This window comes from Xenopus tropicalis, chromosome 7 (assembly GCF_000004195.4).
Source record: "Xenopus tropicalis strain Nigerian chromosome 7, UCB_Xtro_10.0, whole genome shotgun sequence".
NCBI classification, from domain to species: Eukaryota; Metazoa; Chordata; class Amphibia; order Anura; family Pipidae; genus Xenopus; species Xenopus tropicalis.
This window is the reverse complement of record NC_030683.2, coordinates 108062134-108134222: the sequence shown is the minus strand read 5'-3', so window position 1 is coordinate 108134222 and position 72089 is coordinate 108062134. Positions and strand designations below refer to the sequence as shown.

Here is a 72089-nt window from a genome sequence, read left to right as displayed (position 1 = left end):
ATTAAAATGAATCCTGCCCTATAAGACCAACTGACTTCCTCCTCACCACTGTTATACATTTGCCATAGCAGTACAGGAAGCAAAATTGGGTTGGGAAACCTGTACTGACATGTCGGGACTAGAAGGAATAGAATTTACGTCAAGAAGGTAAGTGAAATTCTCCTTTTCTTCTGCGTCCCTCCATGTCAGTACACATGGGATCTACCAAGCCATGCCCCACAAAGCAGTAAGGGGTGGGAAACAAAAAGGTACAAAACCCAAAAGAGCTAGAAAGACCAAAAACAAGGCCAACATCCCGTAGAGGAAACAGGGACACTAATGAATCTCTGAAAATGAGAGAAGAGTGCTGAACAACCAAAAGAACAACAATCCCCCCCAAGGTATTGGTAAAAGGCTGACAACCAAAGCTCATATTCCCAACTACTGCAATTAACATAATGAGAGAAAGTAAGCTAGAAAAATAAATGTCCATTCCCTGCGACAGGGGTTCCCTCACAGACCAGAGGGCCTTTCACAAGACCCAGATGCTCACTGCAGATGACCATAATCCTGGCAAAACCAGCTCAAAAATATCACTACCCTATCACAGCCAGCAGGCCAGAAAAACCACACCAGAAACTGGCAACAACTAGGATAATAACCCCACCAGTGCTGGGGCTAAGAAACTGGCCCTAAGCCCCAAACAGTGGCACTAGAAAATAAAGCTTGTCACCTGCAAGCATCTACTCCACAGCTCAATGGGAGCAGCTCACAAAAAAGTGGACAACTGTCTACACCTACCAAAAGAAGACCCAACAAACGCTGATGCAACATGAAGAAGTCCAACTGTATAGAGACACTGCAGCACTCAAAGCCCACTGAGCCCAACCAAACTGGGGGACATAAGAAGTTAATGAACCAGCAATACTGGTATAAGCACTGTGCAAGCAACTGCCGATGCTAAAACAACTAACAGTCTGCACACCATTCTGAACCAAAAAGTCAAAATGCATATAGCCAATGGCACAGAGGCCAGGCAATGCACACCAAAACAATGTTGCACACGCTAGCTGGCCTGAATGCACAACTGGTGTGCCAATGCAACAACCACACAGACAAAACCCTGAGAGGGAAGGCTGCTAGCACACACCATAGCACCCAAAACAACCAAAGATTGCCAAACACCGAATGTGAATCCATGCATGAGCAGTTCCGCTGCAAGCATGCCAACTTTTGGAGCACTGAACCAAGTCAGAAGTGCCTGGAGTCAATGACCCTAGTCTTCTCTAGAACTGCCAGAGAGCAGGCCCTCATGCATGCCATTGGCTCAAAAGACAACACAAGGCTATAACTAAGGCAAAGCCCAGAATCCACATGCACCAAGGGCCACACCAAACAAAATCGGTCACCAACACCAAAGGCTATCCTGAGACCAGCTAACGCATGAGCCAATCACCCAGGAAAAGCTCAGCAACCACAAGCATCCAGTGACAAGAATCCACAACAGCAAGGACCCGCAGCCATGCAAGCAAAAGGCCAACCTAAACCCCTGGGTGCATGAGTCAAAGGCCACAACAAGGGCCCATGACCACTCGATTCCGTAGGACAACACAAGTGCCAAGGGCAATGGCAAGGACCAGCACCACACAAGCCCAAAGCAGGCAAGATCAAGGGCTAGTGGCCAAATGAACCAAGGTCACAAAAGACCACCCAAAGCTTGCGGCCATGCACAGCAGACCCACCAGCGAGCAAGGGGCTAAGGGCCACACCACACACCAGCGGACCAAGGGCCACGCCACACACCAGTGGACACGCGGGCCCAGGGCCACGCCACACACCAGCGGGCTACAACACACACCAGCGGACCAAGGGCCACGACACACACCAGAGGACACGCGGGCCACGACACACACCAGAGGATACGCGGGCCAAGGGCCACGACACACACCAGAGGACACACGGGCCAAGGGCCACGACACACACCAGAGGACACGCGGGCCAAGGGCCACGACACACACCAGCGGACACGCAGGCCAAGGGCCAAAACAGGGGCCAGCGGACACGCGGGCCAAAACAGGGGCCAGCGGACACGCGGGCCAAGGGCCAAAACAGGGGCCAGCGGACACGCGGGCCAAGGGCCAAAACAGGGGCCAGCGGACACGCGGGCCAAGGGCCAAAACAGGGGCCAGCGGACACGCGGGCCAAGGGCCAAAACAGGGGCCAGCGGACACAGGAGATAGAAAGGAGGCAGTAGTACCTGCCTATCCACCCAAACCTGGGATTCCTAAGGAGGGTGGGAACCAGGCAGCCACCAAGAGAGGTTGAACTACAACTAGGCTCACACCTGAGCCACCAGATAGAAAAGAAATCTCCATAGAGAAACATATGAGTAATACTGTAAAAAAGCACAGTACACCTGTCTGCCCCAAAGATTCAGGCTCACAATAAAACTTAAAATGTCAAAGACCCAAAGGAAAACAAGCTCCTTACCAGATAGCACTGGCTTGGTGGAAAAAAGCAAATCCCTGTTAGAACCCCGAGAAGGTTGCTTATAGGGAACATGCACATAATACAACAAAGAGAAATGGAAGAACAATACTGCTAGAGCAGCGCAACCCCCAACCAGTGCTGGAAGTGTATAGTAAAATCAGGAGCACAATTACCTGCTGTGTCTGCACAGAGGACTCAGGCTCAGGATAAAAAGCTAGCAAAAGTTAGCAAAGTGCCCCAGGAATACACAAGCAGCTAATCAGAAGCATTGCTTGTCAGCAGAATGCAAACTCCAGTAAATGCCTGGGGAATGGCTGCTAATTGTGAGCACGCAATATGAGAGAGGAAGGAGAACCATACTGCTGCAGCAGTGCAACACCAAACAGCTATGGAAGCACCTGGTGTAATAAAGAGCACAATACCCACTGTGTCTGGACAGAGGACTCAGGCTCATGATAAAACATAAGAAATTATAAGCAAAAGAAGCACATGCACCTTACCAGATGAAAGTGAACGTCTGCAGGATGGGACCTCCAGCAAGAACCCTGACAGCTTTCAGCTGAGGGATGTAATTGCTAATTAGTATGCAAGCTTCCCAGTGTTACGACACATAGTGGAGACTGAGGAATCATACTCACCGGATTCAAGCTAGGCTGACACTAGCCCATATCCATACCCATGGCCCTTAATTCAATCATTTCACAGGGCAGGAGTCGTTAAAGCCTCGCAAAAAAAAAAAACATATGAAAAAATGGAGGCTAAGTTAGCTTACAGGTAAAAATCTGGAAAAAAACCCACCTGTAGCCTACCCAATAGGCATCAGTTTGAATACTGTGCATAGTTGGGCGTAGCGCAGGGGGCTATTTTAGCACAAGGCTAGGACCATGGGTATGCCCACACCTGCATTTCTTCCCAATAGGTGTCAATTTGAACATTTTGCGTTTTTGGGGCATCAGGTAAATTCTTCTCCACCCGGGAAACATCCCTCTGTGTCTACACAGAAGTAAAAAATAAAAAGGAAGAAAGAAAAAAAAAAGGGAGGAGGGAGATCCTACCTACCTGTCCGGTAGGACAAAAAATAACAGTGGTGAGGAGGAAGTCAGGTGGTCTTATAGGGCAGGATTCATTTTAATTGGCTTGGTATAGGTCCTACCTCCTGTGGGGGAGGGGCGATGCTACCCATGTGTACTGACATGGAGGGACGCAGAAGAAAGATGTTTAATTGTCAGTTAGCTTGATAAAAGGCCACACATGGCCTGAAACATTGCTGTAATGCCCTAAGATATGTGCAATAAAGGCATTTTAAACAAGAATATATGTGGTGCTGTTCCAGATTACTTCTGCTTGGACATACCAATGGGAAGTGGTTATTGGGAAACCTGCACTACTCTTAACAGATTCAAGATGTCGTGCTGACGGCTCTCTGCAAATGGGTACTGGACCCCATTTTCATCCACCTCCTGGTTTTCTTTTGGCTCCTTGTCGCTTCCCTAAAATTAAACTGGAGACTTTTGTCATGAGGGGCCTGATACAGACTCCGGGTCTGATAAACGCTTAGAGGACACCAACTCCTGCACATTTGGCTCTGTATATGTTTTAATATGCTGAATTTGCCTTCCTTCCTTGCATGTATATACCTCCCTGCTTTCGTAGTCCTGCGTATTGCTTACAATCAAATCTTTATTATTGTGTAACTCTAACTCTTTTAGGTTACAACGTGTTGCTTTGCATATGTTCTTACATTGAACTAATGTCTTATTACAAACCTCTTTAGAGTATACAGTTACCTCGGTCTTATATTGTTGAAATGCGACTGTGCAATCAAACCTTTATTATTGCATAACTATAACATAACATAGTCTTTCTTTCCTTATGTTTTTACCTTGAACTATGGTCTTACTACAAACTCTTCAAGAAATAAAGTTACCAGGAGTTTGTTCAACTACAGTATGCATTTCTGCAATGGATTTATGGACATTCTGCATTATACTGGACTTTGTTTTGGAAATGGACCTTTTCACTTAATCTTGAAAATGGACTTATCTTCGATTTTGCTTTTTGGATAATCTAATATTTTAATTACTGTGGGGTGGAGTTACTAGTTAACACATTTAAGGTGTTATGTGGGATTGTACTGATCACCTGACAAAGGGGCCTGCCCAGAAACACTGTTGTGTTTGGCTATGCACAATTAAACACAGGGGTTATCCCCTTTTACATTTTACCTGTGTGCTGGAGTGTTCCTTGTGTAGATTGAGTGCTCCCACCTCAAACCAATTCTTGCCACCCTCCCCCCCACATATTTAATAAACTATCTCACATACCTACCTCTTTTCCAATGGCACACACATACCTCCCTGTTTATTGTACCAATGACAGAGTGATTGGACTGGATTCATTTTGTGTTTTTATTTTTTCTGGATTTTGTTGTACAGTTGATACATGCAAAAGTCTGATGTATCATACTGTATTGCACGTTTCTTTAATAAAAGTAATTATTAAAAACTGTATTTTACTTCCTCGTTGTAATAACTAATTAAACAGCAGGGATGTGTTATACTATTAAGTGAAAGTACTAATCATTAGGGGGAGGAGAAGCAACGTATGCGGCACAGGGATGGGACAGTCAGATCCCTCTCAGGGTCTGTCCCTGTGTATCCTGCTCCTCTCGGCTTTAGGTGAGTCTCTGATACCAGATAAATACATTAATACTGTACATGGTATAATACATATACTGTAATATAGGATTTGCTGTGTGAGAGCAAGTGCACTGCTATTCAGGATTTGTTTATAAATGGGATATAGTACCTGAAAGTTTACATGTTATTGCAACACTGACCTCTCTGTTAATAAGTTTCCTTCTATTTGTTCCCACAGGTGCTGTAAGATCTGTAGAGAATGTAACTGGGACTGAGGGCAAATCTGTGTATCTCACAGTGAAGTTGGATCTCCCAGCACAGCAGCAGGTAACATGGAGGGTTAATTCCAGCACTCAGATTGTGACTGTGTATCCTGGCGGCTCTCCCATATATACTGATAGTTACAGAGACAGATGCACCCTGTATGGGAACACAACTCTCCGGCTGGACAATCTCACTCCCACAGATACAGGGGAATATTCACTCTCTGTAACCAACCCGAACTCTGGAGCAACACAATCTGGATCAGTTTATCTCACAGTTTACAGTAAGTGGTTATGCCACTTCGGTTCTCCAAGTGGCTTTGGCTCTGCCAATAAAAACTCTACTGAGAGAATATCAACTCACTGTTACCAGCAGCCATGCTGCAGTTTCAAAAGTAAAAAATATAACTGCCCAACATGTTTTGTGCACATATAATTCCAAAACACACACACTTACCTGGCCTCTTCCCCCTGGTTGAGCATTCAAACTGTGTGCTGGAGTTCCTTTTGGTTTCTTTTTGCACATATAACACTAATTTATTGCATAAATTACAGAACATTTCTGCATAAAAAAAGGAAAGCAGTTAAGTAAACCAACCACTCTCATATTAAAGTAATATATGTTTGTAAAGTGTTACTGATTCACAATTTACTAATGATAAGGATCCTAAATGGCCAGTCAAAAAGGGCCAAAGATAATGGGATACAGCCCCAAGATTAAAGGGCAAATCAAACTCAGTGCAATATTTAAGTTTAAAAAAAATCACACTTTTATTCAAATATCAGTATTAAAAACATACAGACCCCCACAGAATGCTGCCTAAGGTTGTGTATCTGTTCCAGAATCCTGAGTGTCTGCCTTCTGATTCTGCCAATAGAGATGTAGCGAACCTCACAAAAAAAGTTTGCAAACCCGTTCGCGAACTTCTGCCAAAAAGTGCGAACTTTTGCGAACTTTGCGAACCCCATAGACTTCAATGGGAAGGCGAACTTTAAAACCTAGAAAAGCCATTTCTGGCCAGAAAACTGATTTTAAAGTTGTTTAAAGGGTGCCACGACCTGGACAGTGGCATGCAGGAGGGGGATCAAGGGCAAAAATTTCTCTGAAAAATACTTTGTTGACACAGCGTTGCGTTTTGTGCTGTAAAGGGCAGAAATCACACTACATTTCTAAACTTGTGTAATAAACTGCTTTTACAAGGACTATTGGGTTACAGCAGATGAGATCAGCAGGACAGCTGTCCCCAGCAGCTACATACAGAGCAGTAGAAAGTAGATTACTAGTCAGCAAAGCTACCTAAACTGTCCCTCAAACCCCTGCACAGCTCTCTCCCTATGCTAACTTATCAAGCACACACAGGCAGAATGTAAAATGGCTGCTGGGCTTCGGTTTATATATGGAAGGGAGTGGTCCGGGGGTGGTCCAGGAGGGAGAGCTGCCTGATTGGCTGCCATGTATCTGCTGGCTCTGGGTGAGAGGTCAAAATTTGGCTCCAGCTAAGGCGAACCCAAAATTGCGAACATCGCTAAAAGTTCACGAACTTTCGAACACCCGATTTTCATGCGAATTAGTTCGCCGGCGAAACAGTTCGCTACATCTCTATCTGCCAATAGAGCAGCTTATTGGTCCAAGTATGGGGCCACAGATGGGCCTGTCTGATCAATATCTGTCCAAAAATCAGCCTTTTGTTAATCGGTCAGGTTTAAAAATCCCGTTGCGCCAAGAGCGCATTGGCCCGTTGATGCGGTCCTCACCCAGAAGGCCTGCATCGTGATCAGATTGTTTGGCCTGGGGCATCAGTCCAAAATTGCCCACTTCAAGGTAGCATATTGGGTAAGGATCTGCTCGCTCATTCTCTGCAGAACACACAGGCCTGAGCAAATAATGCAGTTTGGCTGCATCACACTCCACTGGTTCAGTAGAAAGGAGGCAAGTAGCACCTATGTGTCCAAGAGCATGGCATTGCCAACACTGTATCTGACCCTGGTCCCAGGATGGGGGGGCTTCGTTTATGTTTACCTGCCCCTTTGGAAAAGCATCAGCTTCTATCAAGGACCATCTATCAGGGACCCCTTTAATACAAGGAATAGTCTTACTTGGCATTCATGTATGTAATATTCCCCAGGGTGGGGCATTCTGGAGGTGCATCTTGGAGTAACTCTTCTGTAGCTTTGTAGCGAATGCAGTGTCATTTTTTAGCAGTGTTTTACATTATTAAAAGTATAAACATAGATTGTAAGCTCTACAGGGCAGGGACCTCATTTCTATTGTGTCTCACACATGGCACTTAATTTGTGTGTTGTGTTTATTTACATGATGGTTTTTCCAAGCTAATTGTGGCAATAAACACAGCAGGCTTACACCAAAATAATCACACAATAATGAAAGTGACACCATCCACACTATAAATATTTAAGCCTTAATGTACTGCCAAGTCCTGGAAAAAATAATTCTCAACTGAATCTGGTTTGACACTGGATGCAACTGCAGCAGATGCAATTCAGAGTGTGACTGCTATTACAATGGAATTCTGGGAAACAAATGCTTCAAAATAACTAAAGATCTCTGTACTGTGCACTGTACAAACATTTTCTTTTAAGGAATATCACATTATTCAGATAAGCCTAAACTTATTTACAGTAGTTTATGTAATAAATATGTTAAATATAATCTTTGTTTGCTCTCTTATTTAGATCTACTTACCCCTCCAACTCTGAGAGTGAATGTATCTACCACTAATGGCAATGCTTATCCAGTTAATGACACCGTTGTGTCCCTCCATTGTGACGCTGGGGGCCAGAATGTGGTTAAATACACTTTTTACCAAGATGGAGTGACTGCCTGCTCCCAGCCCCATGTGACCTGTGACAAAGACTTCCTGTACTTCCAGCCAATCATGATGAGAGACACCGGGACATACACCTGTAAAATAGAGAACCCTGTCAGCAGTAACACCAGCCAGCCCCTCAGTCTAACAGTCACAGGTATGTTGTTTTATATAGACTTGTGTCTATAAATGCAAAACAAGAGCTCACCACAGAAAAACTCACCCACTTACTATTCATTTCCTATGGGATTTTAAGAAGCGTATTTACCAGTGGGTGAAAGTGAGAGTTCACAACAACATGTCTAAAAATTGCATAGGCATTAATAGTAAGTGGTTGAGTTTTTCTGTAGTGAGCTCTAAATCTAAATCTGTCCCTAAGAGTTCATCCGGTAAAGAGGATTAAAATTGCATAGAGGGGGGGATATGCTCAAAAACACTGAAGCCTAAAGGCATAGTGATGGGAAAAGCATAGAAATGTTCAAAGGCATGGGGGCATATTTATAGGCAAAAAAGTGTTTTAATTAAACTCTCATTAAAATGAATAGTGATCGGCATAATTTTTTTTAACTGTGGCAAGCTTTAGTTTTACTCTTTGACAAATAAGCTCCATAGTATGAGCCAATATAAGTGTTATAACCTTATCAGTTGCAAAAATTCCATCCAATCCCTAAGGGCTCTTAAATACTTAAGCCACTCAAATTAGTGTAGGGTGACCAGATCACTTGAAAATTCAGGGACAATTCTAATAAATACATGTTGCAGGGTACAATGTTAAAAAAATAAACTGCAATATGTTCAGCCCTGCCAGCTGGATTTATTTAGATGTGTCACTGAATTTTCAAGTGATCTGGTCGCCCTAACTTAGTATCCAGTTCTGGTGCCTACTATTTAGTGGTTGCCCCATATTTTAGTGGAATTAAGAAAGAAAATTTTGCATTGTGGGCTCAGTTACACCATTACTTTATAACACCCCCCACTATAAGACTTCTCACAAGCTTCTGCCTGTCTCTGGAACTCTCCCCTCCCTCCAAATCTTCAAATGCTCCCCAGTGACCCACCTGTTTAGAGAAGCATTTTCATTGTATCTTGATTGTTCAGGAATCAACTTATCATCAGGCACCAATTGTTTCAAATGTACCCTAACCCTTTAGATTGTAAGCTCTTGTGAGCTATTTTTATTCTGTAACCACACTGACTCTATATAAATAAATGAAGATGATGATAATGATCTTGTTCTCTGGTTGGCAGCACGTGTACCTGGGGTGGCACTGAGCAGTAATGCATCTTCTGTGCCGCTGTGTCCTGGGAAGGATTCAGTGAGACTCACATGTTCAGCTCTTGGCACTAATGTCACCTTCTCCTGGCACCTGGATGGGGCACCATTACCCACAAACCCCAGGTATCACTTAATGAATTCCAACTCCAGCCTCATTATCAGCCCTGTGGAGAGAACAGACAATGGACCCTTTACCTGCACTGCCTCTAACAGTCTGAATAGTGAGACCAGCAGCCCCCTGACTCTCAGCCTTGCCTGTAAGTATTATGGGATGCTTATGACTAATGGAAGCATTGGAGTTTCCTATTTATCTGTGGATTATATTGAGGTGCCTGGTTCCAATTTGAGTCTGGTGAGTAGGCTAAGGAGGGGCGGTGAAGGAGAACCTCATCCACTTATATTGGGTGCTGCTTTGCACTGTGCTTTTGGTATTTATGACTAATGGAATGCTGTGTGGGTTCACTTCATTCTGTTATCTTGTTATCTTTGGTTCTTCAGCTGCAGTGTCCCAACAGCTAGTAGGCCATAGGATAAGGTTTGTGGATATCTGACAGTAATCTATCCTTGGCAGTAATACAAACTGTAAGGCAGTATGGAGTAAAGGCAGTAAAGGAAATTGCCTCTTTGCCTATTTTCTCTTTGACTTCTTCTCCCACTGCATACAGTCTCCTTACAATAAAACTGCCTATGGTGTGTATGCCAATTTATCCCTATGTCCTGAACTACGGAAACCTGTTCTTTGTAAGTTTAAGATCTCTGTGAAAACTTTAAAGGGGAGATTGCTGTTAATAAACACTACAGTTGAATTATGAAACTGCAACTGAAGTGTGGCCCTTCTTTCTAATGAATAACTAAAGAAAATCTAATCTCTGCTCTGGTACCAATAAGAGCAGCTGCCCTTCATACACCCTTACAGTGACAAGTCGTATGTAGATTTACTGTTTGTCTGAGAATTTAGTCCCATAAATATGAGAAGGAAACTGACACACAAGACATTTCAGTTCATACCAACTGGTCAGGATGATACACTTAATTTTTTATTTAGTTCAGATAGATATTGTATGGTTTCCTGGAAAATTAATTTCTAATCATCCCTCCATTATGTGGAGGATTCTTTTGACGAAGTTTTGACTTTGGTCATGGATATTGTACAACTGCACTGCTTCTTCTGCTGGAATCGCCAGGCCTGAGCCCAATAAGGTTTATCTCAGTAAGTTTTTGTCTTTTGTAATGTTTGCTCACACTTAATTGTAATTATAAAACAAATCTTTAAACAAAATGGTGTGTTGTCACCAAGATAGCAGTGTACCCTGTGCATTCCTCTTAGTTATAAACTAAATTCTTGTAACAAGATAACAGATCTAACAAGCTGTCTGTAGGTATAGTACCCCTGTGTTTATTAGGTAGCCATATCTCACAGGATTATTAATATAGTAACTATTCTGTATACTGTTATTTCTTTATAAAGAAACATTCTGGTCCCCATTTCTTGACTTTTCCTGATAAAGGTTCTCACATCAGCACATCACACCAAAAGGAGCATTATTGTACCAGACAGCTTTTTTCCTGGTTGGTTACAGGGGGGTGGGTGGGCTACATTGTGCCATTCATTCCCCCTGAAAGCAGGAAATTCTGTAAAAAAATGTGCCCAGGAGAAGGCAGTTATTACAGGGTCCTCTTTGCTCCACTTGGCCACGGCTTTCTGAGGGAACACCACCCATTCTGCCAGCTGAGCCACTTTAGCATAATGCATGTGTGGTGAGTGCCAAGGGGGCTTTGTGACCAGGTACACTGTAAAAATGTAATGACTTGTGTGACACATGAACTCTGAACTTTGCACATTTTACATAAACTGTAATCCTACATGCCTTTCTTATAGGTTCTCCTGATGGAAAAGTTCAGTGTAATGTAGTAAAATTGGATCAGACAGTGAGACTGAGCTGTTCTTGGCCCGGAGGCAACCCTGCGGCAACTGTTACCCTGATGTTTGAGAATAACAGACACACAGCACAGGATACAGTGATTACGGATGTACCCCTTAATGCCATCTCTTCTGGGGCAGAACTGGCCTGCTTGGGTACACAAGAGGGACAGATTAGTGTCAGCACAATGATCTTAGGTGAGAGCTGATAAATATCAGTTTATTAAAAACTTTACCTACAGCATTGGACTTGCCTGCAGGAGTACTGAGTAATGTCTCCATGGGCCCCACTGCTGATAATTTCTTATGTATTCCTATGGTTTTAAAGACAAGCACATGATTGGCTTTTGGCAGCAAGCTCCAGAAACACTGTTTACTGTATGCTTTATTCTGCCCTCTATCCTCCATGATAAAGACCTGCAGCGATTGGATAATGTAAAGGGAACTATGAACCCACCCCTCTCCAGTCATGGCACAGCCAAACCAGGTCCATGGAGAGTACAGGGAGGAACATGCAGTACCGCCTGGGGCCTATCTTCAGGTCATGTGTTAATTTGAAGTGTGCTAAGGTGAAGTGCACCTCTTGCAATTATGTGCTGATATATAGGGATTTTCTTCACTTGTTTTTTAGAGAAATGGCGAGCAGGCAGAAGGAAAGTTGGGGGTAACAAAATAGAGAAAATATGCATAAGACTGTAAAAGGAAGAGCAGAGACCTGATAAGCAGTAATAGAGGGGATAATAAGAAAAGAGAAAAGTACAGGTACAAGTATGGGACCCATTATCTGGAAACCCATTATCCAGAAAGTTCCAAATTACAGAAAGGACATCTCCTATAGACTCCATTTTAAGGAAATAATTCAGATTTTTAAAAAATATTCCCCTTTTCTCTGTAATAATAAAACAATACCTTGTACTAAGAAATAATTAGGTATAATTAATCCTTATTGGAGGCCAAACAATCCTTTTGGGTATATTTAATGTTTAAATTATTTTTTTAGCAGACTTGAGGTAGGGAGATTCAAATTACGGAAAGACTCCTTATCTGGAAAACCCCAGGTCCCAAGCATTCTGGATAACAGGTCCCATACCTGTACTGTATAAAAGAAATATAAAGAGTGGAAGCAAAAGGGACAAAGACAAAAATATGGGGAGCAGAGGAGAAAATGGAAGGGTAAGAGAAACAGAAAACAAAGGAGGGGAAAGTCCAAAAAAATCAGAAAATAATATAAAGCTAAAAAAGAAGAAGATTCAGAATGGGAGAGAAAAGGAATGGAGAGACTACAAAAGAAAAGCGATTGGAAAAGTGCAGAGAAAAGTAGAAAAGAATATATATATATATATATATATATACACAAATGTATAGACTGCAGCATGTACCGTATATACTCGAGTATAAGCCGATCCGAATATAAGCCGAGGTACCTAATTTTACCTAAGAAAACTGGAAAAACGTATTGACTCGACTATAAGCCTGGGGTGGGAAATGCAGCAGCAACTGCTAAGTTTCAATAATCAAAATAAATTCCAATGAAATTACATTAAATGAGGCATCAGTGGGGTATATGTTTTTAAATATTTCAAAGAAAAACAGTAAAGGGTCTGGTTGCGGGAGGCCTAATTTGCACACAAAGGACAGAGGGTGCTAGTATGGAGGGACCCATGGCACCCGACTCGAGTATAAGCCGAGGGTGACTTTTTCAGCACATTTTGGGTGCTGAAAAACTAGGCTTATACTCGAGTATATACAGTAAGTAAAATTAAGTAATAATAAAGTAGCCTGCTTCTGGGCACTTGGCACCAGGTTCTCAGGTTACCCCAGTCCAACACTGTTTACCTAAAAGCTAAAGGACCAAAGTAGTAGGAGTTCTTGCAAGATTGCCAGTTTTATCAGTTTTTTATTTTACTTAATATAGTGCCACTGTGTTACAGGTATAGGATCTGTTATTCAGAAACTCCTGAAATACCATCTGTCATAGACTCAAATTTAATCAAGTATTTCAAAATTTTAAAACATATTTCCTATTTCTCTGTAATAACAAAACAGTACCTTGTACTAAAATATAATTAATCCTTATTGGAGGCAAAACAATCCTACTGAGTTTTAAATCCTATTGGTAGACAAAGTACAGAAATTACAAAAAGACCTCTTATCCAGAAAACCCTATGTCCTGAGCATTCTGAGCATTCTGAATAACAGGTCCCATACCATGTATACATTTAATTAATTTATTTTGTTTAGGAACTCCATTCGGGTCACACAGTAACTCTGTCTCTTCAGTGAAGAAAGGAGAAAATGTCACCATGTCTGTCAGCTTAGCCTGGAGCAGAACTGTTTCTCCCAGAATTCAGGCACTTCCTGCAACATTCTCCTGGTTCCATCTTAACCCTGAGCAATCGCTTTTAACCAATGGAGGAAAGATCTCAGTCAATTCCAGTCATTATAAATCAGAGCTGGTGATATCTTCAGTGACTGCCAGTGAAAGTGGAATTTATGAATGCGAAGCTGAAAATGTTATGGGAAAATCAACTTTCCTCTTTGAACTAAGTGTGACAGGTATACTATAGAATATTGGTGCATATCTCCTGAAAGATATTTTCATTGCTGCATAAATGCCTGCATGTGGTTATTATAATTACAGATTTGTAGTTATACCTTGTGGATATAGAGTATTTAAGCTTAGCAGCCCCATCAAAGAAAATGTGGTACAACCTTAAACATGTCACATGGGGTTATACAGCCATTTGTTTCTATCAGCAGTGAAAATCTTAAATATACAGATGTGTTGCAAACACAGAAGTTCAAAAATAATGAAGCACAGGGGTAACCAAGGCAGGGTACTTTTTATTAGTCATTAGCCAACATTGGTTTTCCACAAGACAATACATTTACTGCATTAGCACTGGGTGTCTTTATGTTGCTTTAAGTCTAGTAGTTTAGCAGTTTTATTACAAACATTCTAGGGGTCATTTACAACCCCAGTGGACACAAGGGCAAGTGCAAGAGTGCGCCCATTACCTTGCGCATCTAAATAACATGCAACGTAGGGGTGGGTATCAGGTGGGAGGGGGGACACCTACACCCCACCTGCCCCTTTAGTTGCCTGCAGCTACTCACACTTTGCACACTGTGTGGGACATTGTGAATGATCTCGTCTGTATGTGCCTTACTTTGTGACTGGAGTTATAATGCCACTAAAATAGGGAAAGGCCTTCCACAAACTGTTGCCACAAAGCAGAAAACACATGCTTGTAAAGAATGTCACTTGGGTTGACACTGATAAGTGCAAATATCCATTTCCAGTAATAAGAAGGGGTGTCCATCTTCTTCTAAATTCTGACTTGTGCCACACACATAATGAAAATCTAACAAGACAGATAATTTCACAAAATGAAATCTAACAAGACAGATAATTGCTGGTATAGAGACAGAAGGCACCAATTAAAGCAGAACTAGAAGTGTGTGATGTGATTCCTGTCACAGAGAGGGGGAATAAAGTCCCACCAACAACACAGACTGATAGAAAGAAACGGGGTTAGTTTTAAACAGCACCAGGGCAGTTACATTAGCAACCAATTCTGACTGGTCTTTTATAAGTTATAAAATGAAAGGAAACAGTTGCCTGGTTGCCATGAATATGTACATTGGTGCAATTTAGCCCCTATGTTAAAAAGTCAACTCTTGTGTGTTTTCTATCAAACTATAAACATAAATTCAATAACATTGAAGTCCTTAAAGATACAATCAAATGCTAGTGGGAATTCTCCATAACAGAAATATTTAATTTGCTTGTTTGCTCATTCCCTGTGCCAGACTGGTGCCTTTTAACACCTGATTCCATGTTCTGCTCTCAATTTTTCAGGTTCCAGCAGCAGCCAACTCTCCCCTGGTGCAATAGCCGGCATTGTGATCGCTGCCCTGTTTGTTGTAGCGCTGATACCTCTCACCGTAATCTTCATTCTCCGCAAGAAGAACAAGAACAGTGAGTGCTTAGTGATGGCACCTTCCCCAGCTTGTCTTCTGAGCCCATAACTATAAACTTAAAGCTTTTCAAATTCATAGTTATAAATGTGTCTAAACATTGTTATTTTCTCATATTATTGAGCCAAGTTTCGAACTTACTGGATAGAACCACAGAATTGCCTTGATAAATTAGTATTAGGGTGGGTTTATAGACTTTGCACACACACTAAAGCACACAGTCACAGGGTAAAGTATTTTAAATGATGCAAATTGAGCAGCTAAAAGAGGTGACTAAAGGGTATAAATGAAGAACTGTGAAATATTATTACAGGTCATTTTTAACCACAAATGCAGTGTGCAAAGTGCAACTTTGGATGCAAGTCACCATGTTTTTTACCTACAATGCAATGTATTTTCCCTATAAGAAGGAGTTGCATTTGACACAACTGCTAAATTAATAAAGACCCTAGATAGAGCCCTAAATGCTTCTGCGCAGAACACTGTAATGAGCACTTGTTACTAAATGAGGCTTTAAATTAACTGAATTTGGTGCTGTTTAGTACTGTGGACTTGACATCATTGTGGCCAATGTCTCAAAATGCACAATAGCACTTGCATTTCAACGTGAATCAGATGTAATTTCTCAGATTTATGGTGTCAAAATGATGCCTGTGCCTGTGCCCAATTCTTTAGGCACAAGTCTGTAGGGTCTCTTGACCCCCAGTGTGAATTCCCCAGTGTGAATAGGAGCACATACGCTTGATTTGAAACAGGAGGCGGAGGGGACACATTGTTGTCCAGTGCAACCATATGGAATAGCAATGAGTTCCATTAATGAATTACATCAGTTTTCGCAAGCACTGCATCCATGTTAGCACAACCCCAACTGTGTTAGGGGTCATAGACATACCCTAAGTACTTTTTTCATATATTCTAAATCACACTTTTTTTCTTCTTTACAGACACTCCAACTCCCACAAATCCTGTATATGATAATACCGGTGCCCAGGCACCAAACACTTATGACCGTATCATTATAGGATCAACGGTACAAACTGCTCTCTTGTGCTCATTTTAAAAAAAACTGGGGAAAGTCCATGTCTGTTTGTGCTCATTTTACATTTAATCAGGTTATATAATTTTAGTAGTTTTTCAAGGATCCTGCTGTCATACTGTGTCAAATGTAATAGTGTTGGAAGTGATAACCAGATAGGGAGTTTAGGGACAACTACGACTGTACTTTAAATAGAACCTAATAATTAGGAATTCTGTTGAAAATCTGTTGGATTCTGTAGTGTCTTGTAATCTTGCCATTGGCTGTAACTATATTGTGAACTTCAGGTAATCATAAATTCATGCTCAGGTGAAGTGATATTCAGTTCACTGTTCCACAAACAGATTTACTGTAGGGTCTACATCTGAATATCACTGATACAGACAACTAGTTAATAGATATAACAATGGCAGCCAACAAATACCCGGCAGAAATACTGATGGGCATGTCACAGAGACCAACAAACAGCTGGGTAGTAGCAAAATCATTCACTCAAGGCTATTAGAATAGGCATATCTATACTGGGAAATGTCTAACCGGGGAGCAGGGGGACATGAGGAGGCTACCAGGGCTTTCCATCGGAGGACTTCTCTTTATATTAAATATACAGCAGTTGATCAAATTTTTGGGAAGCTTTGACTCACCAAATCTTCATTATTCTCCATCTATACTTCTAAATGTATGTGTCTAATAACTTTTAACAGCTTTCCAAATTAAATACATGATTTTTGAAAGCACTAAAAACTTTAACTAAACTGAATCCCAACTAAAGCTGGTCAGACACAGGCAGAGTTAAACTGTTAATTTGGCCCCTTGGGAACGAGTCAGCAGTGGTGATGAGCTAATTTTTTCTGCAGGCATGGAAACAATAGGTTACCTGAAAGCAGTTCTAATGTGTAGCGCTGGCTCCTTCTGAAAGCTCAGACTCAGGCACAATGCACTGAGATGGCGCCTACACACCAATATTACAGCTAAAAAAATACATTTGTTGGTTCAAGAATAAAATTTTAAATGGTTGAGTGAATTATTTGCTATGTAAACAGTGTAATTCATAAATAAAAGGAACACAATAAAAATCATGACAGTATCCCTTTAAGTTGTATGGCCAGCTTGTGTAGATTTGTTTCACAGAACATTTTTTGTAATTGACTGATCCCAAAGATTTGTAAAATTAATTGTATTATATTGTTTCTCTGACAGGAGAACATGGCAAGAAATAAGCCCCAGGAATCCAGCTATCAGGTACATTGATATGTATTTTATGGCAATTAATATCATAATATATGTGTTTCCTCGACCTTTATAAATGTGAAAGGCAACTTTTATAAGCGCACTTAAGAAGGAAGTTCCAAAAGGGGAAAATTCCAGAGATAGTTGGATAAGGAGAGGCACAGGGCATACAGGGAACATAAACATTTATTATATTGTAGAGGCCAGTGTTGAAATTACAGAGAATTGTATCAATGAGTAAACAAAGGTCGTGTACAGAATACATAAAGAGTGTAATAATATAAGCCCTTTCCTTTTAGATTGTAAGGTCTTGTGTGCGAGGCCCTTCCCTTGTTTAACACTAGAGGGTGACAACTCTGTAGGGGTCATTTACTCACTCCAGGAGTACAAGTTGGGGGCAAGTGGGGGGCTTCCTACATGCCACGCCTTGCCTTCCTGTGTTAGGGGCATTAGAATGCAGGATGCAAAGTACAAAAAAATGCTTAATTGTGGCCTTTTTTGCACTTTGCACCCTGCTCCCTGCATTGTAAATGAGCCCTTGTGTATCTGCTTCAGTGAGATGTTATTGCATGTATGTGTAATGTGTAATGTCTTTGGTACGTATCCCCTTACTCTATAAAGAACTGTGGGAAGTATATATACTTGTATATAAATAATAATAATGCCTCAAGAGTTCCATGACCTGTATACAAGCCTTATGCTTAATGGACATGTAAAATTAATTTCACTGAACAACAATTTCTCGTCTTTTCTTTTATTAATAAACATACTTAGCAAACATTTGCTTGAAGCAAAGTACATGTAAATGTATATAGAGATATAATATTTATTTTTTATATTCCTCACCTGAACAGGAACTTCAATTCCCACATACTGATTTGTATAATAACTTCAGGAAAACTCCCAGATAATCCAGGTAATTATCATTTCATTTGTGTTAATAGGAGTTTTCATATAATGTATTCTTGTTGTTTGCCCTGCAGATCTCATTAGGAGAGTTTTTGCTAAGCAGAATGATTGTCTATGTTCTGTGTTCTTTAATAAAAAGTGAAACAAGTTGATTTCTACAGATTGAAAATAGTGGCTCCTGTGCTTGAGCTCCGGCATTCTGTATGAAATAAATGTCTTAAAGGTTTACTTGTCCTTTAAATGTATCAAATAGATCTTGTTCTCTTATATTCTCACATGTGTTTTGTTTTGTAGTTTATTCCCAGCGTTGGATACATAAGATAAAGAGATAAATTCCCCCCAGTTGCTACTAATGGAGCACACAAGCTGTGGGTCAGAATACAGACTTCTGTTTCTTGTCTTCTCAGCAGAACAAAACAACAATCACAAAGAGACTTTCATTTCCCCAGACAGTACTGAAAGCAGTCTCATATGGAGACATCAGTGGAATCTTTACCTAATCTGCCCTATAGAAGTGAGTTGGGGCAGGTCTGGAACTGAAGCTTTTCCAAATGGGACAGATTTGTTTAGTGCATGTTGATACTGTATGTAAAGCATGAGTGTCATGTAGAACACAATAAAACCTGTGTAACTGAAATTGTTACATAAACATCAGTGAGGCTTCTGTATATCACACAAAATGAGGTTTTTACTCTTTGTATCCAGATATTGATAAAATCCTGACTTCAACCTTGAGACGTTTACCCTTTCTGATTTGCACTTGAGACTACTAAAATACTCATCCAGGTTCCCATCATACCCAGTATATGTGATTACAACACACTGCTCTGTGGATTCCCCCTGTCTAAATGAATTCCACTCCAGTCCATTATACAGAGCCATGAGGGAGATAACCATCCACTTCAGGCCTTTTTGAGAGGTTATTTCATGTTATCATTTAGTGTGAAGAGGAATTCAGGCCTAAAATAAACCAGGACTTGATCATTATCTCCCTCATGACATGGGGTTGGGCGACAGCTCTGCATCACAAACGCCACAGCCAGTCACGGTCGTTATCCCAAAAACTCAGATCAGGCGCCAAAGGGTCCGGTCATGGCTCACGCCTCTGCCTATAACAGCCGCCTTTCATGTCGGGAGGAGCCCTTTGCTACTCGGATGCCACCAGGACTTGTTGTGAGAGACCCAAGAAGAGAGTTCTGAGCAGGCACGGGAACCAATCCTGTGACAGGGAGAAGGGGAACGAGTCAGAGTAGTCAGAGGTCAGGCCGGGGTCAGCAACGATCAGACAGTGCGGTACCAAAACAGAATACAGAAGAATAGTCGAAAACAGGCAGGAGTCAGAACAACACAAAACAGTACAAAGAACACACCCAGGAACTAGGCAAAAAAGGTGAAGGACGCGCGAGCATAGGAGCTGCAGATGGCAGGCGTCCCCACTGCCCCCCTAGACGACCAGGTATTGTTACACCTCTTCTCTTCTACTCCAAAACATGTCAGGAGCCTCTAGACCTTTAAAATAAACCCTACACTAAAACAACACTCCCTATTCCAATTTTAAATTCTCAGCCCTCAAAAACTTTGCCACCTTTCCTGATCTTTAAAGGTAAGCACCCACATGGCCAACCTGCATGGTAGCCATCCTGTAAGCTGAATAGACAGTTACCAAACACATGTAGAGAGTATAAATCAGGAAAATCTGCTTTGCACACCAATTTTACCAAAACATACCCCTGATGTGCCAGTATAGTTACTACAGATAATGGGTAATCTGCATATTAACCCCAGATACGCCACTATAATCACTAAATAAAATAGATAAAGGGCATTATAACCCTGCATGTGCCAGTATAGCTATTATGGAAAATGAATTACCTGCATATTAACCTGAAATATGTCAGTATAATTGGAAATGCATAATCAGCATATTAACTCCAGATGTGCCAGTATAATCACTGTATGCATATCATCAATAAAAAGGTAGGGACCACTGTAACTATTATTGTCTGTTTTGTAGCTCTTGACTAAACTATACATCTTAATTTCCCTGAAGTTTCCTACAAAGTTTAGGCATTTTGCTGTTTATGCGAGTGATGTGGGGTAAGATACAAAGCTATCACATCCTCTGTTGGTATTGCTTGCCCAGTTGTCATGAAACTGAGATGAAATAGCATTAGGGGCTGGGCTTGTCAGCTGGGTTTGTTGAGGAGTACTCTGGGTTATAGTGTGTACATAAGTAGATACTATTTTTATGACAGCACTGGGTGTATATTTGGATATCCAAAGTACATGCTTAAGGCACACTAAGGGCCGGGTAAGACAGGTGTACAACAGGTGTATTTAGACTAAACTCATGGGAGTTAGGGTCAGATTCCTACTCTGCCTGCAAATTGGCAGCTACAATGGAGGGTAAATACCAGCACTGTTATTGTAACTGCAGTGACTGGCAACTCTCCCATCAATACTGATAGCTACTGATGCACCCTGTATGAGAACTCTCCGGCTGGACAGTCTCACTCCCACAGATACAGGGGAATAAACACTCTCTGTAACCAACCTGGCCACTGAAGTAACAGAATCAGGATCAGTTTATCTCACAGCTCACAGTAAGTACTGATACAAGGGTTGCCAGTTAATATTGGGGAGCCTCCAAATGTTATTACACTGAAGATATCACTATGGAAGTCACAGGAAGATTCTCTTTAACTTCCCTTAACCCTTCCTCAAATGTCCATATGATACAGCATACCTCCCAACATTTGAAAAATGAAAAGAGGAACAAAAAGACAATTTTTTGGTCACGCCCACTTTGTGGCCATGCCCCAATTGCCACACCCCATTTTTAAAATAGTTAAAATAGTGCCCACGATGGCCCAATAGACAGCACCCCATAGAAAGTACCCTCCATACACAATGCCCCCATAGAAAGTGCCCCCATACACAGTGCCCCCATACACAGTTGCCCTCCTTACACAGTGCCCCCCCATACAGTGCCCCAATACACAGTAGCCCTCCTTACAGTGTCCCCCCATACAGTGCCCCCCCATACACAGTGCCCCCCATACACAGTGCCCCCCATACACAGTAGCCCTCCTTACACAGAGCCCCCCATACACAGAGCCCCCCATACACAGAGCCCCCCCATACACAGTAGCCCTCCATACACAGCCCCCCCATACACAGTGCCCCCCATACACAGTAGCCCTCCTTACACAGTGTCCCCCCATACAGTGCCCACCATACACAGTACCCCCCCAATTGCCCCCATAGTGAGTACCTCATACAAGCGGCCCCCATAGACTTCTTGGGCTCCTGCTCCTTACTCGGCTCCTCATAAGGCGGCGACAGGTCCTTTTATAAGGTTGCGCCCGTGCGTACGTGTGACGTACGCACGGGCGCAACCTTATAAAAGGACCTGTCGCCGCCGTACGAGGAGCCGAATAAGGAGCGGGAGCCCAAGAAGAAGGAGCCGGAGTGCTCCGCTGTAGCCAGCGCGTCCCGCTGGCCTGGATAGTTTAATGAATGTTCTGCATTTCCGTAATGCGGGACATTCATTGAACAATCCGGGACAGCGGGACGCGCTGTAAAAACCGGGACTGTCCCGCGAAAAGCGGGACAGTTGGGGGGTATGATACAGTATATATGAGTTCAACAGTAGAAATGGCAGTAGCGACAGAGATTATTCCATAATGCCAAACCACAATAATGACATGGGCTTGGTGTGTCCTTCCTGGTGTGACCTTACCTGCTCCCAACTGAGCTTGGTACTGAAGGTGATTCTGTGTATCTGCCTGAAAATCAGAATCAGGAAAGATACCAGTGCTCCTTCCTACATGTTATGAAATGCGGTAAGAAGTTACTTCTTGTTTTCTCAGGCTCTGCTGATCGCTTTTAAGATAACAAACATAATTCTAGACACTAACTTGCGACAGTGACTTGTGCTAACAGACAGTGAGCTAACAGACTATAAAAGGTCTAGCATATCCTGTGTAAGTCAGACAACCATTGATATATGCTTGTTGTCTCTTCACTGCAAATAAACTCTTTACTTTGCCTGATTCTGAGAGCCCTGAGAGTCATTTGTAGAATCTCCCTAAAACCTCGTTTCGTACGATATTCGGTGCGTGTATGGCAAGTCAGTGAGTCGACCGATATCGCAGGAAGCTGCTGATATCGGTCGACTCGCCGATTGGGCTGGTTTAAAGAATTTGATCGGGCTCCATAGAAGGCGCCTAAGCAAAATCTGTCTTCGGGGCTGAATCGGCAGAAGGAGGTAGAAATCCTATTGTTTCTACCTCCTTATCTGCCGTTTCAGCCCTGAACGGTTAGTGGGGCATTGTACAATCTAAAATCGCCACCTTAACATGTGTCCTGACACCGCCGTGCATCTGGACCCCCACGTGCTGTGATTTCATGATATCATGGCATGAAAATTCAGAATTTGTACCTATGGGAAAAACCTTTGTTTCATTCCCAAACCTTGCCCAGCTTTCTCTGTTAAAATTCCATGCCCAAGCCTTGAATCTGTGTTTCTGGTTTGAGCTTATGTTCCTTCCTGACTACACTTCTTGCTGCCTGCTCAGACCTGTTGCCTGTGTTGACTTGACCTCTGCCTAATCCTTCTGGAATTCTATTGGAATCTTCTGTCATTTATACAGTTAGTTACAAAGGCAGATGCACCCTATATCATAATACAACTCTCCAGCTGGGTAATCTCACTCCCTATATACAAGGGAATACAAGGGTTGCATTCTAATAGAAATGAGACTCCCAATAGTTGTCTATACACTGATGAGATCACTGTGAAAGTCTCTGGAAGTTATTCGGGGTTGGATTTCTCAAAAGTGGAGCCTGTCTTCTTCTTGACTTCAAGAGCATGCCCCTTAGTGCTTATTTAGTTATCACGTCTTCCTCTGTTCTGACTGCACTCTGCACTTTGTCCCAAATCACAATTCTGACATGAAGAGCATCAGGGGTCACTGCTTGCCACAGGGCAGGCATTAAGGACACAGCCCCATAGCGGCCTCACCTCCCAGGCAGATATTACATAGTACATTTTTCCCCCCTTGCCTGGAAGATCTCCTTCTGACGATTCTCTGGGTTGAGTCTCTAAAAAGTAGCACTTGTCTTCTCCATGACTTCATGAACTTGCCCCTTAGTGCTCATTCAGGTGGCACTTCTTCCCCCGGTCTGGCTGCGATCTGCGCCATATACCAAATAATGTGTCCTCTGCCACTCTCTCTCTCTCTGCCACTTGTTAGAGTAAGGGGTTGGGAGACGGGCTGTATTCACTGGGGAAGCATATAATTGCTTACTTCTAAATGGTGGTACTTGTACAGTTTTGGGAAATGAGTAGTAATAAGTGAATTAATGAATAGGACAGATTCCCTCATCACTAGAAATGAGGATTTGCCGTGCGAGTGCAAAGGAGCGGCTGTTTACAGTCTGGGTATGAGTAAGATATGCGAATGACCAGGGAGGAAACAAGGGCTAGGCAGAATAGGTACCTGTCTAGGGTGCAACTGTGGGGGGCGCTTCTTGGGGGGGGTAGGTAGAAGAGGCACCTCTTCTACCTACTCCTAGTCCTGCCTGGCTCGCTTGGCCTGCTGTTGAATGACAATAAAAATGTTAAGTCAAACAAGAAGCTGATGTACACAATTTGGTCATTATTGAGCTGTGAGAATGATAACGAATATATGGAGTCACTTTCTTTCTGTTTATTCCCCCAGGTGCCAGGGGGACTCCCTCAATAGAGATTGTAAATGGTACTGAAGGTGGATCTGTGTATCTCAGTGTGAGGATTAATGGGTCTGAAAATCAGGAAGCACAATGGATGGTTAATACCAGCACATTGATTGCATTCTCCAGTCCCCCTCCTCTTTATTCTGGACACTACGTAGGTAGATTCACCCTCTATGAGAACTTAACTCTCTGGCTGGACACTCTCACTCCTGCAGATACAGTGGAATATACACTCACTGTAACCACCCTGGGCACTGGAGCCCAAAAATCTGGATCAGTTTATCTCACAGTTTACAGTACTGGTACTAGGGTTGCAATCTGGCCAATATTTTACCAACCTGTCCAGTAGAAATGATGGTCAATGCAAATGTTTTTAATAGGGCAGAAAGACAAAACTATACTGTAATGTAATGTACAGAGTTAGTAAAGTTCAGAACACAAAATAATGTTTTTTTTTTATTTACAAAATGCTGCTGCAAGGAAATGTTAACCCACAAACACCAAAACCAAAAACAAAAAATGATAAAAAATCAAAATCTAACTAATGAAAAAATGTGCAGTAAATAAAACAAATTATATAAATGATGAAATTCGTACCAAATTAAACGTCAGGGTCCAGGTGTAAAACACCCCGAACCCAACGCTGATGTAGAGAGGCAAAGCCCATAAAGTCCAATGAGGTCAATTTCACTCACCCAGGTCCCAAAGTGGTCCGGGTGCTCAGGGCCCCGAACCCGTAGCCAAGGAAATGATTCCAAATTCAAACGAAAGAAGCTCCAAACACTCCGGATTCCAAACGATAAAAGTCCATCTTTATTAATCCATTAAAATGTGGATACCTAACGCGTTTCGTAGGCATACCCGTATGTGAAGACAAGGATTTCAATAGTGTGTAACAACAATTGACAATAATTAGCAATTAACAAAGGTACATAACATTCCACACAAAGTTAAAAGCTAGACCAAAGAACGATCCTAATGGAAACTTAATAAAGGGGACATATTTCAAAATAGATGTAACAATTTGCAAATATACAACAAATCAATAATCTTATATACAAAAGACATATAGGTGACCCTATATAAAATGATTAATGAACTGATTAAGATACTGGGCCTGATTCGCTAAAGGGCGATAAAACGTGCGCTATTTTTATTGTGCGCTAAAATTTTTACCGCGTCTTAATTTTGGCGATTTTTCGCACGATTCACTATAAGCATACTCGCACTTTTTTACGCGCGATATTGCATGCGTTATTTAACTCGCGAAGACTATTTCAATGCGGTATTTGCTGGTACATGTGCTAAATTACGCCCGCGAATAGTCGCCGCATATGAATGGTAGCTTAGAAATAGTGTATAAAAATTGTCGCCGCATATAAATGGTGTATATAAATATTAGCCACATATAAATGGTAGCATATAAATGGTAGCATATAAATAGTAGATGCTTATAAATAGTAGCCACTAGTGATGAGCAAATGTGTTCTGGTTTCTTTAGTGAAAAATTAGCAAATCTTTCGAAAGATCCACGAAACGGCAAAAATGTTGTGCGGGCAAAAAAATTGTTGCTGTGACTATTATTTTTTGATGCTTGTATCAATTTTTGTATGTGCGGTGAATTTTTGCGTGGCAAATTTTTTCATGCGTTTTGCCATTGGCGGATCGTTTTGCAAAACGCATGAAAAAATCCGCCGCGAAAAAATTCAACGCACGTCCAAAAATTTGCTGCGAATCCATGCCTGGCGAAGCATTTCATCACTTGTAGCCAAATATAAATAGTCGCGCAAATGAACGCACGCCATGTTAGCCATACACGCCAATACTTGCAGAAAATTACTGTATTAAAACATTTCGCTGCAAACTGGCGGCTGCGTCACTCTAGGGGAAACACATACTTGAATAAATAACACTGTAAGTCCATATTTTATTGCAAAAAATCATTTACTGTACTTTTGTATAATTTTTCGCCTGCCTGTAGTAGGTGTTAATTTTCGCATAGCCGAATGAGATATTTAGCGCGCAAAAGTTATAGTGAATCATGCGATCGTATTCTTTTCAGCGCAGAAATTAACGCATGCGGTAAAACTAGTGCGAGAAATAACCCATGCGAAAATGCAAATTATTTTGCGTTTTTTAACGCAAAAAAGCGTGCGTGCGAAACGCGTTATCTCTATTAGAATCACAAAATTCATCGCTAGGATCTATGTCAATTATCAAATGTAATAAGTTCAAATAAATTTATATTTATATAACATAACATGAATAGGAGTTCATAGATACCAATAAAAATAAATAAATACCTAAAAGAGAAAGCTGCCCATATGAATGAAATTGCATCACTATAGGTAAAAGTCGGGCAAGTCAATTTACCATGATCAGTCGTCACAATCCAAACTGTGCGACACATAACTTAAAATCTCCACACTACCCCACCGTTATTAGCAAAGCGCAATCGCTGTATGCAAAGCTGAAATGTTAATAATCCACCAACGCTATATTACATAGTGTGAGGACTCACAGCTCAAATCATCAAGGTGGAAATATAATATTATCAGAAGGTCATTCAACTGCTGCTACACTAAGGGGCCCATTTACTTACTCACGAACGGGCCGAATGCGTCCGATTGCGTTTTTTTCGTAATGATCGGTATTTTGCGATTTTTTCGGAAAATTATCGCGACTTTTTCATTACCAATACGATTTTTGCAGAAAAACGCGAGTTTTTCGTAGCCATTCTGAAAGTTGCGATTTTTTCGTAGCGTTAAAACTTGCGCAAAACGTCGTGCCTTTTAAGTTTTAACGCTACGAAAAAAGCGCAACTTTTCGCGCAAGTTTTAACGCGACGAAAAAATCGCAACTTTCGGAATGGCTACGAAAAACTCGTGTTTTTTCGCGCAAATCGTATTGGTAACGAAAAAGTCGCGATAATTTCCAAAAAGTCGTAAAGGCGCCGAAAAAATCGCAAAAAATACGAAAAAATCGCAAAACGTTCGTTTCCAATCCGAATTTTTTCCATTCGGACTCGGATTCGACCCATAGTAAATGTGCCCCTAAGTATAACAGCTCACGTCAAATATGGAATTGAGACCATTCGGACATCGTGTACCAAGATGGAAGATCCACTTCACTTCAGAACGCAACAGACGTGCATATATATCACCACGTCTCTCATAAAGAGTGATCCTATCAATGCCCTGTATCTGTAAAAACGATACATCAGAGTTGTTACATTGAACAAAGTGTCTAGCAATAGGGCTATTACTATCCCTTGCAACAATGTTTCGAATGTGTTCATGCATCCTATTCTTGAGAGGACGTGTCGTGCAACCAACGAAATGCTTTCATGCAATTTAGTATATTCACACCATTTTTAATGTATATTTAATTTATTACTGTACAAAAATTATATATATATATACCTATATATTCTTTCCTCAGCTAAACCTTCAATATATATGGCAGACACACAGATACCACGAGCAGGCAATAGTAGATAAAAACAAAGAAGCTTTATTATAGACAATTAGACCACATTATAACCTTACGCATTTCGGGCACTTAGCACTTAAACCAGGAATACAGAATGCACAATATATACCCCATATTCACCAAACACAGGCTCATTAGCCAATCAGATCAACAGGAAAAAAGGTAAAGGACTTTCAATGCAAAGAAAATATACAACGTAAATACTTATATACATACTTCTGGGTTTGAAATCGATACACCATTACAGAAATATTTTTCATAGTAGCAAGAAACATCAAAAGCGGAATTTAGACCTGCAGGCTGCCTAGTCCCCAGTATAAAAATCCATTTTACCTCTCTCTTATTTAAAAGGATAGATAAGTTTCCACCTCTGGGACCCAATGTGACTCGTTCTATTTCTATTACTGAAAGAAAGTTGGAATTGCCATCAGAACAGGAAGAAAAATGTTCAGAGACATTTGTCCCTTTTTGCAATCTTATGTCCAATAAATGTTCCCGAATGCATTCTTTGAGCATTCTAGTAGTTTGACCCACATATTGCTTCCCACAATTCATACAAGATAACAAATAAATAACAACAGCAATTAATATACTGTTTAATATAATATTCTCTATTTGTAATGTGGGAAGCATAGGTACATAGGTACATGTAAGGCATCTATTAGAGCCACATTTGTACATCCCAATCATAGTTAACCATGTGGGAACAGTGGCTGATTTTTGTGAGGTGATCATACTGGGGGCTAAAAGGCTGCCTAGGGATCTACCTTTCCTAGTCACAAATTTACACCCATTTCTTAGAACATTATCCAAAATAGTATCAGTCTTCTTATATATCTGAGAAAATTGTGGACTATATGTAAAAAACCATAAAGGTTCCTTAGAACCAAAAACAGGACCCCCAGTGAATAATGGTGGAACCCATGTGGCCCTCTTCATTGGCTTGGTATTTTTAAACAGCTGAAACCTTGGAGTTCTCAATGCTCTAGAGAAAGCTCTAATAAGATCATGTAAGTCATATATCCTAGCTAACATGCGATCTCTAAGTTCACATGACTGTTCAACAAAATCGTCAAATTCAGAACAGATTCTTCTTAATCTCAAGAACTTACCAACTGGCATATTCTTAATCACATATGGAGGATGTGAAGAAGATGTGTGCAAAATTGTATTTCCAGAACATTGCTTCCTTCCTATATAAAAAAAGGAAAAAACTTTCCCCCCTAAGCCAGTAAAAGTAATATCCAAATAATGGATGGTACCAACATGAGGGTAAACTCATGGGTGAAGCTCAAATTCAAATCATTTTTATTCAAAGAATCAAAAAAGGATCAAATTGCTAGTGTGTATCTTTCCAAATAAACAACAAATCATCAATATAGATAGAGGCTTTATATAAATTCTTTTGATGGTAGATATGTGTATACTCCCACCAGCCCATATAAAGGTTGGTGCAAGAAAGGGTGAATTTAGCGCCCATAGTGTTGCCACTTGACTTGTTATCAAAGGAGAAAAAATTGTAAGTAGGAATCCTATAAAACTCAACAAAACATTTTTTTAAAGAAGAAGTATATGTACTGAATTCATTTCAGTCAAAAGTTATTGCCTGTAAACCCAACTCATGGGGTATACACGAATAGAGAGATGAAACTGTAGCCCAACTATAAGCACTACTCCAAACCACTGATCTTATTATATTCAAAACATGCCCACTGTCCTTGATAAAGCTAGGTAACCGCACAACCAAGGACTGCAGATGGAAATCTACAAATTCAAATAATGGTTCTCCCAATAAGCCAATCCCTGCCACAATGGGCCGCCCTAATGTGTGTCTTATATCTTATGTACTTGGTAAGTAATAGAAAATGGGAGTTACAGGATGAGCAACACATAAATATTCAGCAATTTGATAATCAATCACATTTTCTGAAACACCTTGTTGCACAAACTCAGGAAGAACTCTCTTTAAACAAACTGTGGGATTTTTTGGAAGAATTTCATAAGTTTTATTATCAGAGAGTTGCCCAGCTGCCTCCCTAAGACAGTCTGACTTTACGTATGACAATAGAGGGGTCAGACCTGGGGGAATGAGGATTTGCTGTGTGAGTGCAAGGGGGCTGCTGTTTAGGATCTGGTTATGAATGAGATACAATACATGAAAGGTTCAGAACTGTTACCCCTGATATCACAAGTAAGGAGTCACCTTCTGTTTATTCCGACTGGTACCGAGGGGTCGCCCCATTTAGATATTGCACCTATGACTGAAGGTGGATCTGTATATCTCAGTGTGGGGACTAATCTGCCTAAAAACCGCCAGTTACAATGGAGGTTTAATACCAGCACTATGATTGCATATGGAATTACTGGAGGCTCTCCCATTTATTTTGGACATGCTCCCTGTACGAAAACACAACTCTCCGGCTGGACAATCTCACCGCCGCAGATACGGGGGAAATATTCACTCACTGTAACCAACCTGGGCACTGGAACAGTACAAACTGGATCAGCGTATCTCACAGTTAACAGTAAGTACTGATACATGCATGATTCTAAATGATTGAGCCTTTAGCTTGTAAGCACTGTAGAGGATAAATGTACTAAAAAGTTGTTTCTGCAAAGAAATATCATGCAATTTACTATAATTCACAATTTTTCAATGTCAAAATGCGGAAAAGTATGTTCCCAGCAAGAACTACCCAGCCATTCTTGAGGGGGCATTTACTAAACCATCATGACTTTTTTCAGGTTGGAAAAGTGATGGGAAAAAATGATAATGATTTATTATGCAACAAAACTGCAACAATTCCGAATTCAAAAACACTCCAGCTAAAACAATATAGAAGTCAATGGCAGATGTCCCTTTTACAATTGGAAGATCTTTCCTATTTGCATCGCGAGGTTTTTTGACACTAGCTTTTGTGTGACAATACAAAAACATTTCTCGAATTTTCTACAACTTTTTTTTATTGTGCTTTCTCAGTTCAGATCTTTTGCATTTTCACAAAAAAATGTTTTTGCCATTTCGCAAAAAAAAGGACAAAAAAAACGGAAGCTACTGAGACCAAGCGAAAATGGCAGCTGCAATCTTAAACAGAGAGAGCTTCTAGGGCTGTTTGCAGGACATTCATTGAACTATCCGGGACAGCGGGGTGCGCTTGCTGGACCCGAGTGCTCCAGCTCCGGCTCGTTCTGTGGCTCTGCTTCTTATGCGGCTCCTAGTACATCGGCAACAGGCCCTTTTATAAGGTTGTGCCCGTGCGTACGTGTGATGTCAACGGGGTGCAACCTTATAAAAGGGCCTGTCGCCGCCATACAAGGAGCCGCATAAGAAGCAGAGCCACAGAAGAAGAAGCAGCATCTATGGGGGGCACTGTCTATTGGAGGTACTGTCTATGGGGGCAATTGAGGGCTACTGTGTATTGGAGTACTGTCTATGGGGGCACTGTATATGGGGGCTACTGTGTATGGGGGAAATTGGGGGCTACTGTGTATGGGGGCACTGTGTATGGGGGCTACTGTCTATGGGGGCTACTGTGTATGGGGGCAACTGTCTATGGGGGCACTGTCTATGGGGGCAATTGGGGGCACTTTATATGGGGGCATTGTGTATGGGGGGTACTTTCTATGGGGGCACTGTGTATGGGGGCTACTGTCTGTGGGGCAATTGAGGGCACTATCTATGTGGTCTATTGGGGCACTGTCTATGGGGTCAATTGGGGGCACTGTCTATGAAGGCACTGTGTATGGGGGGCACTGTGTATGGGGGAACTGTCTATGGGGTACTGTGTATGGGGGTACTGTCTATTGGGCCATTGGGGGCACTATTTCAACTATATAAAAAATGAATTTAAAAAATAGGGTGTGGTAATTGGGGCATGGCCACAGAAGTGGCCGTGGTGAAAAAATTGCATTGCTGTGCGCGCCAAATCTTTTTGTCCCTCTTTTGATTTTTCAAATGTTGGGAGGTATGTAAATGTAAAACATATATGTGGAAATGAGTTTATTCAAATTTATACAAATAAAAAAAAAGTTTTAGTAAATGTGCCCCTTGTCTACCTGACTTAATCCCTCATAAATTGCTGCTGCCACATTCACAACTATCCTTCCACTCCATAAGAGCTCTACATGTGCTGCCTAGAGTAGCAATTATGGCTGCTCCCTGGAACACTTTGTGCTTCTAGACTATAGCATACTGTAAATAGTTGCTCCTCACTTGCATACAGCAGTGCCTGCATTTGGCCAGATTGCATAAAAATTATGCTGGAGGCGGATGGCATACCCCCCAACTGTCCCGCTTTTAACGGTTTTTACAGCGCATCCTGCTGTCCCGGATTGTATAATGAATGTCCCGCATTAAGGAAATGCAGAACATTCATTAAAGGACCAGTAACACCATTTAGTCATAAAAGCCCAAAACAATCAACTTACAGTTTTAACTTGAAATGCTCTGCTGCATGCTGGTTTCCTATAATGGATGAGTAAAAAATCCAATTCGCCGTTTTCTGTGATGAATATTGAGTCTTCGCCATCTTGAAGGGCCAGCAAGCTTCTTCTCTGATACGTGCGCGCTGCCGAGACCTTCTTCCTGGTTTTCAGTTTGAAAAGCCCGCCTTCGTGACGTCACACGTGACGTCACTTCCGGAAGTGACGTCGCTTAGCAACCGGCTAAGTTGTCAGCAACCGCTCCTCTCACTTCACTTTCTCCTCGGCGCTTGAAGGGATCGGTTTCCTTGCAGGGTCTCCTGGCATCCCTTTTCTTCCAGGTTGATTTTCAGCTTGTGTTGCAGCTTGTTTTTTCCTGCTGACCGGTCTCTTCAATCGGCAGTGTATTTTCAGCGCTTCATTCTTAGTGCTGCAGCATTCCCCACTGATCTGAGGTCTGTTATTCTTGTGACATTTTTTGGGGGGGGGTTCCACTTGTGTTGTGTTGGCACAGCTCTGGGGGTCTGTAAATATTGAAAACTGAGCGGGGAGCCACATGGTCTGGGGTCTGCAATTATTTTATATATGGAGGGGCACAGCTCTGGGGGGTCCTGAAACTATTTTTTACATATATCTGCGGGCAGCCACATGGTCTGGGGTCTGCAATTATTTTATATATGGAGGGGCACAGCTCTGGGGGGTCCTGAAACTATTATTATTACATAAATCTGCGGGCAGCCACATGGTCTGGGGTCTGCAATTATTTTATATATGGAGGGGCACAGCTCTGGGGGGTCCTGAAACTATTATTATTACATATATCTGCGGGCAGCCACATGGTCTGGGGTCTGCAATTATTTTATATATGGAGGGGCACAGCTCTGGGGGGTCCTGAAACTATTATTATTACATATATCTGCGGGCAGCCACATGGTCTGGGGTCTGCAATTATTTTATATATGGAGGGGCACAGCTCTGGGGGGTCCTGAAACTATTATTATTACATATATCTGCGGGCAGCCACATGGTCTGGGGTCTGCAATTATTTTATATATGGAGGGGCACAGCTCTGGGGGGTCCTGAAACTATTATTATTACATATATCTGCGGGCAGCCACATGGTCTGGGGTCTGCAATTATTTTATATATGGAGGGGCACAGCTCTGGGGAGTCCTGAAACTATTATTATTACATAAATCTGCGGGCAGCCACATGGTCTGGGGTCTGCAATTATTTTATATATGGAGGGGCACAGCTCTGGGGGGTCCTGATACTATTATTATTACATATATCTGCGGGCAGCCACATGGTCTGGGGTCTGCAATTATTTTATATATGGAGGGGCACAGCTCTGGGGGGTCCTGAAACTATTTTTTACATAAATCTGCGGGCAGCCACATGGTCTGGGGTCTGCAAATATTTTATATATGGAGGGGCACAGCTCTGGGGGGTCCTGAAACTATTATTATTACATATATCTGCGGGCAGCCACATGGTCTGGGGTCTGCAATTATTTTATATATGGAGGGGCACAGCTCTGGGGGGTCCTGAAACTATTATTATTACATATATCTGCGAGGAGCCACAAGGTCTGGTGTCGGCTGAACCTGTCATTGTCTGGGGTCGGCTGATCCTGTCAGTGTCGGCTAATCCTGTCATTGTCTGGGGTCTGCTATTATTATAAGTGTGCCGCAGGGGAATACACATTTGGGGTTTGTAAATCCTATTGCTGCATCTGATGGGGGTCACAGCTCTGGGGTGTCCTGATACTATTATTATATATATCTGCGAGGAGCCACAAGGTCTGGGGTCTGCAATTATTTCATATATGGAGGGGGGCGCAGCTCTGGGGTGTCCTAATACTATTATTATATTTTCAGCAGGGAGCTACAACGTCTGGGGTCTGCAATTATTTCATATATGGAGGGGTCCACAGCTCTGGGGTGTCCTGATACTATTATTACATATATCTGCGGGGAGCCACAAGGTCTGATGTATACAAATATTTCATATATGGAGGGGTCCACAGCTCTGGGGTGTCCTGATACTATTATTACATATATCTGCGAGGAGCCACAAGGTCTGAGGTATACAAATATTTCATATATGGAGGGGGCACAGCTCTGGGGTGTCCTGATACTATTATTGTTACATATATCTGCGAGGAGCCACACGGTCTGGGGTCTGCAATTATTTCATATATGGAGGGGGCACAGCTCTGGGGGGTCCTGATACTATTATTACATATATCTGCGGGGAGCCACAAGGCCTGAGGTATACAATTATTTCATATATGGAGGGGTCCACAGCTCTGGGGTGTCCTGATACTATTATTACATATATCTGCGGGGAGCCACAAGGTCTGATGTATACAAATATTTCATATATGGAGGGGTCCACAGCTCTGGGGTGTCCTGATACTATTATTACATATATCTGCGGGGAGCCACAAGGTCTGATGTATACAAATATTTCATATATGGAGGGGTCCACAGCTCTGGGGTGTCCTGATACTATTATTACATATATCTGCGAGGAGCCACAAGGCCCGAGGTATACAAATATTTCATATATGGAGGGGTCCACAGCTCTGGGGTGTCCTGATACTATTATTATTACATATATCTGCGAGGAGCCACAAGGTCTGGGGTCGGCTGAACCTGTCATTGTCTGGGGTCGGCTGATCCTGTCAGTGTCGGCTAATCCTGTCATTGTCTGGGGTCTGCTATTATTATAAGTGTGCCGCAGGGGAATACACATTTGGGGTTTGTAAATCCTATTGCTGCATCTGATGGGGGTCACAGCTCTGGGGTGTCCTGATACTATTATTACATATATCTGTGGGGAGCCACAAGGCCTGAGGTATACAATTATTTCATATATGGAGGGGTCCACAGCTCTGGGGTGTCCTGATACTATTATTATATATATCTGCGGGGAGCCACAAGGCCTGAGGTATACAATTATTTCATATATGGAGGGGTCCACAGCTCTGGGGTGTCCTGATACTATTATTATTACATATATCTGCGAGGAGCCACAAGGCCTGAGGTATACAATTATTTCATATATGGAGGGGTCCACAGCTCTGGGGTGTCCTGATACTATTATTATTACATAAATCTGCGGGCAGCCACATGGTCTGGGGTCTGCAATTATTTTATATATGGAGGGGCACAGCTCTGGGGGGTCCTGAAACTATTATTATTACATAAATCTGCGGGCAGCCACATGGTCTGGGGTCTGCAAATATTTTATATATGGAGGGGCACAGCTCTGGGGGGTCCTGAAACTATTATTATTACATATATCTGCGGGCAGCCACATGGTCTGGGGTCTGCAAATATTTTATATATGGAGGGGCACAGCTCTGGGGGGTCCTGAAACTATTATTATTACATATATCTGCGGGCAGCCACATGGTCTGGGGTCTGCAAATATTTTATATATGGAGGGGCACAGCTCTGGGGGGTCCTGAAACTATTATTATTACATATATCTGCGGGCAGCCACATGGTCTGGGGTCTGCAAATATTTTATATATGGAGGGGCACAGCTCTGGGGGGTCCTGATACTATTATTACATATATCTGCGGGGAGCCACAAGGCCTGAGGTATACAATTATTTCATATATGGAGGGGTCCACAGCTCTGGGGTGTCCTGATACTATTATTATATATATCTGCGGGGAGCCACAAGGCCTGAGGTATACAATTATTTCATATATGGAGGGGTCCACAGCTCTGGGGTGTCCTGATACTATTATTACATATATCTGCGGGGAGCCACAAGGTCTGATGTATACAAATATTTCATATATGGAGGGGTCCACAGCTCTGGGGTGTCCTGATACTATTATTACATATATCTGCGGGGAGCCACAAGGTCTGATGTATACAAATATTTCATATATGGAGGGGTCCACAGCTCTGGGGTGTCCTGATACTATTATTACATATATCTGCGAGGAGCCACAAGGCCCGAGGTATACAAATATTTCATATATGGAGGGGTCCACAGCTCTGGGGTGTCCTGATACTATTATTATTACATATATCTGCGAGGAGCCACAAGGTCTGGGGTCGGCTGAACCTGTCATTGTCTGGGGTCGGCTGATCCTGTCAGTGTCGGCTAATCCTGTCATTGTCTGGGGTCTGCTATTATTATAAGTGTGCCGCAGGGGAATACACATTTGGGGTTTGTAAATCCTATTGCTGCATCTGATGGGGGTCACAGCTCTGGGGTGTCCTGATACTATTATTACATATATCTGTGGGGAGCCACAAGGCCTGAGGTATACAATTATTTCATATATGGAGGGGTCCACAGCTCTGGGGTGTCCTGATACTATTATTATATATATCTGCGGGGAGCCACAAGGCCTGAGGTATACAATTATTTCATATATGGAGGGGTCCACAGCTCTGGGGTGTCCTGATACTATTATTATTACATATATCTGCGAGGAGCCACAAGGCCTGAGGTATACAATTATTTCATATATGGAGGGGTCCACAGCTCTGGGGTGTCCTGATACTATTATTATTACATAAATCTGCGGGCAGCCACATGGTCTGGGGTCTGCAATTATTTTATATATGGAGGGGCACAGCTCTGGGGGGTCCTGAAACTATTATTATTACATAAATCTGCGGGCAGCCACATGGTCTGGGGTCTGCAAATATTTTATATATGGAGGGGCACAGCTCTGGGGGGTCCTGAAACTATTATTATTACATATATCTGCGGGCAGCCACATGGTCTGGGGTCTGCAAATATTTTATATATGGAGGGGCACAGCTCTGGGGGGTCCTGAAACTATTATTATTACATATATCTGCGGGCAGCCACATGGTCTGGGGTCTGCAAATATTTTATATATGGAGGGGCACAGCTCTGGGGGGTCCTGATACTATTATTACATATATCTGCGGGGAGCCACAAGGCCTGAGGTATACAATTATTTCATATATGGAGGGGTCCACAGCTCTGGGGTGTCCTGATACTATTATTATATATATCTGCGGGGAGCCACAAGGCCTGAGGTATACAATTATTTCATATATGGAGGGGTCCACAGCTCTGGGGTGTCCTGATACTATTATTACATATATCTGCGGGGAGCCACAAGGTCTGATGTATACAAATATTTCATATATGGAGGGGTCCACAGCTCTGGGGTGTCCTGATACTATTATTACATATATCTGCGGGGAGCCACAAGGCCTGAGGTATACAATTATTTCATATATGGAGGGGCACAGCTCTGGGGGGTCCTGATACTATTATTATTACATATATCTGCGGGCAGCCACATGGTCTGGGGTCTGCAATTATTTTATATATGGAGGGGCACAGCTCTGGGGTGTCTTGATACTATTATTATTACATATATCTGCGGGGAGCCACAAGGTCTGGGGTCTGCAATTATTTTATTTATGGAGGGGGCGCAGCTCTGGGGTGTCCTGATACTATTATTATATATATCTGCGGGGAGCCACAAGGCCTGAGGTATACAAATATTTCATATATGGAGGGGTCCACAGCTCTGGGGTGTCCTGATACTATTATTACATATATCTGCGGGGAGCCACAAGGTCTGAGGTCTGCAAATATTTCATATATGGAGGGGGAGCCACAAGGTATGGGCTGTGGGGGAATGGCTGCTGAAGGGAAATGCTGGGGGACAGGTATGGGATGATTGAGGGAAAGGCCCTGTTATCATGGAAATCATTATTTGCAATATATACTGTTAGTATTGTGAAATTTGTTATTCATATCTTCATATACTCTTCATTATTTAGATTAGGGCACCAAAGAAGATAATTATATCGAGTGAAAATCACCCGGAATCACAAAGAACAAACATGGTCAGTGTATACTTGTCTAAATCTATATATATGCTTATTGTTGAAAATTATTTTCAGCACTGATTCAGGCCACTAACTTGTCTTACAGAAATCTTCACATATAGTAATGCTCACTATTACCAACACTAGTTTTCCATAATTCTGCCATTACGTCCTGATATACAGTTCATTTTTCCATTATAAGTGCTGTTGTATGACACGGCTCTTTACAGATATTATACTTCATTCCCACCATTCCCTACTTCTGCGGAGTTAGCACATTCACATACCCCACTTTGTGTGCACTTTGTAGTTTAGTGAATAGCAGATCATTTGAAACAGAATTTTCCTTGTTGCAAATCTGAATCAGTTCAGACTAACCAGTGTTTTCATTTTTTTTTCCTGTTATATAGCAATCCCAAGGGCACATTGACCCCACGTGTTTTGGCAATGAGCCTGTCCGAGACAAACCGACTGTACGTCGCCAAAGCTCAAGAACAGAAAATCGTGTTGGGACAAATACATGGTGTACATGCGGGAATTGCATGCCAATGAAGACAGAAGAAGAATCCTACTGTTGCATGGAGCTATCAAACAAGAAATATCTACAAGACGGTTGCATCTGCCATAGCAGAAAATTTAGAAGACAATGTCTAAAAAAAACCCATCTTGAATTTTTGCTAACTTTTTGGAACCTGCAAGGCCCCACAAATGAAATAAGCTGCAAAAACAGGTATGGTCAAAATTATTTTACAGCTACTCTAATTTTTAAAATAATAATTAGATAAAGGTTACGGGTATAATTTGAGGATTATCACATGGGAACTCTGCATTTTGGTGTGGTTTCCTTTTATAAATATAAGTATTTGTGAAGGGCGTAAGTTCATGTGCAAACTATTCCAAATGTTTTTTTCCACTCAATGGAAATATGGAATATGGTCCATCAATGCCCCTATTTTTTAATCATTTTTAACGCTTATATATTTCTTTCTTCCACAGAAAATTAAGACAGACTGCATATCGGTCATTTATCGCCTGGATTTATGGCTACTTAGGCCGCAACAATAGGAAACCTATACCGGCCTGTGTAGTCCAGAAAGTGCGCAACACTTTCCCAGACCCTGAAGGACGTTACAGGGGATTTTTGCGGCCATTTGATTTTAATGCTTTTGATATGGCTTTGGGGTGATCATTGTTTTTATTGCTTGTTTATTTTTCAATGCTGGTTGTTCTTTTTGTTTTAAATATTTTCTATTTCTTTTAAATAAACAAAAAACCACACAAACATCACATGTATTTGTTTTTCTTTTATGACGCTGTGACACCACAACACCAGATTAATAATCATATGTAAACATATGTACAGAAATATTATTATTGTATCTGTAAAGTACCAATTACATCACCAATTAAGAGCTAACCACAGGTCTATGGTCAACAATTACTATTAGTGCATGGAGTGGGGAGCCCAGGGGTCTATAGTTACTATATGTGCATAGAGTAGGGGGGGGGCACAGGAGGTTATTTGACTATTACTACTAGTGCATAGAGCGGTGGGCTTCAGTGCAACTTATTGTGGAAAGTGCATAGAGCAGGGGGCTTATGTAGGGTCTGCTATTCGTATTAGCATACGGGGCGGGGGGGCCATTGGTCTGGGGTCTATTTCTAGTTATTTAACTAGTTATTTATTTATTTATCAAGTGCATAAAGCGGGAGGGACAGTTATTTCTATAAAGTGCATAGTGTCGGGGGGCCAGTTATTTCTATAAAGTGCATAGAGCGGGAGGGCCAGTTATTTTTATAAAGTGCATAGAGTGGGAGGAACAGTTATTTTTACAAAGTGCATAGTGTCGGGGGGCCAGTTATTTCTATAAAGTGCATAAAGCGGGAGGGACAGTTATTTATACAAAGTGCATAGTGTGGGGGGACCAGTTATTTTTACAAAGTGCATAGAGCGGGGGGCCATTAATTTCTATAAAGTGCATAAAGCGGGAGGGACAGTTATTTATACAAAGTGCATAGAGCGGGGGCCTTATGTAGGGTCTGGGGTCTGCTATTCGTATTAGCGTACGGGGCGAGGGGGGCCATTGGTCTGGGCTCTATTTCTATCAGTTTTATTACAAAAGGGGGCAATTTGTTCCTTATAATACACAAGTTTCACAAAGTAAAGTACATTGGAACACACATCAAACATCAGTAAGCAACAATTGTACATCATGACATTCATTTTTATAGATATTAACTTATGTATTATAAAGAATAAATAACCCTTTGTAGTAAAATCAGTTTGTGCAGCAGAGCCACGGGTCTTGGGTCCAAAACTATCAGTGCACTGAGCAGGCAGGGGGCCACAGGACTGGGGTCTACTATAATTATTACTGCATAAAGCGGGGGTCCCAGTTATTTTTATAAAGTGCATAGAGCGGGGGGGGCCAGTTATTTCTATAAAGTGCATAGAGCGGGAGGGCCAGTTATTTTTACAAAGTGCATAGTGTCGGGGGGCCCAGTTATTTCTATAAAGTGCATAGAGTGGGAGGGACAGTTATTTTTACAAAGTGCATAGAGTGGGAGGAACAGTTATTTTTACAAAGTGCATAGTGTCGGGGGACAGTTATTTCTATAAAGTGCATAGAGCGGGAGGGCCAGTTATTTCTATAAAGTACATAGAGCGGGAGGGACAGTTATTTTTACAAAGTGCATAGTATCGGGGGGCCCAGTTATTTTTATAAAGTGCATAGAGTGGGAGGAACAGTTATTTTTACAAAGTGCATAGTGTCGGGGGGCCATTAATTTCTATAAAGTGCATAAAGCGGGAGGGACAGTTATTTATACAAAGTGCATAGAGCGGGGGCCTTATGTAGGGTCTGGGGTCTGCTATTCGTATTAGCGTACGGGGCGAGGGGGGCCATTGGTCTGGGCTCTATTTCTATCAGTTTTATTACAAAAGGGGGCAATTTGTTCCTTATAATACACAAGTTTCACAAAGTAAAGTACATTGGAACACACATCAAACATCAGTAAGCAACAATTGTACATCATGACATTCATTTTTATAGATATTAACTTATGTATTATAAAGAATAAATAACCCTTTGTAGTAAAATCAGTTTGTGCAGCAGAGCCACGGGTCTTGGGTCCAAAACTATCAGTGCACTGAGCAGGCAGGGGGCCACAGGACTGGGGTCTACTATAATTATTACTGCATAAAGCGGGGGTCCCAGTTATTTTTATAAAGTGCATAGAGCGGGGGGAGCCAGTTATTTCTATAAAGTGCATAGAGCGGGAGGGCCAGTTATTTCTATAAAGTGCATAGAGCGGGAGGGCCAGTTATTTTTACAAAGTGCATAGTGTCGGGGGGCCCAGTTATTTCTATAAAGTGCATAGAGTGGGAGGAACAGTTATTTTTACAAAGTGCATAGTGTCGGGGGGACCAGTTATTTTTACAAAGTGCATAGAGCGGGGGGCCAGTTATTTTTACAAAGTGCATAGAGCGGGGGGCCAGTTATTTTTATAAAGTGCATAGAGCGGGGGGCCCAGTTATTTCTATAAAGTACATAGAGCGGGAGGGCCAGTTATTTTTACAAAGTGCATAGTATCGGGGGGCCCAGTTATTTTTATAAAGTGCATAGAGTGGGAGGAACAGTTATTTTTACAAAGTGCATAGTGTCGGGGGGCCATTAATTTCTATAAAGTGCATAAAGCGGGAGGGACAGTTATTTATACAAAGTGCATAGAGCGGGGGCCTTATGTAGGGTCTGGGGTCTGCTATTCGTATTAGCGTACGGGGCGAGGGGGGCCATTGGTCTGGGCTCTATTTCTATCAGTTTTATTACAAAAGGGGGCAATTTGTTCCTTATAATACACAAGTTTCACAAAGTAAAGTACATTGGAACACACATCAAACATCAGTAAGCAACAATTGTACATCATGACATTCATTTTTATAGATATTAACTTATGTATTATAAAGAATAAATAACCCTTTGTAGTAAAATCAGTTTGTGCAGCAGAGCCACGGGTCTTGGGTCCAAAACTATCAGTGCACTGAGCAGGCAGGGGGCCACAGGACTGGGGTCTACTATAATTATTACTGCATAAAGCGGGGGTCCCAGTTATTTTTATAAAGTGCATAGAGCGGGGGGGGCCAGTTATTTCTATAAAGTGCATAGAGCGGGAGGGCCAGTTATTTTTACAAAGTGCATAGTGTCGGGGGGCCCAGTTATTTCTATAAAGTGCATAGAGCGGGGGGCCAGTTATTTTTACAAAGTGCATAGAGCGGGGGGCCAGTTATTTCTATAAAGTGCATAGAGCGGGGGGCCCAGTTATTTTTATAAAGTGCATAGAGTGGGAGGGACAGTTATTTTTACAAAGTGCATAGAGTGGGAGGAACAGTTATTTTTACAAAGTGCATAGTGTCGGGGGACAGTTATTTCTATAAAGTGCATAGAGCGGGAGGGCCAGTTATTTCTATAAAGTACATAGAGCGGGAGGGCCAGTTATTTTTACAAAGTGCATAGTATCGGGGGGCCCAGTTATTTTTATAAAGTGCATAGAGTGGGAGGAACAGTTATTTTTACAAAGTGCATAGTGTCAGGGGGCCATTAATTTCTATAAAGTGCATAAAGCGGGAGGGACAGTTATTTATACAAAGTGCATAGAGCGGGGGCCTTATGTAGGGTCTGGGGTCTGCTATTCGTATTAGCGTACGGGGCGAGGGGGGCCATTGGTCTGGGCTCTATTTCTATCAGTTTTATTACAAAAGGGGGCAATTTGTTCCTTATAATACACAAGTTTCACAAAGTAAAGTACATTGGAACACACATCAAACATCAGTAAGCAACAATTGTACATCATGACATTCATTTTTATAGATATTAACTTATGTATTATAAAGAATAAATAACCCTTTGTAGTAAAATCAGTTTGTGCAGCAGAGCCACGGGTCTTGGGTCCAAAACTATCAGTGCACTGAGCAGGCAGGGGGCCACAGGACTGGGGTCTACTATAATTATTACTGCATAAAGCGGGGGTCCCAGTTATTTTTATAAAGTGCATAGAGCGGGGGGAGCCAGTTATTTCTATAAAGTGCATAGAGCGGGAGGGCCAGTTATTTCTATAAAGTACATAGAGCGGGAGGGACAGTTATTTTTACAAAGTGCATAGTATCGGGGGGCCCAGTTATTTTTATAAAGTGCATAGAGTGGGAGGAACAGTTATTTTTACAAAGTGCATAGTGTCGGGGGGCCATTAATTTCTATAAAGTGCATAAAGCGGGAGGGACAGTTATTTATACAAAGTGCATAGAGCGGGGGCCTTATGTAGGGTCTGGGGTCTGCTATTCGTATTAGCGTACGGGGCGAGGGGGGCCATTGGTCTGGGCTCTATTTCTATCAGTTTTATTACAAAAGGGGGCAATTTGTTCCTTATAATACACAAGTTTCACAAAGTAAAGTACATTGGAACACACATCAAACATCAGTAAGCAACAATTGTACATCATGACATTCATTTTTATAGATATTAACTTATGTATTATAAAGAATAAATAACCCTTTGTAGTAAAATCAGTTTGTGCAGCAGAGCCACGGGTCTTGGGTCCAAAACTATCAGTGCACTGAGCAGGCAGGGGGCCACAGGACTGGGGTCTACTATAATTATTACTGCATAAAGCGGGGGTCCCAGTTATTTTTATAAAGTGCATAGAGCGGGGGGGGCCAGTTATTTCTATAAAGTGCATAGAGCGGGAGGGCCAGTTATTTTTACAAAGTGCATAGTGTCAGGGGGCCCAGTTATTTCTATAAAGTGCATAGAGTGGGAGGGACAGTTATTTTTACAAAGTGCATAGAGTGGGAGGAACAGTTATTTTTACAAAGTGCATAGTGTCGGGGGACAGTTATTTCTATAAAGTGCATAGAGCGGGAGGGCCAGTTATTTCTATAAAGTACATAGAGCGGGAGGGACAGTTATTTTTACAAAGTGCATAGTGTCGGGGGGCCCAGTTATTTCTATAAAGTGCATAGAGTGGGAGGGACAGTTATTTTTACAAAGTGCATAGAGTGGGAGGAACAGTTATTTCTATAAAGTGCATAGAGCGGGAGGGCCAGTTATTTCTATAAAGTGCATAGAGCGGGAGGGCCAGTTATTTTTACAAAGTGCATAGTGTCGGGGGGCCCAGTTATTTCTATAAAGTGCATAGAGTGGGAGGAACAGTTATTTTTACAAAGTGCATAGTGTCGGGGGGACCAGTTATTTTTACAAAGTGCATAGAGCGGGGGGCCAGTTATTTTTACAAAGTGCATAGAGCGGGGGGCCAGTTATTTTTATAAAGTGCATAGAGCGGGGGGCCCAGTTATTTCTATAAAGTACATAGAGCGGGAGGGCCAGTTATTTTTACAAAGTGCATAGTATCGGGGGGCCCAGTTATTTTTATAAAGTGCATAGAGTGGGAGGAACAGTTATTTTTACAAAGTGCATAGTGTCGGGGGGCCATTAATTTCTATAAAGTGCATAAAGCGGGAGGGACAGTTATTTATACAAAGTGCATAGAGCGGGGGCCTTATGTAGGGTCTGGGGTCTGCTATTCGTATTAGCGTACGGGGCGAGGGGGGCCATTGGTCTGGGCTCTATTTCTATCAGTTTTATTACAAAAGGGGGCAATTTGTTCCTTATAATACACAAGTTTCACAAAGTAAAGTACATTGGAACACACATCAAACATCAGTAAGCAACAATTGTACATCATGACATTCATTTTTATAGATATTAACTTATGTATTATAAAGAATAAATAACCCTTTGTAGTAAAATCAGTTTGTGCAGCAGAGCCACGGGTCTTGGGTCCAAAACTATCAGTGCACTGAGCAGGCAGGGGGCCACAGGACTGGGGTCTACTATAATTATTACTGCATAAAGCGGGGGTCCCAGTTATTTTTATAAAGTGCATAGAGCGGGGGGGGCCAGTTATTTCTATAAAGTGCATAGAGCGGGAGGGCCAGTTATTTCTATAAAGTGCATAGAGCGGGGGGCCCAGTTCTTTTTATAAAGTGCATAGAGCGGGAGGGCCAGTTATTTTTACAAAGTGCATAGTATCGGGGGGCCCAGTTATTTTTATAAAGTGCATAGAGTGGGAGGGACAGTTATTTATACAAAGTGCATAGAGCGGGGGGTATGTTGGAATTCCAAGTTGACTTCAAATTTACTCTGATTTTACAACAGGGTGTACATTATTCGTTATAATACTGTGTTTTGTGAAAGTCCTATGACACAATTTACATCCATAAGCACTAAAGTCCAACAATACAAAATCCACAAAACAGGTAGGTAAGAGTTACAATCCATGCAAAGTGCAGTATCTTCTTTTCTCTGCAGGTGGAGAGAATATGAGGATTTGCCTTGAGTGCCATTTGCCTAAGAGTTCCAAACAACTATAATGTTGAACTGGACCAGGAAGTGCAGGAAACATATCTGTTCAGATGCATTTTGAGTATTTAGACAATGTTTATCACACAGGAGCACCAACTTGCATTGCCACCATGGAAGATTTTTCCTAAAAAGCTTGTTAGATGGTACTGGGTTTACATGTCCCGATCTTGAAATCTTGACATGTGTTGCTGAACTGCCAAACTTTTATCTGGTCTCTGTACTGTGGCAATGTTGTCTGGCATAGTGCTGTTTCTTGAATCCCAACTATGAGACAATTTGCCCTGAAGTAATTTGAGCACATCCACTAACATTGGCATTATGTGTTCATTGGTTGTAGGCTCATACAGTACTTTAGTAACCCATTTTTTTTTGAATTTTGGGAACACAAGTTTATGACGAAGTGAGCCAACGGGGTCCCTTCCCTCACCAGCACAACGGACACGAGATCGCTCTCTGTGTACATTTGCATTATGGGCTAGAGCTGCAAGTTTTGTACGGGCCTCCATTCCATCCATTTTGAAATGGATCCTTTTAGGCCGGTACTTTAGGGAAAAACTATGATAGACTTCCAATGCTCCGGTATGGCGAAAATGAGCCATGTGCTCAAGGTCTTTTGTCATATTTTTTGACAAGACTACTTCTGCCAAGGACAAGTAGGCTTGTGAGTCTTTTTCTATCCATGGTCGTTGGCTACGCTCCTCATCTGTGTACTTTTTGTGTGTGCACGCATGGTACATTATCCCATGATCCCATTCATGCTGATCAGAAATGTGCATCAGAACAGATTGCCATCTTTCCCGCAACATACGCAAGTCACCTTCACACTTGCTTGAAGACCACCACAGATGGTTTGTTATAGCTGGTATCCATTCAGCTATATCACCACAGTTTTTCTTCTTGCTTGCTGCAAACAAGCGTTTCTTTAAACTCTTGGCATAGTGCCACAGATCAAACTCATGTGCTATGCCTTCGTCTTTATACTCATCACGCATTAATTTTATAATTCCTGGATGACGGTCTGTTGCTATTGTTCTTACTTTATATGCTCCAGCCAAAATTCTTTCCAGGCACTTTGTAAATCCTAGTTTCTCCATAGCTGGTGAAGTCTTAGCCTCTGTAACCTGAACAACTTCGAAGTCCACAATTCTCTTAGTGTTCACTTCCATAAAACTGTAAACACAATATTTGGCACTGTAACCAGGGCTGTCACATTGCCCATCACCCGCAAGGCACAATTCTATGCCATTGAATGCGTCATGTAGTCTTTTTTGTTCTTGCTGCCAGTGTACATCAATAACTGGAAAAAGAACCTCACGCTGGTAACGGTAAAAAGTGTTATGCGATATGAATTGAAGTCCCAATAAACCAAACATGTCCCGCACCTTATAAAAATTACACCCACTGTATAATAATGCAGCACAACTCAAAACATTTCCAACCGCCATTCTTCCAATGCACGGCTGGCTTTTCCACAATGTGTAGCTATGTCCATTCAGGCAAGCAACTGAAATTGACACAAATGTGCCTTGGCAATGTTTTTTAATTTCAATGAATGGGGCATTGCAAAGATTTTTGTTGTTGCACTCAAAACTGCAGGTTAGTTTTCTTATTAATGAATCAAGGCATGACTCAAAAACAATAAATTTACGTTCTTTTACAAAGCTCTGCTCATCTTCTTCTACAACAGTCGATGTGTCAGTCACCGAAGATTCATTGGTCCCATCATTTTCTGGAATATACTCAGTGTCAGAAGCTCTGGAGTAATTTGATGTTACTGTACAACTAAGGTCATCATGTACAGAGCTGTGGAGGTTTGGTGACATTGAGTCTGTTAAAATATCTCGTTCAAAGTCATTCAGGGAGCCAACATCCACTGATGGCTGTGGGTGTTGAAACCGTTTCATTGGCGTGGACTGTATTATTCTTGGTTGTGTTTCATACACATGATCATGTTCAACCTTCCACTGTTCCCCTTCAGTGTTGAACTCATATTCTGGCCATTGCACAGCTTTATCCACTTTTGCAGCTTGTGTGGGTGCCACTGAGGGATGTTGTTCACTATTTGAAGATGATGCATTGTTTCTGTGAACATTTGTTATCGGAATTTTGAAACTAGTTGGTGTGGCATCAGCTTTGAGTGATCTTCTCTTGCCTTTTTGCAATTTGTAACTTTCGTTTGTAAAGTGTGCACTGCATACACGATAAGAATTTGAATTCTTCATATTAAAAATCTTTTCTGCAAAACAATCAATGTCACCAAAATCTTGGTTTGTATGCTGTACTATCTGACGTAGCCACCTTTTTATCTTCAAGAGACATGATGGGAAGGTGTGCATAATTATTCCAGTAGAGGACTTTTTCCCACTGCAGTGAAAGCAGCCTCTCACAATGCAGCTAGGCATGATTGCTACTGGAGAAAAAAAAAAAAAAAAAATATATATATATATATATAAGCATGTACCTAAAATCAGCATTCTTGTAGTCTATACGAGGAGGCCATAGCTAAAGGCATCAGAAGATATAAGTCAGATATAAGTGAAGAAGATAAGGCAGTCCGATGTAAGTGAGTTATAACTATGTACCATTTTTGGACCCCCATACACAGTGCCCCCAATAGCCCAATTGACAGTACCCCCATAGACAGTACCCCCCATACACAGTGCCCTCAATTGACCCCATAGACAGTGCCCCCCATAGAAATTGCCCCCAATTGACCCACAGACGGTAGCCCCCATAGAAAGTGCCCCAATTGCCCCCCATAGACAGTACCCCCCCCCCCAAAAACAGTGCCCCCAAAGCCAGTCCCTCCCCCCATATACAGTGCCACCTTCTTATTTGGCTCCTTCCTCTTCTGCGGCTCCTTATGCGGTGGCGACAGGCCCTTTCATAAGGTTGCGCCCCGTGATTATGTGTGACATCAATACACATGGTGCACAACCTTATAAAAGGGCCGGTTGCCGCCGCACAAGGTGGAGAAGCGACTGGCTCCACCCAGCGCATCCTGCTGTTAGTTTCCGTAATCTATTGCGGAATTGCGGGACATTCATTGAACTATCTGGGACAGCGGGATGCGCTATAAAAACCGGGACAGTCCCACAGAAAGCAGTACAGATGGGGGGTATGTATCTGCAGGATGCTACTGATGTGGGCCCCTTCACTCCAAATTAGTGTCTTGATCAACTAAATACACAAATAAAATGCAGCTTGTTGTAGTTATTGATCTAATTTTATTGTTGTTATTTCACAAAAAGTGTAAAGAACAATAATATTTAAAATAGTTATAACATAGCTTTGCCCCCTCCATATATAAAATATTTGCAGACCTCAGACCTTGTGGCTCCCCGCAGATATATGTAATAATAGTATCAGGACACCCCAGAGCTGTGGACCCCTCCATATATGAAATATTTGTATACATCAGACCTTGTGGCTCCCCGCAGATATATGTAATAATAGTATCAGGACACCCCAGAGCTGTGGACCCCTCCATATATGAAATATTTGTATACCTCAGACCTTGTGGCTCCCCGCAGATATATGTAATAATAATAGTATCAGGACACCCCAGAGCTGCGCCCCCCTCCATAAGTAAAATAATTGCAGACCCCAGACCTTGTGGCTCCCCGCAGGTATATGTAATAATAGTATCAGGACACCCCAGAGCTGTGGACCCCTCCATATATGAAATATTTGTATACCTCAGGCCTTGTGGCTCCCCGCAGATATATGTAATAATAGTATCAGGACCCCCCAGAGCTGTGCCCCCTCCATATATGAAATAATTGCAGACCCCAGACTGTGTGGCTCCTCGCAGATATATGTAACAATAATAGTATCAGGACACCCCAGAGCTGTGCCCCCTCCATATATGAAATATTTGTATACCTCAGGCCTTGTGGCTCCTCGCAGATATATGTAATAATAGTATCAGGACACCCCAGAGCTGTGGACCCCTCCATATATGAAATATTTGTATACATCAGACCTTGTGGCTCCCCGCAGATATATATAATAATAGTATCAGGACACCCCAGAGCTGTGGACCCCTCCATATATGAAATAATTGCAGACCCCAGACGTTGTAGCTCCCTGCTGAAAATATAATAATAGTATTAGGACACCCCAGAGCTGCGCCCCCCTCCATATATGAAATAATTGCAGACCCCAGACCTTGTGGCTCCTCGCAGATATATATAATAATAGTATCAGGACACCCCAGAGCTGTGGACCCCTCCATATATGAAATAATTGTATACCTCAGGCCTTGTGGCTCCCCACAGATATATGTAATAATAGTATCAGGACACCCCAGAGCTGTGGACCCCTCCATATATGAAATAATTGTATACCTCAGGCCTTGTGGCTCCCCGCAGATATATATAATAATAGTATCAGGACACCCCAGAGCTGTGGACCCCTCCATATATGAAATAATTGCAGACCCCAGACCGTGTGGCTCCTCGCAGATATATGTAACAATAATAGTATCAGGACACCCCAGAGCTGTGCCCCCTCCATATATGAAATAATTGTATACCTCAGGCCTTGTGGCTCCTCGCAGATATATGTAATAATAATAGTATCAGGACACCCCAGAGCTGTGGACCCCTCCATATATGAAATAATTGTATACCTCAGGCCTTGTGGCTCCCCGCAGATATATATAATAATAGTATCAGGACACCCCAGAGCTGTGGACCCCTCCATATATGAAATAATTGTATACCTCAGGCCTTGTGGCTCCCCGCAGATATATATAATAATAGTATCAGGACACCCCAGAGCTGTGGACCCCTCCATATATGAAATAATTGTATACCTCAGGCCTTGTGGCTCCCCGCAGATATATGTAATAATAGTATCAGGACCCCCCAGAGCTGTGCCCCCTCCATATATGAAATAATTGCAGACCCCAGACCGTGTGGCTCCTCGCAGATATATGTAACAATAATAGTATCAGGACACCCCAGAGCTGTGCCCCCTCCATATATGAAATATTTGTATACCTCAGACCTTGTGGCTCCCCGCAGGTATATGTAATAATAGTATCAGGACACCCCAGAGCTGTGGACCCCTCCATATATGAAATAATTGTATACCTCAGGCCTTGTGGCTCCCCACAGATATATGTAATAATAGTATCAGGACACCCCAGAGCTGTGGACCCCTCCATATATGAAATAATTGTATACCTCAGGCCTTGTGGCTCCCCGCAGATATATATAATAATAGTATCAGGACACCCCAGAGCTGTGGACCCCTCCATATATGAAATAATTGCAGACCCCAGACCGTGTGGCTCCTCGCAGATATATGTAACAATAATAGTATCAGGACACCCCAGAGCTGTGCCCCCTCCATATATGAAATAATTGTATACCTCAGGCCTTGTGGCTCCTCGCAGATATATGTAATAATAATAGTATCAGGACACCCCAGAGCTGTGGACCCCTCCATATATGAAATAATTGTATACCTCAGGCCTTGTGGCTCCCCGCAGATATATATAATAATAGTATCAGGACACCCCAGAGCTGTGGACCCCTCCATATATGAAATAATTGTATACCTCAGGCCTTGTGGCTCCCCGCAGATATATATAATAATAGTATCAGGACACCCCAGAGCTGTGGACCCCTCCATATATGAAATAATTGTATACCTCAGGCCTTGTGGCTCCCCGCAGATATATGTAATAATAGTATCAGGACCCCCCAGAGCTGTGCCCCCTCCATATATGAAATAATTGCAGACCCCAGACCGTGTGGCTCCTCGCAGATATATGTAACAATAATAGTATCAGGACACCCCAGAGCTGTGCCCCCTCCATATATGAAATATTTGTATACCTCAGACCTTGTGGCTCCCCGCAGGTATATGTAATAATAGTATCAGGACACCCCAGAGCTGTGGACCCCTCCATATATGAAATAATTGTATACCTCAGGCCTTGTGGCTCCTCGCAGATATATGTAATAATAATAGTATCAGGACACCCCAGAGCTGTGGACCCCTCCATATATGAAATAATTGTATACCTCAGGCCTTGTGGCTCCCCGCAGATATATATAATAATAGTATCAGGACACCCCAGAGCTGTGGACCCCTCCATATATGAAATAATTGTATACCTCAGGCCTTGTGGCTCCCCACAGATATATGTAATAATAGTATCAGGACACCCCAGAGCTGTGACCCCCATCAGATGCAGCAATAGGATTTACAAACCCCAAATGTGTATTCCCCTGCGGCACACTTATAATAATAGCAGACCCCAGACAATGACAGGATTAGCCGACACTGACAGGATCAGCCGACCCCAGACAATGACAGGTTCAGCCGACCCCAGACCTTGTGGCTCCTCGCAGATATATGTAATAATAATAGTATCAGGACACCCCAGAGCTGTGGACCCCTCCATATATGAAATATTTGTATACCTCGGGCCTTGTGGCTCCTCGCAGATATATGTAATAATAGTATCAGGACACCCCAGAGCTGTGGACCCCTCCATATATGAAATATTTGTATACATCAGACCTTGTGGCTCCCCGCAGATATATGTAATAATAGTATCAGGACACCCCAGAGCTGTGGACCCCTCCATATATGAAATAATTGTATACCTCAGGCCTTGTGGCTCCCCGCAGATATATGTAATAATAGTATCAGGACACCCCAGAGCTGTGGACCCCTCCATATATGAAATATTTGTATACATCAGACCTTGTGGCTCCCCGCAGATATATGTAATAATAGTATCAGGACACCCCAGAGCTGTGGACCCCTCCATATATGAAATAATTGTATACCTCAGGCCTTGTGGCTCCCCGCAGATATATATAATAATAGTATCAGGACACCCCAGAGCTGTGGACCCCTCCATATATGAAATAATTGTATACCTCAGGCCTTGTGGCTCCCCGCAGATATATGTAATAATAGTATCAGGACCCCCCAGAGCTGTGCCCCTCCATATATAAAATATTTGCAGACCCCAGACCATGTGGCTGCCCGCAGATATATGTAATAATAATAGTTTCAGGACCCCCCAGAGCTGTGCCCCTCCATATATAAAATATTTGCAGACCCCAGACCATGTGGCTGCCCGCAGATATATGTAATAATAATAGTTTCAGGACCCCCCAGAGCTGTGCCCCTCCATATATAAAATATTTGCAGACCCCAGACCATGTGGCTGCCCGCAGATTTATGTAATAATAATAGTTTCAGGACCCCCCAGAGCTGTGCCCCTCCATATATAAAATAATTGCAGACCCCAGACCATGTGGCTGCCCGCAGATTTATGTAATAATAATAGTATCAGGACACCCCAGAGCTGTGGACCCCTCCATATATGAAATAATTGTATACCTCAGGCCTTGTGGCTCCTCGCAGATATATGTAATAATAATAGTATCAGGACACCCCAGAGCTGTGGACCCCTCCATATATGAAATAATTGTATACCTCAGGCCTTGTGGCTCCCCGCAGATATATATAATAATAGTATCAGGACACCCCAGAGCTGTGGACCCCTCCATATATGAAATAATTGTATACCTCAGGCCTTGTGGCTCCCCACAGATATATGTAATAATAGTATCAGGACACCCCAGAGCTGTGACCCCCATCAGATGCAGCAATAGGATTTACAAACCCCAAATGTGTATTCCCCTGCGGCACACTTATAATAATAGCAGACCCCAGACAATGACAGGATTAGCCGACACTGACAGGATCAGCCGACCCCAGACAATGACAGGTTCAGCCGACCCCAGACCTTGTGGCTCCTCGCAGATATATGTAATAATAATAGTATCAGGACACCCCAGAGCTGTGGACCCCTCCATATATGAAATATTTGTATACCTCGGGCCTTGTGGCTCCTCGCAGATATATGTAATAATAGTATCAGGACACCCCAGAGCTGTGGACCCCTCCATATATGAAATATTTGTATACATCAGACCTTGTGGCTCCCCGCAGATATATGTAATAATAGTATCAGGACACCCCAGAGCTGTGGACCCCTCCATATATGAAATATTTGTATACATCAGACCTTGTGGCTCCCCGCAGATATATGTAATAATAGTATCAGGACACCCCAGAGCTGTGGACCCCTCCATATATGAAATAATTGTATACCTCAGGCCTTGTGGCTCCCCGCAGATATATGTAATAATAGTATCAGGACCCCCCAGAGCTGTGCCCCCTCCATATATGAAATAATTGCAGACCCCAGACCGTGTGGCTCCTCGCAGATATATGTAACAATAATAGTATCAGGACACCCCAGAGCTGTGCCCCCTCCATATATGAAATATTTGTATACCTCAGACCTTGTGGCTCCTCGCAGATATATGTAATAATAGTATCAGGACACCCCAGAGCTGTGGACCCCTCCATATATGAAATATTTGTATACATCAGACCTTGTGGCTCCCCGCAGATATATGTAATAATAGTATCAGGACACCCCAGAGCTGTGGACCCCTCCATATATGAAATAATTGCAGACCCCAGACGTTGTAGCTCCCTGCTGAAAATATAATAATAGTATTAGGACACCCCAGAGCTGCGCCCCCCTCCATATATGAAATAATTGCAGACCCCAGACCTTGTGGCTCCTCGCAGATATATATAATAATAGTATCAGGACACCCCAGAGCTGTGGACCCCTCCATATATGAAATAATTGTATACCTCAGGCCTTGTGGCTCCCCGCAGATATATGTAATAATAGTATCAGGACACCCCAGAGCTGTGACCCCCATCAGATGCAGCAATAGGATTTACAAACCCCAAATGTGTATTCCCCTGCGGCACACTTATAATAATAGCAGACCCCAGACAATGACAGGATTAGCCGACACTGACAGGATCAGCCGACCCCAGACAATGACAGGTTCAGCCGACACCAGACCTTGTGGCTCCTCGCAGATATATGTAATAATAATAGTTTCAGGACCCCCCAGAGCTGTGCCCCTCCATATATAAAATAATTGCAGACCCCAGACCATGTGGCTGCCCGCAGATATATGTAATAATAATAGTTTCAGGACCCCCCAGAGCTGTGCCCCTCCATATATAAAATATTTGCAGACCCCAGACCATGTGGCTGCCCGCAGATTTATGTAAAAAATAGTTTCAGGACCCCCCAGAGCTGTGCCCCTCCATATATAAAATAATTGCAGACCCCAGACCATGTGGCTGCCCGCAGATATATGTAATAATAATAGTATCAGGACCCCCCAGAGCTGTGCCCCTCCATATATAAAATAATTGCAGACCCCAGACCATGTGGCTGCCCGCAGATTTATGTAATAATAATAGTTTCAGGACCCCCCAGAGCTGTGCCCCTCCATATATAAAATAATTGCAGACCCCAGACCATGTGGCTGCCCGCAGATATATGTAATAATAATAGTTTCAGGACCCCCCAGAGCTGTGCCCCTCCATATATAAAATAATTGCAGACCCCAGACCATGTGGCTGCCCGCAGATATATGTAATAATAATAGTTTCAGGACCCCCCAGAGCTGTGCCCCTCCATATATAAAATAATTGCAGACCCCAGACCATGTGGCTGCCCGCAGATATATGTAATAATAATAGTTTCAGGACCCCCCAGAGCTGTGCCCCTCCATATATAAAATAATTGCAGACCCCAGACCATGTGGCTGCCCGCAGATATATGTAATAATAATAGTTTCAGGACCCCCCAGAGCTGTGCCCCTCCATATATAAAATAATTGCAGACCCCAGACCATGTGGCTGCCCGCAGATTTATGTAATAATAATAGTTTCAGGACCCCCCAGAGCTGTGCCCCTCCATATATAAAATAATTGCAGACCCCAGACCATGTGGCTGCCCGCAGATATATGTAAAAAATAGTTTCAGGACCCCCCAGAGCTGTGCCCCTCCATATATAAAATAATTGCAGACCCCAGACCATGTGGCTCCCCGCTCAGTTTTCAATATTTACAGACCCCCAGAGCTGTGCCAACACAACACAAGTGGAACCCCCCCCCAAAAAATGTCACAAGAATAACAGACCTCAGATCAGTGGGGAATGCTGCAGCACTAAGAATGAAGCGCTGAAAATACACTGCCGATTGAAGAGACCGGTCAGCAGGAAAAAACAAGCTGCAACACAAGCTGAAAATCAACCTGGAAGAAAAGGGATGCCAGGAGACCCTGCAAGGAAACCGATCCCTTCAAGCGCCGAGGAGAAAGTGAAGTGAGAGGAGCGGTTGCTGACAACTTAGCCGGTTGCTAAGCGACGTCACTTCCGGAAGTGACGTCACGCGTGACGTCACGAAGGCGGGCTTTTCAAACCAGGAAGAAGATTTCGGCAGTCTCGGCAGCGCGCACGCATCAGGATACTATGGGTCTTGTCGCCATATCGCCTTTTCTCAAAACAGTGTCCATACCATGGCAATCAATTCTACTGAGGTGCTTTGACAAATTTCAAGGTAAATCACTACAATGAAGTTGGGCATGGGTACTATTTAGAGGGTGTAGTTTAATTTTCATTAATAATAATTTTTAGTGTTACTGTTCCTTTAAACTATCCAGGCCAGCGGGATGCGCTAGCACAGCCGAGTGCTCCGGCTCCGTCTCGTCCTGTGGCTCCTGCTTCTTATTCGGCTCCTCATACGGCGGCGACAGGCCCTTTTATAAGGTTGTGCCCGTGCGTACGTGTGATGTCACACATACACACGGGGCGCAACCTTATAAAAGGTCCTGTCGCCGCCGTAGAAGGAGCTGCATAAGGAGCAGGAGCCACAAGAAGCAGCGTCTATGGGGGGCACTGTGTATGGGGGGAATTTTCTATTGGAGGTACTCTCTATGGGGTAATTGGGGGCTACTGTGTATGGGGGGCACTGTGTATGGGGGTCTACTGTGTATGGGGGTCTACTGTGTATGGGGGGCACTGTGTATGGGGGCTACTGTGTATGGGGGACACTGTGTATAGAGGGCTACTGTGTATGGGGGCACTGTGTATGGGGGGTACTGTGTATGGGGGAAATTGGGGGCACTTTCTATGGGGGCATTGTGTATGGAGGGTACTTTCTATGGGGGCACTGTGTATGGGGGCTACTGTCTGTGGGACAATTGAGGGCACAGCCTATGGGGTCAATTGGGGGCACTGTCTATGGGGGAAAATGGGGCACTGTGTATGGGGGGCACTGTCTATGGGGGTGCTGTCTATTGGGCCATTGGGGGCACTATTTTAACTATTTTAAAAATGAATTTAAAAATGGGGTGTGGTAATTGGGGCGTGGCCACAAAGTGGGTGTGGTAAAAAAAAGAAATCCAGTGCATAGTACAGAAAGTAGCTCATATGAGCACAAAGAACACTTCTTTTAATGCCTGCCAAATGTGCCACTGATGTGCTGCCCAACTCCCTCTTCTCTATACAGTATTGTGCCCCCTTCCCACTTGTGTCTTACATGAGAGCAAGTGGGGATTTCTACAACTATAGAGGAAACAGGCCACATGGTCCAGGCCCCCTCACTGCGGTGCATGTTTCCTGTATAGTTTCATCAGTGATTGCTATTTTGTTAAGTTCATACCAGTATCTGCAAATTATTCATTACAGAATTCTAGGTACAGAGGACCCTGTGGCCGGGGTACCCGCAGGTGACCCATGATGCACATAGAATTATTTTCTTTCTGCGTCGTTGGTGACCCACAATTTTAGCCAGTGGGTGAGAAACCAGAAAAAAACTATTTGTGAGGCAGCACAGGCCCCAAAAATTATGCCATTGTTCTATATCCTTTCATCCTGCAACAACTCTCTTAAAATAGAAAGCCTCTGTAAAGCCTGGTCACAGCAAGAGAAGTAAGATGATGCTGCCAGCTTGTGACCAAACTAGGATAACACACTTACTGTATATATAAAACAGTTTATCTATCTTACAAATGAAAGGTGTATCCAGAGACACTCCTGCCATGAGGCAAAGTTCCCCAGCTTTCTAAGGGCAGCAAAAAGCTGTTAAAAAAAGCTGGTAACTAGTAATATTACGAGCTTAAATAATATAGTCAAATAGAAATTTGGCCCTAGACCCAGGGCAAAAGAGGTAAACATGGCTTGGCATGGAAATGGTTAATATTATGATTTAGGGCTTGCTGTCATATCACTAGACTGCTGTGTAGTTGTTCCTGGAGAGAAAGGACTTTGACCTACATGAAGCTGAATAAATTAAATGGAATTCATTTCTATGCAGTCTCGTAGTTGTCAACTTGGCTTTCAGCTGTTTTTATAAGGTACTTATTGAAGGTTCCAGTCCCCATTGTTTAGCTTACACCTATTTCTGTGTGTTCTTTATTCCAAAGATGGAAGGCATCATTCTCGTTAAAGTTTATGTAACTCTTTCTTGGCTCACTGTGCAGAAATGGTGTTACAGTCACTTCTTTGGGCTGTATTTACTGGCTTAGTTCAGAAGATTGAGTCCCCTTTGCAATAGTGAAAGGTACTGGAAAACTGGGATTTTAGTGCAGTGCCTCCACCTAGTGGACACTGAGGAGAACACCTCAGGGGGATTCCACTAGGAAAATAATCACACACAGTTGTGTAGCAAAGATAAACTTTATATAGCTGTGTGAAAATAGAATAACTATAACATATGTAGGGGTTTACCAAAAATGGGCCCTTAGGACAGACACCCCTAAACTAGGCCACTGGTTGGTGCTAGTTAACAGGGACACTGGGATGATTGGGTTCTACATAGTTAACAGGGAGTATACCTGTAGTTCGGGTTATGGCCACCGGGTGGTGCATAGGCCCATATAAAGGGTTGTAGCTATGTGCTGAGGGGATCTTGAGCCATCTTAGGCTGGGATAGCTCCTGGGACTAGGTGCTCCCCTGACAACATTACTAGATAGTAGTTTCATGTAATAGGACATTCTAGGAGTGTCATGTAGAACACCAAGGTAGAATGGGCGGATATTGCCCCTCCAGGAGTGGTAGTGGGGTTAAGACCCCCCAGCATTACATCTGCTGGAGTGCAGGGCATTAAGTGGCTAGGTAGGTGGATCAAGTCCCCGCTAGTCCAGGAGTCCGGATCTGAGGGTGCCATACGATAGTACCGGTGTGGGTCCTTGTGGTGTAACATCCTAGCATGGGTACTGGGAGAACTCCATAAGGGAGGGTCTTGCCAATAGTACCGGGGATAGCACCTAGATGGGAGCACATCTGGGAAACCCGTGAGGTAGTACCAACAGGAAAAGGTTCTCAATGAGAAGTAAGGAGATATGCCCTGCCATGTGTATAAATGATATGCTGCTCCTGGAGAGGTCTCTGCCTGAATAAACCTTCACATTCATTTCATATACAACTGTGTCTGCTGTGAATATCTACCTAGCCCAGAGGACCACTACTACGCTGGTAAGGAATAACTCAAAGAGTGAGTACATCACACCAGGAGTACGTGGGTCCCAAAGGGGCATAGCATCCTGATCGTTTCCCAGGGGGTGGATGACAGTTCCACAACACCATCCCTGGGTGGAGGCATGCCAACAAGGGGAGAAATCCCTGTAAACCCCCATAGTAAGCGGGGGCTCAGGACTCCTGTAGCGCCAAAGTATCGTGCTCCACCGGGTAGTGCCACAACCGTTGATAAAGTGGGCTACACATACAAACATTATTAAACCCTGCTTTGGGAAACCTGGATGGTTTTAGCCACTACTGGCTTAGTCTCTCTGGGGACACAGTTCCACTCTCTACTCCGGGAGGAAATACCTTTTCCCAGTTCAGTCCTGGCAAAGTCCCTTCCCCAGAGCTCTTTCAGTTTCCCCAGGCAGCGCTTCCTGCCCCAAAGTACCTCTCCCTTTGGAATAGGCAGCTGCTCCCACGTAGCAGGCCATGAGAAACACCTGTCCTCACACAGGGGACACACAAGGATGGCAACAGCTCACCAGCAGCTGAACAAGATGCAGAACTCTCTTTTACCTGCTGGCAAACCAACAGGGGCTCCCTTTATAAACTGTTGGACCCGCCCCTGATTTTTGGCTCCAAAGTCAGACACACCTTTCTCTCCCAACAGTGCACTGGGGCATCCAGCCAATTGGGTTCCTCCCCAGTCTGTAGCCAGGGGAAAGATTTCTCTGATCCCCTACATATATATGCCACCATGTCTAGAATTTGTAGTCAAGCTGCAGAGTAAGCTAGAACACATGCTATTTTATTATATTTTATCATATTAGATGTTGTCCAGCATACTAAAAGCATGGTAATATAGTTTCCAAACATTTAGGTACATTTATTATCATAGTACATTATTCCACTGACAATTCTTCAAGTTTGTTCCCTGACAATACAACAATATTTCCCTAGCACAAAATTCTAGCTCAATGTGCCGACTGTAAGTCAGGGCAAATTTAAGTTTGTGCCATTGAGTAAGTGGTTTGCATTTAAAGTAGCTCCCCTGAGAAAGTGAGTATTATCTGATGTGGGGGGGGGGGGGGGGGGGGTGGAGTGTATTTTTTCACAGCAATTAATGGCACGCAAATTTGCAGACATAAACAATTATAATGTATGTTGGGTAAAACAGAAACTATCACATAAAACCTTGCCTTGGAGCCCAACTTTGTGCTCTTATATGATTTATTTCTTTTACCTGTGGTGATCTGCATTCATTTCAGTGCGCAGGTTTTCTCTGATTCTTTGTCACCTGAGGGAAAGGAGATCTGATACAGGGGACAAAGCTCCCTGTAAAGTACATTTACAGATAAAATACCACCATTTATCATGGACTCATAATGGATTAAAGGAGAAGGAAAGGCTAATAAAGGGTTAATCTCAAGCTGCAGGCATACCTTCAGTTCTCTCAATAGTGTCCTTAAGTCTCCCCATATTTCTGTTCAGATGATCAGAAGCCTCATAGAAAAAAAAAACGCTGAGCTTTGTAAAGAAAGTTCCCATAATGCCTTGCTCCTGCACCAAGACCAAAACCCCTGTACATGCTCAGTGTGTAAGACTGAGTTCTTAGCATTCTTATGGGAGGGGGGAGCAGGAGAGGGGAGAGAAGCAAGAGCTGTGCAGACAAGGAAGGAGACAAGAAATCCTTTTTCTTTTGGTAGAGGACTCAGTGCAGTGTTTCTGTGAGTGCTTATGGCTGTATTTACATAGACCTTTCTGATAAAGCTTACTTAGTTTTTACCTTTCTATCTTCTTTAATATTACTCTACATAACATTCTGTCTGCACGAATAACGTATTTTACTTCCTCACTGTAAGTAACTGATTAAACAGGAGGGATGTGTTATACCGTAAAATGAAAGTACTGATCATTAGTGGAAGGAGAAGCACTGTATGCGGCACAGGGATGGGACAGTCTGTTCTCTCTCAGGGTCTTTCCCTCTGTATCCTGCTCCTCTCGGCTTTAGGTGAGTCTCTGGAATCAGATAAGTATATACAGTATGTTCATATAGTGACATGCTGACTGCCTGTAAACTTAATTTTTTGGGGAAAATAGCAATGGTAGGCAGGTAAGCAGAGGATCTGGAGCACAGAGACAGGGACACCACTTCTTCCTGCAAAAACACAGGTTTATTTAGGGCAAATTCTTCCCAAACACAGGTAATCAACAAACAGTTCAGCAAACTTGTTCAAAACTTGGAACCTTATGGGGGTTTCTCACCATCCCCAGTTACACACATCCATGGTGACTCTTACTCCCACAAACACCCTGGCTTTGATATTGTGGCTTCACCTAAAGCCTTGCTGACTCTTCTCAGGTCTCACACACCTGGTCTGGGCTCCCTCTGCTCCTCGCAGTGACAGGAGGCACCCCCAGACCCACTGGGAGCCTTCCTACCCTGTGACCTATTCTTAGTCAAGAACCAAGCCCCCCCCCCAATGTGTAATTTAACAGCTCTTTTATTTGCTGCTTCACCTGCAGCCTAATCAGGCAGCTCCATACAGCTAGCCAATGAAAATATTAATGGAATGGAATGGAAGGTCTTTCTTATTCACCCTCCATTTACTCCTTTCTTATTCTCACTTTCCTAAGCCAGTAACATAAAAACTGCATTACCTGCTGCAAAACCAAGCATTTTCCCTGGTGCTAACTGTATACCAGCTTTAAAACTCAGGATCAGTTTATCTCACAGTTTACAGTAAGTGGTTTTGACACTGTAAGTGAAAACTCTAATTAGAAAATATCAAATCAACCATGCTGCAGTTTCAGTCAAAATGTCTAACAAGTTAAACAAACCATTTGTTCAACCATAAAGGGTTACTGTTATTCAATTTTTTACTGTTTTACTCATTTATTGTTGTGGGGACCTATAGGGTTAACAATCCCTATTGCTTTAAACTCTACACTCCTTATTTCTGGGCAGAGACCATGTAACAGATTTTCCTATTAACATGTTGTACATTATTGGCCCATCAGTAGACCACTCCCTTTCACACTGTAACATAGTGTTTAGCAAGAGGTGGATCTTCCTCTTTGGCTGCATCTTTTAAACCAGGTGGATGTTCCACTGAGCTTGGGATCAACAGGGCCCCAGTAAAGCCATCATTCCCCAGAGGGATCATTAGCTTTGGAGAAGTTGGGATGCAGGGACAAAGAATAGTAAGAGAAGGTTAGTTCTTGTTATAGCACTTTCTAGGAAAATGAGATAGTCAGTCTTAGTTAGCAAGAGCAGCTTTCTGGCTCCAACCAGGAGAGACAGCTGGGAGTATTTTCCTTTACAGGCTACGCTGTCTTAGTGAAGGGACAACAGTAATGACATGGGTATCAGTTATAGCCTTCTCCCTGATCTATGTCTGCTGTAGGGGATCCGGTCCATTAAGTTGGAAACCCTAAGGACATAAATGTACTTAACCCAGCTGGTTCCCCACAGTGGTTCATCATTTCTCTCTTTACCTCTTGTATCGGTTATTGATTGCTTTATATGTTACTCTGTATGTCCAATATATGAAACCTACTTTATAAATAAAATTTAATAATAATCATTTGATTCTGCTGCATCTTGTGCCTTTTGATACCTGCCATTCCATCTACATTTCTTCAGTTAATACCCTTGCATTGCCTTGATTGTCTTGGACAATAAACCAGTTCTGTTGGCATGGAAAGGGTTAATATTATGATTTAGGGTTTGCTGTGATGTCACTTGACTGCTGCATAGTGGTTCCAGGAGAGAAAGGACTTTGACCTGCATGAAGCTGAATGAGTTACATGGAATTAATTAACTAAGGAATGCATTTATACGAGTGATTTGTCTCCAGTATTTTCAGTTGCGATAGATGTTATCAGCGACTTCATCAGTTATATTCGTAATGGGATTTTATTTGCGTCATTAAAAAGAGTGGCAGTTTAACAGAAGTTATGGTTGTCTCGTAGCTGTCAATTTGGCTTTCACCTTTTTTAAAAAGGCACTTCCCTTTGAAGATTCCAGTCCCCATTGCTTATCTTACACCCATTACTGCGTGTTCTTTTATTTTTTTGTAACTAACAATTTTTAGTAAAAAAAAAGAATATACAAAAAGGGAGGAGAATTAACAAATACAGCTACCTTCCAGTAGTATATCAAGTAAGATATTTGTCCAATGCAAAAAATAGTACAACACACGTGATATATACATATTAGATTGCTCATCTGAATTCCAGAAGGAGGGCTGATTAGGGGATGCTAAAGATAAGCAGGGGAATGAAACGGAGGTAAGAAAAGAAAGGAGAGGGTAAATGGGAATAAGAGGGGAAAAAGAGAAGAAGAGGCGGGGAGAGAAAGAAGGGAAGGGTAAGGAACAAAGGAGCTGTCAGCCTTGATTGTTGAGAAAGTTTATAACGCTTCGGAATAATTTGCACATGGAGAGAGACAAAAGGGAAAGAGAAGTTCTGCACATTGCTAAAAAGCTTAATGTCTAACCAGCGAGGCTTCTGAACACCCAAATGGACTAGATAAATTTTTTTGCAAAAATGCTATTCTGTCCTCAAAGTGCCTATTTACTCTGGTTATCACCTTGGATATCGTAGGGGAGACTGTGGATTTTCAGTTAGCTGCTATGGCCATACGGGCGGGTGCTAGAACATGATTAAGACCTTGGGAGTGTTTGGAGAGTTCAGGGAAAGGCCTTCCCAAAAAGTAAGTAAGCGGATGTTGCTTATTGGGAGAATATATATTCAGTAGACTAATTGGTATCCCGGAACGAGTAAAAAGTAGTGGCTGTCCAGATCAGTGATAACTTGGTTTACTGCTAAAGGGCAGTCTTTATGAATTAATGTTGCCACTCCAGCCTTCTTTTGTGTATTGGAGGTATAGCAGCTTATGGGGAAATATTTGGAACCTAGTTTATGGGGTTTAAAAATGGGTCTCTTGAATGAAAGCGATATCTGCTTTCAAGAATTTTAACTCCCTTAGGGTCAAGTATCTTTTGTAATGCTATTTAACCTTTTAACATTTAACAATACTAATTTTATCATGGTGTAGTCCTAGTTACTTTAAAGTTGATCTGAAAGAGGGAGGAAGGCCCTGTAGCAGGGTTAAGGTCATCAACAAAGCAAAAAATAGTTGTTCTTACTCTTGAGGGAGAAGAAATCTTAAGGAAAGCTGGGGTTCTCAGGGTTCTCCCTATTCCGCTGGGGGGGATCAGAGCTGATTTATTTAGAATTTCAGGGTAATGGAGCCAGACTTCTAGGATAAAGGCCAAGTGCTGCCAGCATCTTGCCCCCCTTGGATGGGTTGAGCAGTGTGTGTATGGTTCCCTGGTGGTTGACAATCAACTTAAAGGGAATTGACCAATGGTAGGGAATTTTGCATTCTCTCAGTTTCTCCATAAATGGCTTAAGTTCCCTCCGTTTGGCTAGAGTAACAGGCAACAGGTCTGCAAAAATCTGTGTTTTGTGATTATGGAAATCCATGGCAGGCCTAGACCATGTCACAGGGATTATCTTCTCTTTACCTTCATAATAATGAAAGCATACAATTTATATCCCTTGGTGGTTTATTATCTGGAGGTTTTGGTGCTAGGGATAGGTGCACTCTGTCCAGATGCCACAGGTCTGGGGGCACATCTGTGCACAGATGGTTAAATAGGTCTTGGAGGTATTTTGGAATGTCTGAGCTTCCCAGAGCTTCAAGTATAAGTTATGTCCCTTTGTATGTTTGTAATGACATTTGTAGCCATGAGAGAGACTGCCTGGGTGATAGTGGCCTGCAGTGTGTCTGCATGAGCTGTTGGGCTAAGATATGAGCCATCACTGGCTTTGGGAGATCTGGGTCAGTGTGTGAGCATTTGGGATTACCTGTGTAAAGACACTGTGGGCTGTCTGGTTTTCTCTGAATTTTTGTCACCTGAGGGAAAGGAGATTTGATGCAGGGGACAAAGCACCCTGTAAAGTACATTTACAGATAAAATACATACCACCATTTATCATGGACTCATATTGGATTAATATTACTTTACATAACATTCTGTTCTATGAATACAGTATTTTACTTCCTCATTGTAAGTAACTGATTACACAACAGGGATGTGTTATACTGTAAAGTGAAAGTACTGCTCATTAGTAGGAGGAGGAGAAGCAACGGATGCGGCACAGGGATGGGACAGTCAGATCTCTCTCAGGGTCTGTCCCTGTGTATCCTGCTCCTCTCTGCTTTAGGTGAGTCTCTGGCATCAGATAAGTAAATTTGCTGTGTAATGTACATATGCTTTATATATATATATATAAATAAATTTTCAGGAGACTGGCACACCCTATAAAAATAATCACTTTAATAAAATCTTTATTGTAACACATTGCACAAACTTGTCAGATGTTTCGATCCACAATAGGACCACAATGGTATCTTAACAAACTTTAAATACAAACATAATAAACACACAATAGAAAAGTGCCCAATCGTCAACAATACATCATTATATGATTATCCAGTCAATATGTGAATATGTGATTCCAAATGTGCCAATACCTGACCTTTTTCACAAATCATTAGTGCATACATACAATCACTTTTCCATAAAAGCCAATATTATATCTGTAGAATTAAAATCCGTGATTCAAATCCGTTTAACCCTTTAAGTGCCAGCCGAATTCGTCATTTCGGTTCCCCCCAGTGCCAGACGTTTTTTAAGCATTTTGTACTCATTCACTTTAACAATGTTTTTTGGTAGGAAAACCTCCATGAAACTAGGGAAATTATATATCGTTTTTTTCGTCACTAATTGGGCTTCGACATACATACCAAATTTTATAACTTTTCTGGAGATATGATGTGTATTTTGGGTGAAATATGTAAAAAAAAAAAAAAATTATGAAAAATTTCTGTATATTTTGAGGTTTTTTTCCATAGAAAAGTTAATTTTACACACTTTTCTTTATTGTTTGTAAAAGCCCTGATACTCCCAAGTCCAACGATACCAAATATGTGGTGGTACCCCACAGTTCCTGTCCAGAAGTAACCCCCAAACTAAAGCAATACTTAGTACAATATCACACCAGAACAAAGCAGAAAAGCGCTTGTAACAGTTGATGCAGCATAACTTATATGTAAATCTAAAATATCCCCTCATGTTTGGTATCTTTAGAAACTACAGACCTTCAGGTTTCTAGGTGCAATGTAGTTTTCACTCAAAAGCCAAATACTTTTTGTCAGTGCATTTTGAAATTTGGAACTTTTTATGACATTTTTTTTTTTTTCTAAAACGTAAACTTGGACGCATGATCAAATGTGGATTTGACAAAAAAAAATCTCATAAAAATTTTCTAACAAAGGCAAATTTGAAAGACAAACTTCTCCTGAATAAAATGATGCCCCATATGTATGGGTGCACATAAAGACATGGGCACCAAACACTCCAAAGCAGGGGCAATGCACAAGGGCAATTACAGCTAAAAATGTGGGGGCTGCGCTCTATGTGCACTAGCTGCAGTTTTTTAGTGTTAACCCCCTTACCTGTGAAATAACCCCCACAATCTATATATTTACAAAAAGTGCACACCTTCAGCTATTCAGAGACACCACTCTTCTCTTTCTACATGGAAAATTGTGGCCACAGTCCCTTGCAGAAGTCAGCGCTTTGGTCAGAAATTAAGGAAAAACCAGATACAAACCTAGATTTCTCCCCAAAATCTCCATGGCAACTACCAAAAACTTACAAAACATCAATCTGCAAGTTCCCCTGAATAAAACGATACCCCATATGTATGGGTGCACATAAAGACGTGGCCACCAAATGCCCCAAAACAGGGGCAATGCATAAAGGCAATTTCAGTTGAAATTTTGGGGGCTGTGCTCTATGTGCACTACCTGCAGTTTTTCAGTGTTAACCCCCCCTACCTGTGAAATAACCCCCACAATCTATATATTTACGAAAAGTGCACACCTTCAGCTATTCAGAGACACCACTCTTCTCTTTCTACATGGAAAATTGTGGCCGCAGTCCCTTGCAGAAGTCAGCGCTTTGGTCAGAAATCAAGGAAAAACCAGATACAAACCTAGATTTTGGTCAGAAATCAAGGAAAAACCAGATAAAAAACCTAGATTTCTCCCCAAAATCTCCATGGCAACTACCAAAAACTTACTAAACCTCAATTTGCAAGTTCCCCTGAATAAAACGATACCCCATATGTATGGGTGCACATAAAGACGTGGCCACCAAATGCCCCCAAACAGGGGCAATGCATAAGGGGGGGCTGTGCTCTATGTGCTCTACCTGCAGTTATTTAGTCTAAACACCCCCATACCTGTGAAATAACCCCCACAAACTATATATTTCCAAAAAGTGCACACCTTCAGCTATTCAGAGACACCACTCTTCTCTTTCTACATGGAAAATTGTGGCCACAGTCCCTTGCAGAAGTCAGCGCTTTGGTCAGAAATTAAGGAAAAACCAGATACAAACCTAGATTTCTCCCCAAAATCTCCATGGCAACCTCACAAAAAAGTTCGCGAACCCGTTTGCGAACTTCCGCCAAAAAGTGTGAACTTTTGCGAACTTTGCGAACCCCATAGACTTCAATGGGAAGGCGAACTTTAAAACCTAGAAAAGCCATTTCTGGCCAGAAACCTGATTTTAAAGTTGTTTAAAGGGTGCCACGACCTGGACAGTGGCATGCAGGAGGGGGATCAAGGGCAAAAATTTATCTGAAAAATACGTTGTTGACACAGCGTTTTGTGCTGTAAAGGGCAGAAATCACACTACATTTCTAAACTTGTGTAATAAATTGCTTTAAAACGTCCGGCGTCTACATGCCAATCAAGTCGTGTAAAGGTTACAGCCGGTTCAATGTGTGGTTGGTGCTTAGTGCATTACTATGTGCAGCACACCTGTCTCCAACACACACAGACGGAGCTGCAGTACACAATGAAAAGAAGAGTAAAGCTGGCCATACACGTGGCGATCTCACGATGTTTCGTACGACCGTCGGTCGCACGAAACATCGTCAGATCCGCCACACACCATTCAGGGCTGAATCGGCAGGTAAGGAGGTAGAAACAATAGGATTTCTACCTCCTTCTGCCGATTCAGCTCTGAAGGGAGAATTTTGGTCAGGCGCCTTCTATGGCGCCCGATCAAAATTTTCTAACCTGGCCGTTCGGCGAGTCGACCGATATCAGCAGCTTCCTGCGATATCGGTCGGCTCGCTGACATGCCATACACGCACCGATTATCGTACGAAACGAGGTTTCGTACGATAATATCGGTGCGTGTATGGCCACCTTTACAGTTATCAGAAAATAAAAGCAGTCCTTACAAGGACTATTGGGTTACAGCAGATGAGATCAGCAGGACAGCTGCCCACAGCAGCTACATACAGAGCAGTAGAAAGTATATTACTAGTCAGCAAAGCTACCTAAACTGTCCCTCAAACCCCTGCACAGCTCTCTCCCTATGCTAACTCATCAAGCACACACAGGCAGAATGTAAAAAGGCTGCTGGGCTTCGGTTTATATATGGAAGGGAGTGGTCTGGGGGTGGTCCAGGAGGGAGAGCTGCCTGATTGGCTGCCATGTATCTGCTGGCTCTGGGGTGAGAGGTCAGAATTTGGCTCCAGCTAAGGCGAACCCAAAATTGCGAACTTCGCTAAAAGTTCGCGAACTTGCGAACTTGCGAACACCCGATTTTCGTGTGAATTAGTTCTCCGGCGAACTGTTCGCTACATCTCTACCAAAAACTTACTAAACATCAATCTGCAAGTTCCCCTGAATAAAACGATACCCCATATATATGGGTGCACATAAAGACGTGGCCACCAAATGCCGCAAAACAGGGGCAATGCATAAGGGCAATTTCAGTTGAAACTTTGGGGGCTGCGCTCTATGTGCACTACCTGCAGTTTTTCAGTGTTAACCTCCCCTACCTGTGAAATAACCCCACAATCTATATATTTACGAAAAGTGCACACCTTCAGCTATTCAGAGACGCCACTCTTCTCTTTCTACATGGAAAATTGTGGCCGCAGTCCCTTGCAGAAGTCAGCGCTTTGGTCAGAAATCAAGGAAAAACCAGATACAAACCTAGATTTCTCCCCAAAATCTCCATGGCAACTACCAAAAACTTACTAAACCTCAATTTGCAAGTTCCCCTGAATAAAACGATAACCTCCCCTACCTGTGAAATAACCCCCGCAAACTATATATTTATGAAAAGTGCACAGCTTCAGCTATTCAGAGACACCACTCTTCTCTTTCTACATGGAAAATTGTGGCCGCAGTCCCTTGCAGAAGTCAGCGCTTTGGTCAGAAATCAAGGAAAAACCAGATACAAACCTAGATTTCTCCCCAAAATCTCCATGGCAACTACCAAAAACTTACTAACCATCAATCTGCAAGTTCCCCTGAATAAAACGATACCCCATATGTATGGGTGCACATAAGTACATGGCCGCCAAACCTGAAAATGCATAATATTGGGGCTGCACTCTATGCACCCCTTTTTTTTGCCTGCACCCGAATGAATGTAGCCGATATACGCATGAAAACGTGTGAGAATGCAAAGTTTCGCGTTTTCATGCGTATATCGGCTACATGTGCCTGCACCCGAGCGTATTCCATTCATTCGGGTGCAGGCACAAGTAGCAGGCGTAGGGCTGAATTTTCGGCAAGCGTTTTTCCACTTGCTGAAAAAATCAGCCCTACGCCATGTGTGGCATCAGCCTAACCCTTGGCAATAGAAACTACCAGAACAATCTTAGCACCTCTGGACCTTTCTAGAACAACTGAAATCAAATGAAGTTAAAATGGAATAAAACCACTAAAAGCAAATCAAAGAACAATAATTGCAATGAAATCGGTGGTCAGAGCCCTTGATCCACCAATGTCACTGCAAAAGCAACCTTTTTGGGGCACTAAATACACAATAAAGAACAATGCAAAGATAAAACACCATAAAATCAGTAAATTCAAATAAAAACCACTCAAACCAACAGAAGAACAATTATTGCAATGAAATCGGTGGTCAGAGCCCTGGATCCACCAATGTCACTGCAAATTCAGCACCCAATAGCAATAAAAAAGTTACAGTGCAATAGAATAATTCAAAAACAGAAATCAATTATGAAAATGCAAAAAAAACACTAAAATGCAACCAAATAAATCAGATAATTATAGAGCAAGATCAGAAATAAAGTTTTAGTAAAAAAAAAAGACTGCCAAAGAAAGCAAAGAAAGAAAGAAAAGAAAAGAAAGAAAGAAAAAAAAAAAAAAAAAGTGTAAGTGTGTGTGTAAGTGTCTGTGTGTGCTTGGGAAAGTTGTAAATAAGTGTGTATGTGTGTAAAAGTGTAATAATGACAAAGATAGAAGAAGAAATGGAAAAAAAAAAATTTTAGACAGTTGAGATAGAAATAAGCAAAATAAACAGTGGTTAGAGAGTTGTAGTTCAGCTCACACAATGCAGGCAGGCGATCAGGGCGACCAATCCAGCAGGAAGGCAGCAGGAAGGCAGCAGGGGGGCTCCAGCAGTCACACGTGGCAGCAGGAGTGAAGAGGCGAGGGACCGGATCGGCGGCGCTGAGGGAAAGGATCGGTAAGTATGTCTTCATTTGCTCGTTGCCTAGGGGGTTGTGCAGGCTTTACAAGCGCTGCGCTGCTTTAAAAGCGAGCGCAGCGCTTGTAAACCCGTTAGTGCTGTAGGACGTAGATTCTACGTTCTATGGCACTTTGGTCCCTTGGTACCTAGGACGTAGAATCTACGTCCTATGGCACTAAAAAGGTTAAATAAAATCTTTTACAAAAGTGAAACAATTAAACAACAATGCACTAAAAATACTATATAGTCATTTTTTTCAATCTCACCAATAGATGTCACCTGTGTACCATAAAATCTCATATATAGTGTCCCTATAAAAATCCATTCAGTAAAAATCTGTGTAGAGAAAAGAAAAGCATTTTGTAACCAATCTATCCCAATGTATAAATATATCTTGATACATATTTTGATACATATATTTATGACACTACTTAAGAATTCTAAAAAGATTTACAAAGTATCGTATTCAAAATCCACCATTAACTGACCGGTTGCAACTTAACACAAAGAAACACAAGAATATACACAAAGAAATGGAAAACTGAGGCCTAAAATCAGTCAAGCTTGGAAAGAAAGGAATTCTTTATGACATAAGAAATACAAAATATATTATTCTCTGAGACCTATGAAAACACATTGGTAAACTGTGAGTTAAAGAGATTTACCATGAGTTGCTTAGATTAAGGAGGAAAGAGACAGAATTACATCTGCATGGCACATCTCTGTCCGATTAGTACAGAGAAAAGAAAATACCCAAACGTTTTAGGATCAATAATATACCTACAATTGGGAGAACCAATACCGATTTCTGCAGGAGAGGGTGCCAAGTTCTTGATTGGTGCTCACTTGATTTAATTGATTTAAGATCAGACAGAGAATGACATGTGAAACAACCATGGTGGATTATATAATAAAATGCCTGTGTGGGTTACTTTACTGTGGTAAAAGAGTAAGGCAGCTAAAGGAAAGGATGCTGCAATGAGCAAGCCTCAGGGCAGCTTTGGATCATGAGAGAATCAAGAAACTGATGAACAAAAACAGGACATTGCTCAGTTGAAGCCAGTTGAAGCATGACATAATGCATCGTCATTAGGGTGCGTGCCAATCAAACAAGTGGAAGTGTATCCAAGGGGTGGTGATATCGACAATAAGCTTTTGTGAAATGGAAGCCTCTTGGATACGCAAGCTAAATTGTCCAAGACGCCCAAGTGGCAATTGAATCAAAGTTGGTTTTTTATCTAGATTGCTGTATTATTTAAAGTAGTTAAGTTGCGTTGGTGGATTTTGAATACCCTACTTTGTAAATCTTTATAGAATTCTGAAATAGTGTCAGAAATATGTATCAAGATACATCAAGCACAATACAAATACTGCCCAGGGGGAAATATAACAAAACTACTCTTGCAAAAGAAGGGAATATGGATAAAAAAAACTGAACAGTTTGGCACCTAACGATTTAAATGATGCATGGAGTGTAAAATGTTTTCTGTAAACTACACACTACTAATGGTAACCTCTGTTCTTCTACAGATATAAATGAACTGCCCTAGTGAGACTTGGTCAGCATGTGGAAAGACACCCAAGTAGAAAATAGGTATCTGTTAAGATGGGCAGTAT

General features: G+C 42.3%; 3 protein-coding genes across 3 annotated transcripts; all 3 read left to right on the top strand.

Moving 5' to 3' along the window:
• The first annotated feature begins 8071 nt into the window (after window positions 1-8071).
• Window positions 8072-13978, top strand: LOC116412101 (carcinoembryonic antigen-related cell adhesion molecule 5-like). The gene is made up of 4 exons (XM_031905633.1): window positions 8072-8356; window positions 9448-9732; window positions 11355-11594; window positions 13638-13978. The coding sequence occupies exons 1-4, from the start codon at window positions 8269-8271 to the stop codon at window positions 13961-13963; spliced, it is 939 nt and encodes a 312-aa protein (XP_031761493.1). The 5' UTR covers window positions 8072-8268; the 3' UTR covers window positions 13964-13978.
• Window positions 13979-14206: 228 nt separating this feature from the next.
• Window positions 14207-19287, top strand: LOC100485256. Its single transcript, XM_031906535.1, has 6 exons — window positions 14207-14219; window positions 15259-15378; window positions 16322-16407; window positions 17614-17655; window positions 18498-18559; window positions 18847-19287. Exons 1-5 carry the CDS (start codon window positions 14207-14209, stop codon window positions 18552-18554), a joined length of 318 nt encoding a protein of 105 aa, XP_031762395.1. The 3' UTR covers window positions 18555-18559; window positions 18847-19287.
• Window positions 19288-37997: 18710 nt separating this feature from the next.
• On the top strand, window positions 37998-39275 carry LOC105947618 (P2X purinoceptor 7). The gene is made up of 3 exons (XM_031905636.1): window positions 37998-38076; window positions 38469-38788; window positions 39055-39275. The coding sequence occupies exons 1-3, from the start codon at window positions 38074-38076 to the stop codon at window positions 39242-39244; spliced, it is 513 nt and encodes a 170-aa protein (XP_031761496.1). The 5' UTR covers window positions 37998-38073; the 3' UTR covers window positions 39245-39275.
• The last annotated feature ends 32814 nt before the right edge of the window (window positions 39276-72089 follow it).

Excerpts from the sequence above, each read along its gene's own strand:
- LOC116412101 (XM_031905633.1), top strand. The coding sequence starts at position 8,269 with ATGATGAGAGACACCGGGACATACACCTGTAAAATAGAGAACCCTGTC. Across the intron at positions 8,357-9,447 it reads CCTCAGTCTAACAGTCACAG|CACGTGTACCTGGGGTGGCA; the intron begins GTATGTTGTTTT and ends TCTGGTTGGCAG. Across the intron at positions 9,733-11,354 it reads CCTGACTCTCAGCCTTGCCT|GTTCTCCTGATGGAAAAGTT; the intron begins GTAAGTATTATG and ends CCTTTCTTATAG.
- LOC100485256 (XM_031906535.1), top strand. Across the intron at positions 15,379-16,321 it reads CCGCAAGAAGAACAAGAACA|ACACTCCAACTCCCACAAAT; the intron begins GTGAGTGCTTAG and ends TCTTCTTTACAG. Across the intron at positions 17,656-18,497 it reads CCCAGGAATCCAGCTATCAG|GAACTTCAATTCCCACATAC; the intron begins GTACATTGATAT and ends TCACCTGAACAG.
- LOC105947618 (XM_031905636.1), top strand. Across the intron at positions 38,789-39,054 it reads GAAATAAGCTGCAAAAACAG|AAAATTAAGACAGACTGCAT; the intron begins GTATGGTCAAAA and ends TTTCTTCCACAG.